Genomic DNA, 72089 nt, shown 5'->3' with positions numbered 1-72089 from the left:
TGACAGATCATACAAGACTTCAAATAATCCTCTTTGTTTGTGTTTTAATCATCTATTCATTAAACTTGACAGGCAATTTTCTGATTATGTTAATCATCATTTCTGACTCCAGCCTCCATATTCCCATGTACTCTTTCCTGTGGAATTTAGCCTTTATTGACATCTGCTACTCTTCTGTTGTTGCTCCCAAGATGCTCTCTGATTTGTTTTCAACAAAAAAGACGATTTCATTTACTGGCTGCATCCTACAAATACATTTTCTTCATTTCCTGGGAGGTTCTGAAGCCATACTTTTTTCAGCGATGTCTTATGACCGCTATGTGGCCATTCAGAACCCTTTGCGGTATTCATCCATCATGAACGTACGACTTTGTCTACAACTGTCTCTTGGATGTTTGATGCTTGGATTTTTGCATTCTCTCTTGCATACTCTGTTAACAGCAAAGCTTCCATTTTGTGGCCCAAATGTGATAAACCACTTATTTTGTGACATTAAGCCATTGCTGAAGTTGGCTTGTACAGATACTTCTCTTAATTTGCACCTCCTCAATGGTGTCACTGGAATCCTGATAACAGCCACCCTCTTCCTCACCATTCTTTCTTATGTTTATATTAGCAGATGCCTTATGAAAACTTCAAATACAGAAGGCAGGAAGCATGCATTTGCTATTTGTAGTGCCCACCTCACTGCTGTTCTACTTTTAATTGGAACAGCTTTATTTACTTATATAAGACCTTCTTCACAAAGCTCATTAGACCAAGACCGAGCTGCTGCAGTTTTGTACACAGTGCTGCCCCCTGCCCTAAACCCAATTATATATTCATTGAGAAACAAACAAATAAAGATAGCTATGAAGACAATGACCAGGAAATGGCTGTTCTAATAACCTACAAGATCTGTTAGAGCTCTACCACAGGCAAATAATCTCCTGAAAATGCTTTCCCACTGGCAATAATGTAAATCACCAGTGGGAAAACATAAGCATCACTTTTCAGAAGTATCCTTAGCAGTATCAGTTGACTAATCTCCACCTGTAGAATGAGAAAAACTCTGGCACTCAAGGCAAGTGAAATGCAGGGTTTCCACCTGTGCCATCAGCCTTAGTAAGACCTGTGTGGTACTTACTAGGGGGGAAGTAGAGTTTAGGCAAGCAGATATAGTTCAATTTGCAGTATCAAATGTCTAAAGGGTTTCACAGTTGAATTTCAGAATTTTCAAATGATGACATAATGCGCCATGATCATGACATTGGCGCCCCATCCCATGTGATGGCCATTAGGGATGCCATCTTGAATGTGGTGGAATGGAATGCAGTGCTTTTGAGTGCTTCTCACATTTAGGGGAGAATGTAATTAAAAGTCATAAGCGTTATTTAAAATGGCGTCTTTGTGAATGTCTAGTAAAGTCAATCGCTAGCGAATATTACATTGCGCATTTTTCGCTAAGCAAAGGTTTACGTTAACACCTTTAATACATCCACTGCGCATGTTCACAAAAACTGTTTGTTCACAAACATTGTCGTTGAGGTCTTTAATCAGTCAAAAAAAAATGGCTGCTAGCATTCAAAAGCGTCTATATGGAGGGGTTTTTTGCACTAGCGAAACATATTATTTTCCTTTCTTAGTAAAAATGTTTTCATGTTTATGCAAGTATGTAGTAAATTTCTATAACAAAAACATGCTAACATTTTCTGTTTTTGTAGCTAAACTGGTTTCAAGGTAAGTTTCCCACATCTTTTTACACAATTGTATAGCCACTTTGCAGCCACTTGAATGGATATCCCATATTCCAGCTTTGGTATGGCAATAGGATATGTAAAGCATTTCTGTTCCACTTTTTTAACATCTGTACAAATACACAGCTGTTACAGTTAAAAACTAATAGTAGATACAAATAAAACAGTTAATAAAACTAATAGTAGATACAAAGGCAGATGATTGGGGTTAACTTCACTTTAACTCTTAAATGCAGATTCTACAGAGTGCTTTGACCAACCTACACTCTGGAGTTGACCACCTCTACAAATAAAGAAATGAAATGAATGGCCATTATTTGCACACACAAAAGAGAAATTGCCTTTGCTTAAATTTTCATGTGTGAGCAACTTTATATATATTTTATACTTTACACTAACTACTGTGTACTAAATACAGAAGTGCAGTTAGCATTTTTAGTTGTAATTACCTATATACAAAAATATATATAGAAGTGCTGTTAACAATGAATGCCGTTAAATACTGTAGATCAGTGATCCCCAACCAGTAGCTCATTAGTAACATGTTGCTCTCCAACCCCTTGAAGGTTGCTCCCAGTGGCCTCAAAGCAGGTGCTTTTTTTTTTCCTGGCTTGGAAGCAAGTTTTAGTTGAATAAAAACAGATGTACTGCCAGACAGAGCCTTAATGTAGGTTGACAATCCACATAGGGGCTACCAAATGGCCAATCACAGTGATTATTTGGCAACCCAAGAACATTTTTCATGCATGTGTTGCTCCCCAATTCCTTTTACTTCTGAATGTTGCTCACCAGTTCAAAAGATTGGGGATCCCTGCTGAAGATATTACCTTTCGGCATTTTTTAAATAGACAGCAGGGAAAGGGTTAACAGCCAGCTTTTGGACTCTTATGTGAGGAGAGCCCTGCTAAGATCTCTTACCACATCTGGTATAGAATGGTCAAGTGGTGGAAATAGACCGAAAGTTTTAACGTAGCAATGGTCCTCATAGGATTTATCCCCTCCTTGACAGAATACAGGTTGTTGAAAGGAGTTATTCCTCTTTAAGTTAATTTTTGCATAGAATGGAATATTTTTACTGTATTTAAATGATTTGTATTCCAATTCTGCTTTGGGGTCACTCACCCTGGCAGACAAAAAAAAACAGTTGCTCTGTGAGGCTACAGCTTTATTGTTATTGGTACGTTATATTAATGTACTTATATTTGTATTTAGGCCCTCCGTTATCATTTTCTGCTTGGATGTTGGCTCAATATGACCCAATGGAAATCAGATGACAGCTAAAAAGCCAATTGAAGAGATGCTGAAAAAAGTTAAATAATTAAAAAATGGACCTACTACAACAGGGTGGTATCTGGCTTAATACATTAAACAGTTCTGGGAGCTGACACATTTTTAATAAACTCCGTCTGAAGGCATTATCCCACCTACCATATTGGACACATGTTCTTCTATAAATACCGATTGTATAGTTTTCTTCCTCACACCTCGGCAATAAAACACAGACAAGAAATTGATTGTATATACATCTTTACTAAATATTTTCGATCTCCAAAATGGATGAATAAAATTAAAATTAAGTAAAAAATGAGAGAGATGTTGTTGATGTTCTCAGATATTTTTACAACATAACTTTAACATTTTCACGTCAATGCTTTCCAAGACCTAAGGTGCAGGAGGAATCCATATTCTATCCACTCTTTTGCTTACAAATGCCTCTTTCCACATTAACAAATTTAGCTTCTGCCAGGACTTCATTATGCAAGTTTCCTGGTGTGCCCCTCTGGCAAGACGAGGGCAACATTCATTGTAATTAATAAATTAACAAAAAATGTGACAAAAAAAATAGCATAACAAACTATTATACAACATATTTAAATTAAATTGGCCCTTAAAGGAGAAGGAAACCTAGTCGGCGCAAAAACCCTCCCCCCTTCCGTGTGTTGCCCATCCTCCCTCCTCCCCCCTGGCCTACCCGTCCCGCTGGGCAAATGCCCCTAACTTGTTACTTACCCTTCTGCGCAGGTCCAGTCCAGGGAGTTCACAGACGACATCTTCTTCCAATCGATCTTCTTCCTTCTTTGACCGGCGCATGCGCAGTAGGAGCATTTCGCCGGTACGATCTACTGTGCATGCGCCAAAAGTCACAAAATGAAATCGTTAAAACTTTGTGACTTTTAGCGCATGCGCAGTAGATCCGTACGGCAAAATGCTCCTACTGCGCATGCGCCAAAACGCCGGTCAAAGCAGGAAGATCGCGTGGAAGAAGATGTCGTCTGTGAACTCCCTGGACTGGACCTGCGCAGAAGGGTAAGTAACAAGTTAGGGGCATTTGCCCAGCGGGACGGGTAGGCCAGGGGGGAGGAGGGAGGGGAAGCAACACACGGGAGGGTGGGGGGTTTTTGCGCCAACAAGGTTTCCTTCTCCTTTAAGGCTCCGTTAGTTTGGTTGATCTGCTGTCTGAAAGAGAAAGAGGAGGAGAACTTCTCATGTTCAACTGCTACAGACAAATGAGACACATTACATGGATGTTATCAAATTGATCCACAGCCAACCATTCCAAAAAACAACAGGTCCAATTAAAAATACTTTAGATAATTTAATTGATTTTAAAAATTACAGGCAAACGTTTTAGTCTCCATCTAAGAACTTTATAAATAAATACGTGTACACACTCACCAAATCATTACTCAAATCATTATCAGCACATACAGTATATCATTGATCTTTAATAGCTTTGCTCATCGATTCAGTACATTCATTGGGGCAGATTCACTAAAGGGAGAAGTGGCCATCGCTAGTGACAATTTGCCATGTATCTCATCCGCAAGGACATCGCCAATTCATGAACAGGAGTAGAGGACAATTTGCTAGCGAATGAGACCGCCGCTAGTGTTTGTTTGCACCCTATCGCCAGGCGATTTTTCGCAAAAAACCTAAGCGCAAAAGTGCTACTGAAGTTTCGATAGGCAGAAATGAACACTAGCAAAAATTCACTATGAAATGCTCTCCCAGTCAAAGTAATGCTAGTGAAAATTTGCCAGCGTTCGGCTGCTGATACGCAACTTTGCATTTTAGTTAATTCGATTTTGATAAATAGGCCTCCCCATGTTATTGACTTCTTTTATATTAACTTAGTTCTCCTTTAAGGGTAAAAGTAGCATGCATAGCCTTACATTTATTGACAATCAGTTTCATTTGTTACTTAGGCGCCAAGATCACAAGTTTGTCAAGATTTTTTTTTATATAGAAAAGGAAAATCCAAATTTCTGTAGTTCACCCCCTTTTTGCTGGTTCCGATAATCCGTTCTCCTTCAGATAGGCAATAATTATATTTGTGTGAATGAACCAGCGCTAGAAGCTAAGGGTAGACAAAAATAAAAAATAGTAGTATATTGTATAGTATTTCTTAATTCAACAATTGCACACTTTTGTGCAGTTAACTTATATTTCTTAAGCAGCGTGCCTATTATCCATCACCTGCAGGACTAGCTTGCCCTTTAACCAGTTACATAGTTACATAGTTACATAGTTAAATTGGGTTGAAAAAAGACAAAGTCCATCAAGTTCAACCCCTCCAAATGAAAACCCAGCATCCATACACACCTCTCCCTACTTTTAATTAAAATTCTATATACCCATACCTATACTAACGATAGAGCTTAGTATCACAATAGCCTTTGATATTATGTCTGTCCAAAAAATCATCCAAGCCCCTCTTATAGTCATTAACTGAATCAGCATCACAACATCACCCGGCAGTGCATTCCACAACCTCACTGTCCTGACTGTGAAGAACCCCCTACGTTTTTTTCAGAGACAGTGGCACCTTCTGTGTGTACAGTTTTATACTCACAGACGTTTAGGAGTAGTAATTGGCATTGAAAAGAATAGCTGTTCCCTCTCTATAGATGTTATGGACTTCCGTTGGTTCTAAAAAGAGTGCTCAACATCGTGTAAAAACCTTTAATAAAAAAATTGCACTCACACGTGTACACTTACACTTACCACAGTGTTTCCAAACACTTCAAAGAGTTCCATAAAATGAATCCCACAGGTTTGACATACTGGGGTAAGAAATATAAGTTAACTGCACAAAAGGGTGCAATTGTCGAATTAAGAAATACTATACTATATACTACTATTCTTGTCTACCCTGAGCTTCTAGTGCTGGTCCATTCACACAAATATAATTATCCCCCTGCAGATGACACATCCTGGCTGGATTTCACTTGTTCTGCTTAATTTCGTTTCAATACCATATATAGATACATTACTTTTTTTGCTCTCCTGCAAGTAATTAATAAACACATTAATAATAAGGGTGAACTCAATATGATATAATGTTTCTGTACAGAACTTACTAGACTTAGTTATTAGCCAAACAAACTCTTACTCATGCACCCATGTATAAAATCAGTGTAGTTAACACACTGGCATACACACAAGTACGTTTTGTGGGAGGCAAATTTGAATTTGTGAGCAAAAAGACTCACCAAACTTATTCATCAAAAACTCACTCACATGTACAATGGACTTGTAGGAAGAACATAAGAAAGGTCAGACAGGCCGGCCATAAACCAAAAGTCACAAGAACAGTCTCAAACATGATTCTGCTTACACAAAGAACAAGCTAGCTCAGGAACCAAACGGATCTGGCAATGGTTGCACATACGTAAGCTGCAACTTAAAAAACTATTTTGAAAGCTGATCTGCTGTAATTTGAAAGTCCTAGTGAGCTCTGATATGCTGAGTGCAAAGCCCCCTTAACTCAAACAGGCCATGACTTCCTGCTGTGCAGGCCTTAATAATCTTGACACCTGACAACTAATCATAAAAAGTTTAAAAGTTTGAAACCCTCAAACTGAAAAAATTGTTTACATTTTGCCCAGGCAACTCACATTAACTTCTACATGAATTTGGCAGCATTTAGATTTGCTTTTCATTATATCTGTCAGGGAGCCGGGAGCTCCCTCCAGGGAGGTTGTCAGGATCAAGGAGGAAGCCCTCTTGAGGGAACAAGGTCGCGGTGTCCAAAGGGTTAAACGAAGAATAGTCAGGATCAGGCAAGAGTTCACAGGCAGGCAGAATACAAACAAGGTCCAAAGTCCAGGCAAAGGGGTCAGGAAACAGATCAGGAACAAGATTAGGCAATAAGGTACACAGGAAACCCAGGATACTCTTTAGGGAAAGTATTCCTATACTTGGGCGCCATTCTGGCGTCCAAACAGGCTTTTTATTTGAATTTGGCGCCTTAGTGACGTCATTGACGTCCTTGCGCCGACGTCGGCGCACTGACGTCATCGCGCCGGCGCCGCTTACCCACGTGGCGGCCATGGGCGCCGCCATCTTGGGAGCGACGCCGGCAGGAGAGGACGCGCCGCCCGGAGCTCTTGGACCTGCTCCGGGCGGCGCTCGTGACAGTACCCCCCCCCTCACGGGGGGCCTCCGGACCACCAGGATTTGGCTTCTGGGGAAATTTGGAGTGGAACTCCCTCACCAGACGAGGAGCGTGAACATCACGGTGACCTTCCCAGGAGCATTCTTCAGGGCCAAAGCCCCTCCACTGAATGAGGTACTGAAGGGACCCTCTGGAGATCCTGGAGTCTAGGATTCTCTCCACCTCGTACTCGAGTTGACCCTCCACAGAGATGGCAGGAGGAGGAGATTGACCGCCAGAGAACCGGTTGGTGATGGCGGGTTTCACCAGAGACACGTGGAACACGTTGGGGATTCTCATCTCTGGTGGCAGCTGGAGTCTGACAGCCACAGGGTTGATTATCTCCAAGATGGGAAATGGACCCAAGAATTTTGGACCCAACTTGGGAGATGGTATCTTCAACCGGATATTCCTGGAAGAGAGCCAGACATTATCACCCACCTTGTAGGGAGGAGAGGATCTTCGACGACGATCCGCGAAAGTCTTATGAACAAGAGCGCTCTTCTCTAGGTTCAACTTGGTAGCAGCCCAAATAGCAGACATATGGGCTGCGGAGTCGTCAGCAGCCGGGACATCAGATAGCACAAAGTCTTGGGGAAAAGCTTGAGGATGCAGACCATACACCGACATGAACGGAGACCTCCCTGTAGAGGAATGACAAGCATTATTATGAGCGAATTCCGCCCATGGGAGGAGATCAGACCAGTCATCCTGGCAGAGGGATACGTGGTTCCTCAGGAACTGTTCCAGGGCTTGGTTGACACGTTCAGCTGCCCCATTCGTCTGCGGATGGTATGCAGAAGAAAACTGAAGAACAATTCCCAGGTCTTTGCATAGGGAACGCCAGAATTTGGCAGTAAACTGGGTGCCTCTATCGGAGACGATCTCCACCGGGAAACCATGCAGGCGGAAGATGTACTGGATAAATAGCTGGGACAACTCCACCGCAGAGGGCAACTTCTTCAGAGGGATGAAATGGGCCATTTTGGAGAAGCGGTCAATAACAACCCAGATCACAGTATTCCCACCAGAGGGAGGAAGTTCGACAATAAAGTCCATAGAGAGGTGCGTCCATGGACGAGAGGGTACCGGCAAAGGCTGTAACAACCCACTGGGGCGGGAATGGCTAGGCTTAGAAGTGGCGCAGACATTACAAGCAGCCACAAAGTCCTTTACATCCTTGCGGATATCAGGCCACCAGACTAGGCGCCTCAAAAGTTCAAGAGTCTTGGCCGGACCAGGATGTCCAGCTTGCCTGGAGCAGTGGGTTTGTTGCAGGATGGCCAGGCGAAGTTCTGGAGGGACGAAGGCCATGCCAATCGGAGTATCTTGAGGAGCCGAGGACTGCCCAGCCAGAATCTGGTCGGCAAATTGGGGATACAGAGAGGCAATGATCTTGACTGGTGGAATGATTGGTTCCTGTCTCTCAGGGTCACGGTCCACCGGAGTGAAGCTACGAGACAAGGCGTCGGCCTTCAGATTTTTGGAACCTGGGCGATAAGTCAAAACAAAGTTAAATCGGGAAAAGAAAAGGGCCCACCTGGCTTGTCTGGGATTTAGCCTCTTGAGGGACTGTATGAACTCCAGATTCTTGTGATCAGTGAAAATCTGGACAGGAATTTCAGAACCCTCCAGGAGGTGACGCCATTCTTCAAGGGCAAGCTTGACTGCCAGGAGTTCTCGATTTCCGACATCATAGTTCTGCTCTGCGGATGAGAACTTCTTGGAGAAAAACGCACAGGGGTGCAATTTTCCATCAGAGGAGTGTCTCTGAGACAGGATAGCTCCGGCTCCGACTTCAGAAGCATCAACTTCGATGCAGAAGGGTAGTGCAGAATTGGGATGTCGAAGAACAGGAGCAGACGTGAAGGCCTCTTTCAAGGACTGAAAGGCTTCTATGGCAGATGGAGGCCACAAGCTGGGTTTACCCCCTTTTCGGATGAGGGCCAGGATAGGTGCAATGCGGGAAGAGAACCCCCGGATGAACTGTCGATAATAATTAGCAAATCCGATGAATCTCTGGATTGCTTTGGTACTCAGTGGGAGAGGCCACTCCTGGATGGCCGACACTTTCACGGGGTCCATCTCAAATCCCTCTGGAGAGATAATGTATCCTAGGAAGGGGATCTTGGATACCTCGAAAACACACTTCTCCAACTTGGCGAAGAGAGAGTTCTTCCTCAGACGAGAGAGTACCTCCTTCACCTGGGAGCGATGACTTTCAAGGTCCTTGGAAAAGATCAGGATGTCGTCCAAGTATACGACTACGAACCTTCCTAGGAGATCTCGGAACACATCATTCACAAACTCCTGGAAGACGGCAGGGGCATTGCATAGGCCGAAGGGCATAACGAGATATTCATAGTGCCCATCCCGAGTGTTGAATGCCGTCTTCCATTCGTCACCCTCCCGGATGCGAATGAGGTTGTAGGCCCCCCGGAGATCCAACTTGGAGAAAATCTTTGCCCCTTTCAGCTGGTCAAAAAGCTCGGCAATCAGGGGCAGAGGGTATCTGTTTTTCACAGTGATCTTATTCAGACCTCGATAGTCTATACAAGGCCGAAGGCCTCCGTCCTTCTTCTCCACGAAGAAGAACCCAGCCCCTGCAGGAGAGGTAGAAGGGCGGATAAACCCCCGCTGGAGATTTTCTTGGATGTACTCCTTCATAGCGGTAGTCTCTGCAGGGGAGAGAGGGTAGGTGCGCCCTCTGGGGGGCATAGCTCCAGGCAGGAGTTCAACCGGACAGTCGTAGGAGCGATGTGGGGGAAGGAACTCTGCAGACTTTTTACAAAACACATCGGAAAATCCTTTGTAAGTGGAGGGCAAAGTCTTTAATTCCGCAGAGGAAACATTCACCTTCTCGAGGGGTTTTGGCGGAAGGCAATGTTGCAGGCAAAATGAACTCCAGCGAGAGATCTGCCCAGTGGACCAGTCTATGGTGGGGTTATGCAGACGTAACCATGGAAGACCCAATATCACTGGAGTAGAAGGACAGGGAATGATGAAGAATGAAAGTTTTTCTTGATGCAGCGCCCCAACTTGTACAGATAGTTCCGCCGTGAACTTTGTGACGAATTCAAACTCCAGGGGTTTATCATCTATGGCAGTAATTCGCAGGGGAGAAGACAATGGAAGCAGAGGAATCTTCATGCGTTCGGCAAAAATGGCATCCATGAAATTGCCATCCGCTCCGGAGTCGAGGAAGGCCCTTTCGAAGATAGACTTACTTGCCAGGTGAATCTGCAAAGGAAGGAGAAGCCTGCGTGAATTTTCTTGATACTTCTCCAGAGAACCTCGAGTGATGCCCCCTACATGAGAAATCTGAGACATACCTCGGGGTACAAAACTCTTGGCTTTGGCAGGACAGGCGTTGGCAAAATGGGAATGCCCACCACAGTATAAACAGAGACCTGCCATACGTCTTCGGAGTCTTTCCTGCTCGGAGAGGCGAGTCTTTCCTACTTGCATAGGTTCCTCCAAGGGAGACGTCGACACATGGGTCACAGGAACAGCGGGTGTTTGCAGAATCGGCCTTTGAAAGCGAGGGGCCAACATGGGAGAAAATCGTCTGCTGCGCTCTCTCTCCACCTGGTGCTCTCTGAGACGAGTGTCCACCTTAATGGATAGAGCGATCAACCCTTCCAGGGTGTCAGGAGTCTCTCTGGAGACGAGATCATCTTTGATGCGGATGGATAGGCCTTGGTAGTATACAGCCTTGTAAGCGTCATCACACCAGGAAGTCTCCGCCATCAGTGTTCGGAAGTCTATAGCATACTCATTGACACTGCGGCTTCCCTGCCGGAGCTGCAAGAGACGGGCAGGGGCGTTCGTAACCCGACCTGGAGCATCAAAGACTATACGAAAAGCTTGGAGAAAGTCTTTAACATCAAAAGTCAGCGGGGAATTCTTCTCCCAAAGAGACGTTGCCCACTCCAGTGGCTTGCCTTCCAATCGAGACATCACATACCCCACCTTGGAACGCTCGCTTGGAAACTGTGTGGGTTGGAACTCAAATTGAATTTGGCATTGCGTGGCAAATCCCCTGCAGGCTTGTGGGTCCCCACAGAAACGAGGGGGAGGTGGAATGCGAGGCTCACCTGTCGGGTAGCTTGTGTTCGTAGGGGCTGCCGCCATGGGGGGATCCCCAGTAGATGGAGCAGTGGAGGACGCAGAAGGCACTTGAGCCAGCAGGACATCGAGTGCTTGTCCAATGCGAACCTGCTGGTTTTCGTAGTCCTCCATGCGGGATGCCAGTCCGCGGAGCGCTCGTCCGACATGAGGTGTGGCTTCCTCAGAAGGATCCATGGCCCAAGTATAATGTCAGGGAGCCGGGAGCTCCCTCCAGGGAGGTTGTCAGGATCAAGGAGGAAGCCCTCTTGAGGGAACAAGGTCGCGGTGTCCAAAGGGTTAAACGAAGAATAGTCAGGATCAGGCAAGAGTTCACAGGCAGGCAGAATACAAACAAGGTCCAAAGTCCAGGCAAAGGGGTCAGGAAACAGATCAGGAACAAGATTAGGCAATAAGGTACACAGGAAACCCAGGATACTCTTTAGGGAAAGTATTCCTATACTTGGGCGCCATTCTGGCGTCTAAACAGGCTTTTTATTTGAATTTGGCGCCTTAGTGACGTCATTGACGTCCTTGCGCCGACGTCGGCGCACTGACGTCATCGCGCCGGCGCCGCTTACCCACGTGGCGGCCATGGGCGCCGCCATCTTGGGAGCGACGCCGGCAGGAGAGGACGCGCCGCCCGGAGCTCTTGGACCTGCTCCGGGCGGCGCTCGTGACAATATCTAATTCAAATTACACGCCATATCATACTCGGTTGCCAGTGCAATATCAAATGTATCAAACCAAAGCGACACTGAAAAAAATTGACACAATGATCAAGCAACGTTATTAAAGCCAACGTTTTGGTTCCATGCAGGAAACTTCATTTGGGTCACAGAAAAAAATCCCTTTGTGTCCAGTGACAATAGGCAAAATGTACCTAGGGTGCAAATGTCAATTGCAAACTGATCACCAGAAATTACGCCACACAGACATAGAATATATTTAGCACAACTGCATCTGATTTGCAAAGAAGTGCATGTGCAGTCATGTTCATTTTGCCAATGCAATTGCAGTAGGCACATCACAATTGTGTCCAGAGAATCACTGTTTGAATCTACAATAACACTGTACTTCTGCGGGAAAACAGTAGAAACTGCATTTTGCTCAAAGAGCAATAAAAACATAGGTGTATCAAGGCAGACGACGTGGAATGCCCATATACCAGGATTCCCAAACCTTTAGGAATTGATAGTGTTTATTTAGGAAAATGCAGTGGATAATAATCTATTGACTATAATTCAACTGTACTGTATATGTTTAAAGTGAGATATATTAATGGCTGGGGCTTTTTCAATATCTTGAAATAGTTGTTTTGGCAGCAAGGTAAATATGAGTTTCCTGTTTGAGATGTTTATTTTTATAATACAATCTGCAGATATTTTACAGAAAGCCCCAAATTATGGGAAGGCAATCTCCCATACACTCCATAGGAAGCAAATAATGTTTTAAAAAATTATTTTCTTTTTCTTCATAATAATGAAACAGTACTTTATACTTGATTCTAATTAACATATCATTTTCCCATATTGGTGGCAAAACAATCTTACTGGGTTTAATAAATGTTTAATGTTTGATAAAGTGACCATAACATTGCCTTTATTTGTGTCTACAACTTATTACTAAATAACTTTTTTGGTGTGCTACAGTGAATATTGTCTCTAATATACAGTGTGACCTGTAGCAGGTTGGATCTACTCGCTGTCTAGCACCTGACCCACAAAAGTTATTTCACAGGTTGAGCACTCCTTACTTTAGTGGAAATGTTGAAACTGCAATATTTTATTGCCAGCAACACATCTCAAAAAAGTTGGGATGGGACATGTTTACTACTGTGTTGCATCCTCTTCTATTAACAGCACTCTGTAAATGTTTGAGAATTGAGGAGACCAATAGTTGTACTTTTGAAAGGGAAAAGTTGTCCCATTTTTCCCTGATATGGACTTTCATCTGCTCAGTCGTTCAGAGTCTCCTATATTTCATTTCATTTTTTCCATGTATATTATTGCAGCATACTGTATGTTGCTCTAAAACCTGTATATATACTAAATGGTAGTGATGGGCGAATTTGCGCCGTTTCGATTCGCCGAAAAATTTGCGAATTTCACGCGAAATTTGCGCAACGGCGTCTAGTTTTTTTTTGACGGCGGCACCCGTTTTTGACGCCGGTGTCCATTTTTTCGGAAAAAAAATTTTTTTGACGCCGGAGAATTTTTGCCGCGAATTTTCGCAGGCGTTTCGCGAATTTATTTGCTGGCGGCGAATCGCGCAAATTCACCGGGAATTCGGGCCTGGCAAATAAATTCGCCCATCACTACTTAATGGTGCTCCCAGATGTGCAAGTTACCCATACAATGTGCACTAATGCATCCCCATCACAGATGCTGGCTTTTGAACTGTGCCCTGATAACAAGCTGGATGTCCTTCTCCTTTTTAGCTTGGAGGACAAGGCGTCCATAATTTCCAAAAAGAATTTCAAATTATGAAAATTTTAAACTGAATCTGAATTTTATACTGAATTATACTGGAGCCAGACTCTCTGGGATTCGCTGTTTTATACTTAGTCACGTTACTGACCTGTTGCCAATTGGTGAGTCGGTGAAATGTACCACCAGGTTTTTTTAACATTACTTAACTTTTCCACTCTTTTGTCTCCCGTGACGTCCCAACTTTTTTGAAATGTGTTGCTGGCATCAAAAAGAGCAAATATTTTTTAGAAACCAATAATGTGTGTCAGAGTACTAAACAAAACAGTATAAACGTTTATATATGAAAATATCAGTAAAGCATTGATCAGTTCTAACATCTTCCATGCATTATGTCTCATTATATGGGGCCGGGGAGAAGGACAAGAGGGAAAGGAAAACAGAGAAACTGGGAACAGAAGGGAAAATGGATAATGGATGCAGGTGGGGGAGGGATGTTGCAGGTCAAAGTCTGTCTCTTACAGATGGCTGACATACAATATATGTGGTACCATTTACATTTTAACATGGTTTCTAATTTAATAGGATGCAGTACGATCAAATAACAAATATAGGTTGGGTCAGAATTAAGGAGTTGAAGCTCAGCGTCTTAAAAATTCTAAATGGTCAACACAACATAAAAAATCTGAATTGAAATGGTACCCCCTTCAGCTCCTCTCCAAGTCTCAGGGTTTGCATCAACTAGTGTTTACACTTTTTTATTACTTTTATAATTATTTCTATTGAATCATGTATCTTTTAGCTAATACCCATATTTACCAATTTTGTGCAGATTAGGACCTTAAATGATATTCTCAAAAGGTTTTGTACTTTCTCACGTGCTCATAGGGGTCTCTCTTACCCAGTTGTTCAATTAGACAGGGCACGGCTTACAGCAGACAGAGTATCCATGGCTCCCATACTTTTTGGAGTTGTGTTTATTTATCATTTAAAATGCTAGTCAATTTTTCATTGACTAGGATCCAGTTCAATGTATTTTTGAGTTGCTGTATGTGCAATAGTGGTGACTTCCATGCAAAGCTCTAATCAATTTAGCCGCAGTGAACTTTGTTTGCATTTAAATAATCTGCAAATCAACATATGTTCTTTGTCTATACATTTTACACAGCATCCAAACTTTTTTTGGAAATGGGCTTTGGACAGACCCCTTATCCAGAAAGCCACATAAACTTAAAAAAGCTGAATATAAAATATTTGATGGAAAAAAATTGTGGAAAATGAAATGTGAATAGCTTGTATTTGTACTCTGTTCATTTTTTTCAATGGATTGAAAAATTAAAAAACTTGCTTTGAAAAAATGCATCAAAGTTACCATATACAGCTCCTATTGACTTCTACATAAACACATTTTTGCAAGTAAGAAATAAACTGTTATCTAGAACCCCGTTATCCAGAAAGCTCCATATCACAGGATAGTCGTCTTCCATAGACTCCATTTTACACAAATAATTCCTATTTTAAAAAATTATTTCCTTTTTCTCTGTAATAACAAGACAGTACCTGGTACTTGATCCCAACTACGTGGTAATAAATCCTTATTGCAAGCAGAAGAATCCTATTGGGTTTATTGAATGTTTCGAAAACCCCAGCTCCCAAACATCCTGGATAATGGGTCACATACCTATTCATTTGCGTTTTTTTAAGCATAATTCAAATTCACAAGTTTTAGTGCAAAAAAATTTGATTTGTAGAAAAAAATCCAAATTCGAACATTGATAAATCTCCCCCTTAAAGTTTATGTATTTTCTACAAATAATTTTAAAGACCCCTTATCTGGAAAACCCCAGCTCCCAAAAATCCTGGATAATGGGTCACATACCTGTACATTTGTGTTTTTCTAAGCATAATTCAAATTCACAAGTTTTAGTACAAAACAATTTCATTTGTAGAAAAAAATCCAAATTCGAACATTGATAAATCTCCCCCTTAAAGTTTATGCATTTTCTACAAATAAAAATATGTTCTTGTATATTCTTTTAATTGCCTCTCTCATTTCCTTGTTACGCAGGGTGTAAATAATAGGATTAAGTGCTGGTGTTACTACTGTAAATAGAACTGCCACTACTCTATCATGGTCTAAAGACTGTTGAGCTAAAGGTCTCATATATGTAAAAATTGCTGTGCCATAAAGCATAAAAACAACTGTAAGGTGAGCGCTACAGGTAGAAAATGCATTTTTCCTTCCCCTTTTTGTCTGAATTTGCATGACAAATTTAATAATAAAAAGATAGGAGAGAAATGTTAAAGTAAATGTTATTGATGACACAGACCCAGCAACTCTAGTAAGAAGCTTAAGAGTGAATGAAGTATCAGTACAGGCAAGCTTCAACACTGGCTTAACATCACAAAAGAAGTGGTTGACCAGGTTTGCCTGGCAATATGGGAGTTTTGCAGTCAGCACAGTGTGCAAAAGAGAATGGAAAAATCCAGATATCCAACAACTTAGGGCAAAGGAAAGGCAAACTTTGCTGTTCATGATGAGGATATAACGCAACGGATTACCGATGGCCACAAATCGATCATAAGACATAACAGCAAGGAGCATGACTTCAGTGGTTCCAAAGAGATGGAAAAAATATATCTGTGAAATGCAGCCCCCAAATGAAATGAGTTTTCTTGTTGCAAAGAAGTCCGTGAGCATTTTTGGAACAGAAACAGAAGAGAAACCTATGTCAACCAAAGACAAATTCCACAAGAAGAAATACATTGGGGTGTGAAGATTTGAATCCTTTATAGTTGTTATCATGATAGAAAGGTTTCCCAAAAGTGTTAAGCAATAAAATAATAGAAATACCCCATAAATAGTAAATTGAATTTCCACCAAGTCTGTGAGACCAATCAGGACAAACTCATTTATCATTGTTTGATTTTTGTAATTGATGTATTCACTAAGATCCATGTTCATTTAGGTAAACTTGAATTAATAGATACAATAAGCACTATCAATAAGCAATAAAAATATGGCCGATTTCACTACTCTGTGTAATGCAGAAACACTGATCATTTATTACTGCATTTTATCACTTTCTGTTCTGTAAAATGTTTGTATTTTATGTAATGCTCCTCACATCATACATACTGAATCTGTACTTGAAATATTAAAATAAACATATAGTATTTGACATGTTTTAAGCAATTTAGCACCTATGCTAGTAAACCAGCCCCAAGGAAATTCACTTTTCCTTTTTCCTTAGACTATATTCCTTAGGTAAAGTCATCTCTAGTTCATCTCTAGCACCTATGCTAAATAGTAGTAAGGGATTCAGATTATTGTGAGGCATAAGTCATTGTAATAAAGGTCAAAATAATGAGAAGCTTCCAGAAGAGTTTTTTAAAGGACACTGCATCTCTGCTGTCATCTTCTGGTTGCCAGCTGAAGATCTACAAGTAGCTCACATTCAACATTTTGGGTACCACTGCTTTGTGATCTTCGTCCACTAAAAGTAGGTCATTGCAAAGAACAAAACAAAACAAACAATATTACTAATATATAACATATCACCATACATGATCTGTTGATCAATATTCTCTAAAACACATTTAATAGAGGACTGAAGATCTGATTGTGTTGCCTATATACTGTTTTAATTTCCCAGTAGGGCATCTATTTTAAAATCTGAAAATAATTACATCTACATTACATAATCTCATGTGGCATTTAACCAGGAATGTGTCAATGGCAATCTCAGATTAGTCAGTGGCGGCGCAGAAACAAAAGCAATATGAAAAAGACGCCAATACCTTTGAATGCTGCAACAGGGGTGATCCCAAATGTATTCCATAGTGATATCAGACCTACATAATGGGTAAACTTTAAATAAAGTTTTTAATAACTGCATGTTTGAGTTTAATTTTTTTATAAAAAATATTTTTTTTTCATAAGTAAGCCTCCAAAGGGCAAATTTACCAACATTTGTGTTTGCATTTTTTCTTGATTTGAGAAAAAAACTCAAACAAAATGCACTCACAAGTATTTTTTTTTTTAAACTTCGAAAAGTCAGGATTTATCAATAAAATACAAAAAAAACTGGCAAGTAAAAGCTAGTGAGGTCCCATAGGAGTCAGCAGCTGTCCCCTACTTACCACTACCAAACAAACGGGCCACAGCCACTCCTCTTCCTTTTAGGAAGTGTCCTCCCACCTTGGCAGACAAATTGACAAGCACTAGGCAAGTGTCAAATATAAAGGGACTAAAATAAAGTTTTAAAAGTGTCACTTTTAGGGTTGAGCAAACATTTTCTGATGCTGTTTTGTAAAATTTGTGTCGAAATGTGTTTTCACAGGCAGAGAAATTTTTTGCTAATGCACATTAGAATTTGGTTATGTGGTTTGTTCCACTGAATAGATGGCTCCATGTATTTTTGGGTAAGAACACATTTTTGTACCAGAAAAGCCCTGTCATTATCAGAATTTCTCCATGCATTTTGTTTTACCAGGTTCATAAGGTTTTACATACCTTGTTTTGTTTTGTAATATACAGTGCAATAAGCAAAATAAAAACTTTGACAGAACTACAGTGATAAGCATTACTTTATAGGTGCTCAATAAAAGCTCTCCAAAAAAAACTATTTCTATATAAAAATCTTAATATGTTCATCGATTGCATAATGAAGTGGTAATGTAACAAATTCCTTTGGCCACCAGTTGTCAATTTGCCTGCAAAGGTGGGAGGACACTTCCTAAAAGGAAGTGGAGTAGCAGTGGCCAGTTTGTTTGGTAGTGGTAAGTGGGGGACGGCTGCTGACTCCTAAAGGACCTCACTAGCTTTTGAATGCTGCAACAGGGGTCATCCCAAATTTATTCCATAGTGCTATCAGACACTGCAACCATGGTCAAACATTTCAGGACAACATGTCCCTTCCTCAGCGATTAATTTTCCTTATAGAAATATGGATTGGTAACACTAGGTAGATATAGGATGGTATTTATAAGGATATATATAGTATAATATATAGAGTAAAACAAGGGGAACGTTTTGGAAAAGGTAGTGATTCCTATAAAACTACCTACAGAATGGGACTGGTAGCACTAGTAAAGTGTAAAATATAAAGGGACCAAAACAAAGTTTTAAAAGTGTCACTTTTAGGGTTGAGCAAACATTTTTGCCTGATGCAGTTTTGTAAAATTTGTTTCGAGATGTGTTTTCACAGGCAGAGAAAATTTTTGCTAATCCACTTAAGAATTTGGTTTGTTCCACTGAATAGATGTCTCCGCGTATTTTTGGCTAAAAACACATTTTTGTACCAGAAAGGCCCTGTCATTATCAGAATCTCTCCATGCATTTTGTTTTACCAGTTTTTTTTTACCAGGTTTATAAGGTTTTACATACCTTATAAAGTTTTGTAATATACAGTGCAATAAGTATAATAAAAACTTTGACAGAACTACAGTGATAAGCATTACTTTATAGGTGCTCAATAAAAGCTCTCCAAAAAAAACTATTTCTATATAAAAAATCTTAATATGTTCATCTATTGCATAATGAATTGGTAATGTAATAAATTCATTTGGCCACCAGTTGTCAATTTGTCTGCAAAGGTGGGAGGACACTTCCTAAAAGGAAGAGGAGTAGCTGTGGCCAGTTTGTTTGGTAGTGGTAAGTGGGGGCGGCTGCTGACTACTATAGGACCTCACTAGCTTTTACTTGCCAAGTTTTTCTGTATTTTATTGATAAATCCTGACTTTTCGAAGTTTAAAAAAAAAAAACTTGTGAGTGCATTTTGTTTTGAGTTTTTTTCTCAAATCAAGAAAAAATGCAAACACAAATTTTGGTAAATTTGCCCCTTGGAGGCATATTTATGAGATAAAAATATTTTTTATAAGAGAAATTAAACTCAAACATGCAGTTATTAAAAACTTTGAAATCTTAATCCTTTAGAAACATGAAAAAAAATCTCAAAGGCAGCACAATCACATTTTACTTATCATTTGTGATGAGTCTGCCCACTTTCATAAAAATTCTAAATCTTTAAGCAGACACAATATGACCCCTAAACCTACATAAGGCATATTGCAAAGATATTACCCACCTAGTTTTAAATATGTGTAATGCTAATAAAGATTATCATTTTATTTGACTTCACTTGTGCTGCTGTCCAAATTTTGAGAGATATCAAAAAATGTAATTTCCAATTTGCAAGTTTTTATTTTAAAAAACTCAAACGTGCTTATTTATTAAAAATCTTGAAACTCTAGGAACCTGAAAAAAACTTGGAGGCAGCACAATCCCACAATAACAAAGGGGCACATTTACAAAGCTCGAGTGAAGGATTCGAATTAAAAAAACTTCGAATTTCGAAGTGTTTTTTTGGCTACTTCGACCATCGAATGGGCTACTTCGACCTTCGACTACGACTTCGACTACGAATCGAACGATTCGAACTAAAAATCGTTCGACTATTCGACCATTCGATAGTCGAAGTACTGTTTCTTTAAGAAAAACTTCGACCCCCTACTTCGGCAGCTAAAAGCTATCGAAGTCAATGTTAGCCTATGGGGAAGGTCCCCATAGGCTTGCCTGTGATTTTTTGATAGAAGGATATTCCTTCGATCGTTGTATTAAAATCCTTCGAATCGTTCGATCGCAGGATTTGCGCTAAATCGTTCGACTTCGATATTCGAAGTCGAACGATTTTAGTTCCTAGTCGAATATCGAGGGTTAATTAACCCTCGATATTCGACCCATAGTAAATCTGCCCCAAAGTCTGCCAACTTTCATAAGAACTTGAAAAACTTGAGGAGACACAATATGACCCTTAAATCTCCAAAAGCCATACTACCTATTCATTTTAAAATAATTCTTTATGGACTAAAAGCACAACACGGGATATTACCCCCTTTGTTTAAAATTTATTTAATTTTTTTTTTCGAGGGGGGATGGAAAGAGGACTGGAATGCGGAGAAAGGAAGTGAGTGTTTGTGGGGTTAGAAGGAGACCAAGACTGGTAGTGGAGGTTTGATGAAGAACTTGGGGATCCTGCAAATAGAGGGCAGATGTGCCCAAAAGATGGCTAGACAGGAGAAGATTTTTGTAGTTAGTATCATATGGGGGTTCAAAAGCCACCAAATTTGGCAGGGGGAAAAAAGAGGGCTCAAACCATATATACTGAGAGTAAAACTATGAAAAGCAGGAGTGTAGTAGCAGTGAGACATTATATGAAAGCTTATGCAAGGCTGGGAGTTGGCTATAAAGAATACAGATTCTAATTATCCATATAGATAAATATTCAAAACATAGTGTTCATATCTGCAAACTAGTTTCATAACAGCAGGATTTTTATGCAGTGCACATTCATAAGTACAAGCATGCCAACAACATAGACCTTGTTTTATTCTACTCATTAGCAAAAACACCTGCCAATACATGGGGCAGATTTATCAAAGGTCGAATATCGAAGTGAAATATACTTTGAAATTCGATCATCGAATGGCTATACTTCGAATATCGAAGTCAAAGTTTTTTTTTACTGAATTTGACCATTTTGCGGTCAAAGTAAAATCGTTCGATCGAACGATTTCAGCGATCGATCGAACGATTTTACTTCGACTACAAAAAACTTGCAAAAAAAAAAATGCATTAGAAGGTCCCCATAGGCTAACATAGCACTTCAGCAGGTTTAATTTGGCGAATTATTGAAGTCGAAGTTTTTTTAAAGAGACAGTACTTAGATTATCGAATGATCGAATATTCAAACGATTTTTACTTAGAATCGAAGTTGAAGTAAATTCGAAGTCGTAGTATCATATTCGATGGTCGAAGTATCCAAAAAATTACTTATAATTTCAAAATTTTTTCTTTCGAAAATGACCTCGAATTCACTTCAACCCTTGATAAATCTGGCCCATGGTGTCAGTCATGAAAACTATTCAGTAATAAGAAGTGCATTTGTGTTGCTTCTGACTTTGGTGAGCTTGTGTGCACTTGTAATTTTGATGTGAGCGCGTTTTAATACACGCGACTATTTGGTCCAAATACATTAAAGTCAATGGGCGTCAGAATAATTTTGATGCACGACAATTTTTATGCAAACGGCAATTTTTTTTTTTGACGCGTCGGATTTTATGTTGGCGAATTGTCACCGCAGTTTCGCAAATTAATTCCCTGCAGCAAAACGCAGAAATTTGACTCAAATTCGTGTCTGGCCCAACACTAGTGTTATTTAATTCTTTATAATGACAATTTCTTAATAACTCTACTTATAGCTTTCTTCATGTCCTTGTTACGTAAGGTATATATAATCGGATTCAGAGCTGGAGTTACAACAGTAAACAAAACTGCAGCACCCCTGTCCTGATCTAAGATGTCTTGTGTTGCAGGTCTTATATAGGTAAAGAGAGCAGTTCCATACAGGAGAATAACAACTGTAAGGTGTCCACTACAGGTTGAGATTGCACGCTTTCTTCCTTCTACTGTTTTCATTTTTAGAACAATTCTGCCTATTAGAACATAGGAAATAAGTGTCAGCAGAAAAGCCATGCACGTCAGATATCCAGTTATTATATTAAGAATTTTCTGGTTAAGTGTTGTGTCTGTACAAGCCAACTTCAATAATGGCTTAATGTCACAGAAAAAGTGCTCCACCAGATTAGGTCCACAATAGGGAAGTATTGCTGTAAGAACTGTATGCAAGAGGGAATGCAAAAATCCAAACATCCAAGACCCAAATATTAGAATGACACAAAATGTAGGGCTTATGATGCTAAAATAATGTAGAGGATCTCCTATTGCTATTAAACGGTCATAAGACATTACAGTGAGGAGTATAACTTCAGAGCCCCCCATAAAATGAAAGAAATGCAGCTGTGAAATGCAGCCATTAAAAGAAATAGTCTTCTGTGTCGAAAAAAAGTCTGCAAGCATCTTGGGCACAGTCACAGAAGAAAAGAATATGTCAAAGAAGGCTACGTTTCCCAAAAAGTAATACATTGGAGTATGAAGAGCTTTTTCCAAAATAGTTATCACCAGAATGAAGAAATTTCCAGTAACATTTAGTAGATAAAAGGCCAAAAACACACCAAAAAGGGTTATGCGAAATTCAAGTATATCAGTCAAACTTAGTAAGACAAATTCTGTCACTGATGTTTGGTTTTCTGTGTGGCATGAATTCTTGTAATCTGTGGCACAAAATACAGCTTTATTACTCATTCCTCAGTCATGTTAATTCTCAGCAAGTGCACAGTTATTTCATCTTTGATATCTTTCAAAGCAGGGCTATCAAACTACAGGAACACAGGCTGAATGTTGCCCTCTAAGATATTTTTATGGCCCCTCTGCCAACTCAGTCTCCATAGATTTCTTTGTATGACATTGTCTTTATAATATAATCCTGCCTCCATACATCTCTATACATTTATAAAACATCATCATCTTTAAAACAGTTAAAACCAGTGTTGAGCACCATTGCTTTAATTTAATTTAATTATTTGATCTATTGATTGTCTAGAGTGGTGTAAAATAGTGGATTATCTTGTTGGTCATGATGCATAATTCAGCTATAAAGACTATACTATAGCTTTATAAGTATGCCATGAATTTTACACAAAAGGGGTCATTGATAATGCCCAATGCAGTGTGCAAAGTGCAAAAAAAGAGCTGCAAATAGCCCAAAGACAGGCAGTAAATACAGGGCTAGCTGTACCTCCTGATGCTGCTCTCTTCACTGAAACCTACATTTTTTTATTCGGTGTTTAGTGCCAAGAGCAGTAGGTAGGGGAGCAAAAGTGTTTTGCAAATGAGCTCTAAGAGGCATGCTTTTGAACACCTTAGTGATTTTTCACTAGCACCCTCATAAATGACCCCTAAAATGTTTAGTCATTGAAAATTATTATAAAACTATGTCCCCATTTACACTATCTACTATACAGAAATCACCCAGATATTCTTATAAGAATGAGCAAATAAAAAAAGCTATTACTACAAGGGGCGCAAAGGAAATTAACAAAGGGGCTAAAAAACAATAATTTCAGCATACTGGATATGAACCAATTGTTGAGTTTCTACAGATCTAATTTTGAATAAGACAAATTAGGAAAAAGGGATTCATTTGTTAAGTACTAAACATTCATCTCTTGTACTGACCTGTAATTGTAGAAGCATCAGGTAAGTTGTTACACATTTTGTTTGCTTCAAATACATTCACACAAGGGAAGAAATCTGAATTTATTTGATGGTTTTGAAGCTACTGTTCCCAAACCAACATCAAATACTGACAGTTGTGGTCAGATGCTGAAGAAATAAAGCCGTGTGAAGGTGTTCTGTCTCCCAGCAGTAGCTGTTTAATTTTTCTAAAAACAATGAGACCATACTACTTTTTCATTCAGTTGATATTTACTGTAAATCTATATACATTTTAGATATGAACAATTGACCTTACTGTGATGTTATTAACCACATCTTCACATTATAATTATAGCTTTATTGGTTATTGGACAGAAGGGTCTTGATAAAGTGCCTACTCAGTCAAAGAATGCTGTGACCAACATTTTGCATTTTGGATAAAAGCATGGTGAACATAAATAATAATTTGAATGTAAAAAAAAGTTATACAAAATTATTATTAATAATAATAATAGGACGTGTTGCAATAATACCCAAAGGCTGATTTACCTTTTTGCAGCTGATTTTAGTTGACTGGTTCACAATTGTCTGACATTTATTGTCTTGTGAACATGAAGCAGACACAGCTTGATTAGACCAGTAGTGCACTGACTCTAAGAAAGGTGGCACAAAAGGTTCAGCTATAAATAATGTTCTGAGCTAGGCCATGATTTCCCAAAGGGTTATAAAAACATAGGTGTCATATTTTTTTTCAATTATCTACACTAATAAAAGTAGTTGAGGCCTACTAAAACCAACTCAGTATAACATAAATTAGAATAGGGGTTCTCATTGGGATAACTTACAAAAACAATGTCAATTGCTATTTTGCACACAAATTCCCCCAAAAAATGCAGAATTGAGACTTCGAGAACTTTTAACAAAGATCTTCAGGAACAAAAAAGGTTCATTCTTAAACACAAATCAATACAAGGAATGATTATGTAGAAAAGAAGAAGAAACTTTAATTAAATTATTCAGAATTTAAGTCAGCAGCATACATCTTGGAGAGGGAATCTGCTTAAACATTCTTGAATCTTGGGTGACCTCATAAACCCTATAAAAAAACATGGCCCACCAAGTCTGTCTCGGTCTAAGTCTTTTAGAAGAGTGAAGATATTCAATATTCTGATGGTCCGTAAGAATAACAATTGGATGTTTAGCACCTTTTAATAAATACCCCTTTTAATAAATAGCCAATTTTAAATCCAGAAGTTGTGTATCCGAAACGTCATAGCTTTGTTAGCAATTATTTAATTTTTAAGGAAAAAAAAGCTACAGGATGAGTTTCCATTGGGAAAGAAATGTCCCAGCAGCAACATTACATCAAAGGAAGAGAAATATCCCGGTGTTGAAGAATGGGAGCTGAAGTAAAAAGTCCATTTAACAGGTGAAATGCAACTTGCACAAAAGTCCATGCACATTTTTGATGTATGTATGGTATGGGTTAATTTAGTTATTGGAGTTAATAACTTATCTTGAAAAAGTTCCTGATGAATTTTCCAAAACATTTGCCAACCTTATAAATTACTGAAATGTTTTTGAGAGTAAGGAACAGGCCAATTAAAAATAACTGCCATTTTCTCGGGGTCTATCTGAAACCCCTTTGGTGAAATGAACCCCTTTGGTGGTCAGATGGGACAGAATTTTTTGCATGTGCAATCTATGCTTTTGTAGAGAGTTTAAAAAAACAAGAATATTCAAGCAGATGATTACAAAAAAACAAGGAAATCTCACATAATTGTATTAAGAAAATGCTGAAAGGTAGCTGGGACATTGTATAGACCAAATAACATTACTAGATATTGAAAGTGACCAAACCTAGTGTGAAGAGCCATTTTCCGTTCATAACAAACAAGGGAAAGTTGTGCTCACCACTATTTTTTAAAACCATTAGGCGGGGGTGCAATGAGGCTGTGACCACAAAATACATATAGTCAAATACAAGAGTCCTCTGCACTCAACCCATTATCAATATATTTAAGACAGCGACATTTTGTGCATACTGCTACTAAAAAATGCCTTACCCTATAATGGGTTGAGTGCAGAGGACTCTTGTATTTGACCATTTTCCGTTCATCCCAGTCTCTAATTCTGAAATGGTCATAGTCTGCCCTGAGGTCAAGTATTGAGAAAATCTTTGTCTCATTTAACTGTTGAAAATTATTGGGAATCAATAATCAGTTAAATCAGTTAATAAAAGGTCTAAGAGTGTGGTCTTTCTTCTCAACAAAAATATTCCTGCCCCTGCAAAGTGATAATACAGCCAAAAGGAATCTTAGCCCCAGGTAGCAATGTGTAAGGAAGACTTACCTGGCGTCCCAAGATGGCAGCATCTCCCATGCAGCTCCTCATGGGCGCAGCTCAGACGTGTCGCCGGCATCGGATTGGTCTCAAGCGCCAAAGCGCTAGCGTCGGATTGGACGCCAGCGAGAGGACGCCAGCATCATGACGTCACTGCGTCCGTTTTTTGGAGCTAAAGGAGGCCTATAAAAGACGCTGGAGCACTGCTGACTTTGCCCTACAATAAGTTCCACATAGTGAGTTCCTGGGTGTGCTATATTACTTCTGCTATTGATCCTGATCTTGACCTTGCCTGTATAACCGTGTATTGAACCTGTGCCGCCTGTACCAACCTTTTTGCCTGGACCTGACTTTGCCTTCTCTTCGCCCCTTGGATACCTCAATCTGGTTGGACTGTGCTTCTTCCTTGGTCCACTACCTCTGGCTGAGCCTTCGGGCCCCTTACACAATGCAATAGGACAATCATTAATTCTGAGGGGAGGCAAAATCTTAGATCCTTTCTTGTCAACAATGCCTGTAAGATCAAAGTAGGCCTCACGTGGCAGGATCTCCTATGTCAGGGAGAACAAAGGCAACGTTGAGGGAAACAAACAGTCCCAGGACTGAGACAGCAGAAATAAGAGTTCCAGTCACATACTGGTGTAGCAATATAGTAAATTGAGTGCACCATTCTCTAACTATGAGCTCCACTCCCAATACTGTGCTCTGGATGAGACCTTAAATCTTAGATCTTAACCAGCCCTCGCACACGGTGTGGAGGCAGGGTGTAGTGTAACTGTAACTTGGTTCAAGGAGCAATAATTGGGCATCAGTGGTTTCATAACCACTCACAGCACCTTTGGTCAGTAGCTGTCCCCCACAGAGATGGGGACAATGTACACAACAGCAGCTCATGGTACACCCAGCTTTCAGCCTTTTCCCTAAGTGGAACCTGAGGGGAATCTCTACATCCTTAGGTCTGTACACTTAGTCCCTACTTCTGGGCAATTAGTACCCGGGATCATAATCCCTTTTACAATCCTCGGAGGAGCCTCAAGCTGCTCAGCTAAATAGCCTGTCTATCTGTCACTCCTAGAGTGACCTCTTAAGGTGAGTAGCCTATCCTTACTAGACCTGACCTGTCTAGGTTTCACTCGAGCTCAGCCTGCCTGCTCAGGCCAGAGCCAGCACAAGGTGGACCCTGAGCGCATGGCTACCAGGGGTTTTATGCTTTGGCACGGTGCCATCTATTGGTCACTATTGTGAACACACAGGGGCACAGCTTAAGGCAGAATAATGAAATAGGTCCCCTGTTAGGACCCATGTAGGCATGTATACCACTGGGGATTTGCCTGCCAATATTATTAGGGGTGGCTAATTTACCAAACCCCTACACTGGATTGTGCCAAGACAATCCAAGCATGACGGGAAAAAGGGGGCAAGAAAAATTATCAAAGCACAACTTTTGTTTAGGCACTTTATTGAGGTAAAATCAAAATATCAAGGAAGCAACCATTAACTAGGGATGTAGCGAACGTCGGAAAAAAAGTTCGCGAACATATCCGCGAACTTGCGCAAAAATGCGAGCGGTTCGCGAACGGTTTGCGAACCCCATAGACTTCAATGGGAAGGCGAACTTTAACATCTAAAAAAGACATTTCTGGCCAGAAAAATGATTTTAAAGTTGTTTAAAGGGTGCAACGACCTGGACAGTGGCATGCCAGAGGGGGATCAAGGGCAAAAATGTATCTGAAAAATCTGCCTGTGTGTGCTTGGAAGAGATAGTGTAGGGGGAGAGCTGTTAGTGATTTCAGGGACAGATGATAGTAAGTTTGCTGGCTAGTAATCTGCTTGATACTGCTCTGTATTGGAGGGACAGAAGTCTGCAGGGATTTGAGGGACATTTTAGCTTAGGTAGCTTTGCTGGCTAGTAATCTACTGTTCTCTTTAAACAACTGCCATACGTTGACCTTGTAGGCATTGTTTGCCCAGTTTTTTTGGACGCAGCCACTGAAGCACAGTTGCCAGAAAAAATATGCCATATAAATGCTGAAAATAGTAATTTTTCGCCATACGTTGACCTTGTAGACATTGTTTGCCCAGTTTTTTTGGTTGCAGCCACTGAAGCACAGTTGCCAGAAAAAATATGCCATATAAATGCTGAAAATAGTCATTTTTTGCCATACGTTGACCTTGTAGGCATTGTTTGCCCAGTTTTTTTGGTCGCAGCCACTGAAGCACAGTTGCCAGAAAAAATATGCCATATAAATGCTGAAAATAGTAATTTTTTGCCATATACGTTGAGTCAACGTATGGCAAAAAATGACTATTTTCAGCATTTATATGGCATATTTTTTCTGGCGTCTGTGCTTCAGTGGCTGCGGCCAAAAATACTGGGCAAATAATGCCTAAAAGGTCAATTTATACACTAATACAGCGATGGATACGGATTACGTAAAATATATTATGGCTGCTTGAAAAAAGTCACTCCGGTGTTTTTTCTGGAGACGGTAATATTATGGATATTTAGACAGAATGTGAACAAGGTCACACAGCTAGATGGCAGTTGGTTGAATAACACACTGGGCAAAAAATGCCTACAGGGCAAATAATGCCTAAAAGGTCAACTTATACACTACTACAGCGATGGATACGGATTACGTAAAATATATTATGGCTGCTTGAAAAAAGTCACTCCGGTGTTTTTTCTGGAGACGGTAATATTATGGATATTTAGACAGAATGTGAACAAGGTCACACAGCTAGATGGCAGTTGGTTGAATAACACACTGGGCAAAAAATGCCTACAGGGCAAATAATGCCTAAAAGGTCAACTTATACACTACTACAGCGGTAGTAAAATAAAAAAAAGTAAAATAAAAAAAAAATGAATATTAAAAAAAAAAAATTAAAGTTGGTGCTGCTGAACTACTAGGAGCAGCAGATTAGCACACCAGTCCCACTCCCCAACACTGCTAGACTAATAGCACTGGGCTCTTATAGTAGTAGTAGTAGTAGTAGTAAAACAACAAAAAAATAAATAAAAGCAGTCCTTACAAGGACTACTGTTATTGCAGCAGTCAGCAGATGAGATCAGAAGCAGGACAGCTGCCCACTGCAGCTACATACAGAGCACTGCAGTAGAAGGTAGATTACTAGCCAGCAAAGCTACCTAAGCTTAAATGTCCCTCAAACCCCTGCAGACTTCTGTCCCTCCAATAACAGAGCAGTATCAAAACGATTACTAGCCAGCAAACTTTCAACTGTCCCTGAAATCACTAACAGGCAGCAGCTCTCTCCCTACACTATCTCTTCAGTACACACAGGCAGAGTGAAAAAACGCTGCAGGGCTTCGGTTTTTATAGGGAAGGGGAGTGGTCCAGGGGAGAGCTTCCTGATTGGCTGCCATGTACCTGCTGGTCTGGGTTGAGAGGGCAAAAAAAAGCGCCAACAATGGCGAACCCAAAATGGCGAACGTCGCGCGACGTTCGCGAACTTCCGGCGAGCGCGAACACCTGATGTTCGCGCGAACAAGTTCGCCGGCGAACAGTTCGCGCCATCTCTACCATTAACACCCAAATCTGAAACAACTAGAAGCTCTAGAATCCAGTCTTCCCAACAGGAAGGTAATAAATAATTTAATAGGTATAGCATAACCCAGCAGAGGTATAGGTTTACTCTTCTACATCAAAGACCTTCCTCAAAAGTAAGAGAAGATCTGATAGAGCCTAACTGCACAAGTTCAGGATCAGATAGAATTAAAGGTCCAGTAACACTGCAGATGGAAGGAGGTGTGTGAGGGTTAAACCAAGTTGGAGATGTTTGAATTGATCTCTCAGCTCATCTCTCTCAAACTGATTTAGAAGAATCAGTTCATCTCATGTATCTGATACACCAGATACATAGGTACATTTTGAACACTGTCGTTGCTGGTATCCTGGTTCCTGGTATATATAGTGATGATCTTTTTCCTTCACTATGGCTGAGAATCAAGGAGTTACTGTAGTACCAGAAGGCAAACCTTATGGACAGGAATGCTCAACTTCTTTATGGTAAATAGTGGAATGGTTCTCTTTTTGAACCTGGTCAGATCCTTAGTGGCCACTTCTACTTGGGTTGCTCACAATTAGGCTTGGGGGTGACTGCCCCCCCTTGTTTCCTGCAAACACCCTCTGTTTACTGTTAACTATCTCTTACAGTTCCATTAACTTTTAGCTTTAGCCTTCCTTTTCATGCTTCTGGGCTTGGAAGACTTTGGAGCAAAAGGCTAAAGTAAAACTGCATGGAATGAATTGGGTGTTCAGCTTTCTATTTTGAAGTATTGATTGTATGATCTGAAAATAATTCACTGAGCCACAGTCTTCACGGAAGGCCCTGCAGGTTTTGGTCTAAATATAACTTGGATAAGCTACCTCCGATGTATCCAGCTAAATTTTTGTTACTGCCAACTGTGTGAAATCATTCAATTAAGAGGCCTATATAATTGTCTCTTCCTTAAATTTGTGGGTTTGCCATTAGGCCCTTTGGCAAAAACTTGTTCATGAGATTATGCCCCTCCATTGTTGTTAATATGGTTCTGACCATGACTAGTTCTACAGGATCTACCTGTCCTCAACTGTGTCCTTAATTTATTTCCTGACACCTGCCCCTGGACTCCCTATATAAAATAGTTTACATTTTGCCCAGGACAATTCCCATATACTTCTACATGGCTTTGCAAAGTTTTAGATGTCAAAGTTTTACATTAGAGTTGTTTGCATTATTTTAGATTAATAAATACAACTTGTGAGTTGCAGCAGAAAAAAAAACTTGAATAGTGGTAAAAAATAGTGATGGGCGAATCTGTGCCATTTCGCTTCGCCGAAAAATTCACGAATTTCGCGCGAAATTCGTGAAACGATGAAAAATTCACGAAACGGCGGGCGGCGAATTTTTGACGCCGGCGAATTTTTGCCGCAAATTTTCGTGGGCGTTTCGCGAATTTATTCACTGGCGGCGAATCGCGCCTGGCGAATAAATTTGCCCATCACTAGTAAAAAACTAAATTCAAATATTGATAAGTCAGCCACAAAATGTCACACACATGACTTTACTAGATACAGTATATGTATTAAAAAATATAAATTAAAGTTATTGTGACCCACACATATGCAATGAATTCATCTTGTAAAAATATTTTTAAGAAAACAGATAAAACTAAAAAAGATAAAAAATGAAATATTTTAAAACGTATTACTACTAAAGCAGACACAGAAGAAACAGTTTCTAAATGCTATGCAAAAAGGAAAAAAAAAACACTTTACAAGAAAGTCACCATGAACCACACATGCAATGGATTCATTTTATAAAAATACATTATAAAAGACATCATAAAAAATACTTGCAAAATAAGTAGATATATTTAATAAATTAAAAGAATAAAAATTAAAAAATTAAAAGAACGCTACAAAGAAATATTAAATATTTTAAAACTGTCTAAACACAATATGGGGCACATTTACCTAGGGTCGAATATTGTGGGTTAATTAACCCTCGATATTCGACTCTCGAAGTAAAATCCTTCGACTTCGAATATCGAAGTCGAAGGATTTACCTCTATTCTTACGATCAAACGATCAAAGGAGTAATCGTTTGATCGAACGATTAAATCCTTCGAATCGAACGATTCAAAGGATTTTAATCCATCGATCAAAGGATATTCCTTCAATTTGGAAATAGTTAGGAAGCCTATGGGGACCTTCCCCATAGGCTAACATTGGACTTGGTAGGTTTTAGGTGGCGAACTAGGGGGTCGAAGATTTTTTTAAAGAGACAGTACTTCGACTATCCAATGGTCGAATAGTCGAACGATTTTTAGTTCAAATCGTTCAATTCGAAGTCGAAGGTCGTAGTCGAAGTAGCCCATTCGATGGTCGAAGTAGCCATATTCGACTACGACCTTATTCGACCATTCGAAATTCAAACTTTTTTTCCTCTATTCCTTCACTCAAACTAAGTAAATGGGCCCCTATATGTTTAATACAATTCATTTAAAGAATATGTGAACTTAAAATAGTTAAATAAATAGATCAATTTAAAAATATAACAAAACGTTTAACAACTTAAAAGTTAAAAACACTCTTTATGCAAATTTTTTTTTACTTACTTGTTACAATAAAATCAAATCAAGAAAAAAATGTGTTATTTGTTTTAGATACATAATAATGTAGAAGGAATATTACATTTTGATCAATGCAATACAGGTATGGGATTGGTTATCTGGAAACCTGTTATTCAGAATGTTCAGAATTAAGGAATGGCTGTCTCCCATAGACTCCATTTTATCTAAATAAACCAATTTTTTTTAAAAAATGATAATAATAAAACAGTACCTTGTACTAGATCCCAGCTAAGATATAATAAATCCTTATTGGAAGAAACAACAGTCAATTTGTTATTTTTAATGTTTACATGGCCTTGTTGTTTTATTTTTACTAACACATCATATTTCATTTTTGAAGATTCTCAAATCCAAGCTTTTGTAGTATATTTATTTGCACCTAGACTGGGGTGAATTGTGAGTTCTTCTCTTTTTTCATTTACTATTTTTAAGTTTACTGTCTTACTACAATTTGGCAGTGCTTATATAATTTGTTTTGGCATCCTGCACCACTGTGTATAACTGGGTTGTAGGAAAACAAAGATGTTTTTCTTCTTTTAGTCTTATGACATTTCTAGTCTTTCTAGTCTTGATGATAGCCATTGACCCACTGCCCAGTGTTTTTCAATACACAGTCATATTTATCTTATTTTTTTGGATCTATCTGATGAAAGACTGAAGGCAAGTCCAGGAAAGTGGGAAAGCTCATTGTGTTACAATGCTTTATTATTTTATTATCTTCACAAAATGACAGTGGCATTTACATTAAAACGATGCCAATAGCTGCATTGGACAGCCCAATCCAACCAATACAGCACATAATTCAGGTCAGTGTTGATGACATAGATGGAAATAAATTGACATTCATTGCATTAGCTGACAGAGACCCAGTTAGAGAATACTTTCACAATTATTTCAATCTCTCTAGAAATGAAAAGATAATTCTCTGCCAAACTAATGCCCCCGAATAAACCTTAGCGGCACTGTTAGACAAAGCTTTCCCCAGCAGGATTAATAAACAAGTCACACTAATTAGTGTAGTGTTTGTGTCTCCATAGATTATTGCTTTGTCTTTAGGAGCCCAGCTCATTATAACTGTTTAGATACTGTTTAATCATTATGGCTTTGTTTAGCCAACATCCCTATAGAATTAATTAAACAAAGATGTTATTGTAGAATTGACATTAACATTTAACATTATAGTTACAATACAAAAGTTAGAATCCATTTTAGATACAAAACTATGGTTAATACAGAACAATAATAAAATATGTTATAAGTTTATACAAAGTCCAATGACTATTATAGTGTAGAAATGAAAATCTAAGATATAAATATTGTTATATGGAAATATAAATAATATAAATGGACCTAAGAGCTAATGCATACTGGGCAGTGATAAATGCACCCGGAATCTGTTTGCTGCCTACTGGCTACAATAGACACTGGGAGCTCTTCCACTGACAATTAATGGGACGTGCAATAACTCCCCTAGTGTTGGGTTTGTGCCATAGACCTAATAGTTAGGTCAGTTCTACCTAGACACATAAGGGTTTAAAAAAATGGATGCGAAATGCCGTATTTGTGCACAGTTCAGCCACCCATGAGTATTCACAGACACAACTCTTTGTATTACCTCAATGGACCGATCCATATATTAACCTTATATAAAAGGATACTGTCTTTGTGCAGAACACTACGAATAACACGGAGGTCAGTTGGCACTATAATATAGCATTGTAGTAAACTAAGATAGGGAAATGCTGATCAAACTAAAAGTATGAAGCAAACATTTCCATATAGTGTTCCAGTTATGCAAAATACCACAACCAGTGCCTCAGTATAATGAAATTAAGATTTTATGCAAAATAAGACTACAAAGCCAATGAACATGCTGGAGGTTGTAGAATCTATTGGAGGGCCACATTATAGTTAAGGCATTAGTATTTATTTTTGATAATATCCACGATGAAATGTGAAAGTGCATTGTGAGTCACAAACTAACATGGCCCAATGTGACATGCATTACAATTTACATACAAGTATAATTTGACCTTCCAACCTGCACGTAAACCTGTTTATAAATAGGTGTTGTGTTTGTAGTTTCTGGACTACTGTATATGCTAGGATTCCAAAGCCCAAGGTGGTATCACTATAATATTTTTAGAAATTACAGAGAGAAAAGGGCGCAACAACATTCTGCTTGTTTGTAGCACACATGGTACAATTCCTGCCCCAATCCAGTGTATGAAACTATAAGACACTCTTATTCAATTCCATTCAGGGTCAGACTGGAGCATGGGGGGACCACCAAGGGCCCTCCTAGTAGTCCTAGGGGGCCCCCTCCTGACTTCCAAACTTGGGGGTCAACTGGGTTTTTACATCGTGTCACTCTGACCCAGTCCGACCCTGATTCCATTCTATTAAAGGCCACCCTGCACAGCTCTCTGATAGATGTTCAATTGCAGTTGCTATAAATGTATCATGTTAGAAATAAGTCACTAATAAACATGGTGGTCCAAATGTCCCAGCATGTTAGTAGCCAAATCAGGCATATAATATATCCACTCATCTGGCAATCTCACCAAACAAGTGGATCTCTTGTGTGGAAAATATATAATTTTCTAATCCATGAAGCATATTCACACATCACACAATTTAAAGTGGCCATACACGGGCAGATTAAAGCTGCTGATATTGGTCGTTTAGGCCAATTCGGCATCTTATCTGCCCAAGTGTTGGGTCTACCGATGGGTCTGCCTGATCAATATCAGGGCAAAAATCAGGCTGATATAGATCGGGGAGGTTTGATATTTTATGTGATCGAGGACTGCATCGGATGGTTGATGCGGTCCTAGGACCCGTCGGCACCCATTTCCTTCATTGTAATCCGATTGTAATCCTAAAACTGAACGATTGTATTAACCCAATATCGCCCTGCCTTTGGTGGGCATATTGGGTAAAGATCCACTCATTTGGCAACCTTGCCAAATGAGTGGATCTTATAGTGTATGGCCACCTTTAGAAACACAAAGAGAACTTTATTACAAGCAACAGAGGTTCAACTAGAACCTAGATAACCTTTCTTGGTGTGCATGTAGTATGGATTTCTCCTGTTTGGATAACCTAAATACAACTTGAATATTTACATTTTTTTAAAAAAGTAGGATTTGTATTTTCACGTTTTTTTAATTAAACAGTTTTTGTCCAATAAAATGTGGTCCAATTTTATTAAAGATGATGCAAGTTGTCACTTCCTAAATAAGTTTACTGGAAAGCTACTTATCTTAGTTCTAATGCTTTTCATCAATGGTCTCCCTGTGTATCTTGAACTGGATGTCCTAGGCCAGGAGTGCCCATGCTTTACTATTGCAAGGTCTACTTTTAGAGATGTTGCCCTATTATAATCTACATCCAATACATCCATACAATTGTTCTTTCTTTCGTAAAGCCTCAAAAATGTTGCACCTTTACTAATTTTAGAAATAGCGCATGTGTAGTCACTGACCACTTGTGTTGGGAAGCAGCTCTTTTACTGTTACAGTTAGATTTTTAGTACCCTATACTAGTGATCCTGAGAATGATAAAAATGTAAGCTTCAACATTTCTTTAACCAGCAAAAGGTAAAGTTGAAGTCTTTGAAGAGACATATTTATACAGGTATTAGACCTGTTATCATTAATTCTTGGGACCTGGTGGTTTACAGATAAGGGATCTGTTGGATCTCCATACTATATAAGTCTACTTAAAAATATTTTAAATAAATCCAAAAGCATTGTTTTGCCTCCAATAAAGATTAATGATATCGTAGTTGGGATCAAGTACAAGGTACTACTTTATTATTACAGAGAAAACAAAATAATTTGTATAAATTAAAATTATTTGCTTATTATGAAGTCTATGGGAGATGGCCTTCCTTTAATGTGGAGCTTTCTGGAAAAAAATAGGTTTCTAGATAATGGATCTCATAGCTGTAATATTTCAGCAGCATTTTGTTATTGTGTAGTTAAATGCACATTAATCTGCTGCCACAGTCCAATGATGTATTATGTGGAAGGCCACTTCATAGGTTGAAACAGCAATTTGACTTAACAGGTCTGGCTGTGTACTACTCCTTGCGTGTGGTTACAAATCCAGTGCAAAGTACAGATACAGAACAAGGCAGCCCCGTTCTTGAAACCTTATATAGGCCTCAACCAACGTCTAGTAGTGGGAAGCCTACATGCCTCCCCCACCACGCACCATGAATACAGCATTGAAGAACACAGGCAGTGCTGTATTCATAGAGTCAACACAGGCAGAAACGGAACTAGAGGGGGGCGGGCCCTGGCGCAGGACACGCAGCCGGGCCCCCGCCCCCTCTGTACACCCGGAACTGGCCCGGGAATATGCACCGCAAAGCCGGGGGGCCCTGAGGTGGTGCGGGCCCTGGCCCGCTCGCACCCCCGGTAGTTCCGCCCCTGTTAACTGCTACAAATGGGTTAATATATCAAGCTACTGCCATGTAGATGTTAACTTCTATTATTTGCTTTTTATTAAGACCGCCTGATTGGCTCCGATCTGTCATTTTCGTCTGACAGTTAGAAGCTGACCTTAATATTATGCTGTGGCTAACAGACTTTACAAACGATGGGCCAGATTCAATTTAATGAGCAAAGCATCTCAGTTCCAGATTTTCCCATGGACTTCAATGGAGTTTTATAAGTTTTTTGGAACTGTACATTTTACCTTTGTCACATATTAAAAAAAAGCAAGAGTTTTAATTTTGTGTTTTAGAAACTGAATTACATCATATATTTTAATGTATGTCAATTGATTACATATTTGTATGGCACAATAGTATAGTCCATCGCTAGTGATACAGGCTGAAATACATTGGCTGAAATACATTGGCTGAAATACATTGGCTGAAATACATTGGCTGAAATACATTGGCTGAAATACATTGGCATACATTGCATTGCAAGTGGCAATATGCCAAATAAAACAGGACTTTCATAATTGTTACGTTCTATTACAAGCTGCATTGTAATTTTGTACTCCCAAGCTAACACTTCTAAATGAACCTCAGGTGTATTTTCTGCCATTGCCTTCACCAACGGGAATAATAAACCATTTGTGCTTATTTGTGTTACTCCAGTGTCTCAGTAGATTTCAGTTCTGCTCTCTGGGATGCCAGCTGGCTATGAGTTTCAGCAGTTGGTTAATAACTATGAGTTTGTTCAACATAGATCCCTGTAGAATTAATTACAGGTTGACAATGTTATTCTAGAAATGCGTTTGCTGTTTAACACTGTAGGTGCAATTCAAAACTTGGTTCCCACAGAAAAGAGTAGAGATCTAAAGTGAATGTAACTAAAGTAATGGAGAATTAAAAAATAAAACACTGGAATTAACCATTTTGGAGAAAAGAGGGTTATGATCAGATGACCTCATAGCCTGCAATTAATATTTCAATAGTTATGTTCCAATAAAGTAATGGAATCAAGCATGTACAGGAAATTCATGAATTAGGGCCTTTGCCTGTCTTTATGTCACTCTTTAATAAATTAAACCACTCCCTGAATCAGTGGGACAGGCTGATACATTAGATAGCTTTAAGAAGGGATTGGATGACTTTTTAGCAAGTGAGGGAATACAGGGTTATGGGAAATAGCTCATAGTACAAGTTGATCCAGTGACCAGTTCAATTGCCATTTTGGAGTGAAGAAGAATGTTTTCCCCCTCTGAGGCAAATTGGAGAGGCTTCAGATGGATTTTTTGCCTTCCTCTGTATCAACTGGCAGTTAGGCAGGTTAAAATAGAGTTCAAAGGCTGAACATGATGGACGTTTTGTCTTTTTTCAACCTAACTTACTATGTTACTGTGTATTTACTGGCATTTTTGCACTTTGCACCCTGACCCCATGCCATCTAAATTGGGCATGGAGACCTATGGTTTCCCCATGAATAGAGAGCTTTGCCTATATTTGAAAGTGATGTATTCATGAGAGCTTGAGGGTAAACCATGTAGGTGTCCCCTCTCCTACCCTGTATCCTTCACCTCATTCAGAAATGCAAGTTAGGGAGTGGCAGTGGACACAACAGAGCTCTTAACTTACTGCCTTTACTGGTAGCTAGTGAATTTGCGTGAATTTGCGCGATTCGCCGCCAGCGAATAAATTCGCGAAACGCCCGCGAAAATTCGCGGCAAAAATTTCGGCAAAAACGGACGCCGGCGTCAAAAACGGGACGCCGGCTCCGTTTCGCGAATTTGCGCAAATTCGCCCATCACTACTGGTAGCTGGTAAGGACAGGATAGGTCAGCACTTGACAATGCTGCACTTTGAGCCTCGTACAGGCATCTTGTATTGACTGCAAGGGGCAGAGTGGAGCCAGACCCTGGGCAGAAGTGCTCTGTGCATGTGTGTTCTTTAGTGCTCTTGTATTTCTGCCCAGGGTCTACTTAAATGACCCAAATACAATTTGCAAGACAGCTAGTCAAAAGGCATGACATTTTGAGTTAATGAGATGATTTGACAGATAGCTTTTCAAGGTCTGGAGTGGGGAAACCATTGCTCATATATATAAATATATATAATACACAAAAGCCAATAATATCTTGTAAATTATATCCTTATAAACGGTGACTAGTGATGTCATCAGTTATAAACGGTAAGTAGTGATGTCATTTTTGTCACATGACTTGTGTATTATAATAAATAAAGTACCCCTTATTGGAAAATATGAGGATATTAGAAGTAAGAGATCCATGTTCGCCCTTGTGCTTTTATGTGGTAATGGAACTCCTCAGTGACTTATAATATCCTTATATTTTACAATAGAGGGTACTTAATTCACTATATAAAGTTAATAAGGACCCGCACTCCATAGTCAGTGAACCATCATTATTTATTGTTCAAACTTGTGCATCCAACGTTTCGGCCCACATTAGGGTCATGTGACATGCATAGTGTTATGCATTTGTTAATCAGTGCTGGCTTGAGAATTAGGGGCCAATACCTCTAAAACATTAATGTTGCCGGACTGATATTTTTTACTGAAAATTTTTCTTATGAGATTCTTTCTGCTACTGGACTCATTCCAATGAGTTAGAGACAGTAAATTATGTTTTCAGTTTGGCCCCAGTGATTTGAGCATTTCTTTTGTTATGGAAACGAGACCTTGCGGATATTGTCTAGAACTTTGTATATAGTTGGATTCATAAGACTGAGGCTACTGAGCACCCACCACAACTCTTCTACCTCTATCTACTCAATTGAGTAGGACTTAAACTTCCTATACCTACTACTTTCCAAGTTTCTGAATGAGGCTTAGCCAGAGACAAATTAACCCTTTTTTAGTATGCTTTAGGAGGGTAAGATACAGTAGGTTAAATAGCATGAGCAGCCTGTGCTCCAACAAGTATTGTAGTAGGGAGTAGCACTCCTCTAGGCTCTGAGTCTGCCTATAGTGAAGGGACCGCAGTTGGATAGGGTGTCAGGCTTTAGATTTATTCTAAACCAGAAACTTGTAGGGAAACTTGTAGGGCAGGCACGACAAACTTCTGGTTTGGACCACTCCCCTTGCTGAAGGCTCAGGACGGTGCACCTGGGCCTTTTCCTTGATCTGGACTTCATTGGACTACTATCTGTGTTCATTTTAGATTTATTCTCCCTGATTGTTCCACTGTATGGAATCTGGACCACGCATTCCATCCTAGAAGTGTACCATGACTACCCTACTTATGTCAGGCTCATTTATTAACGCAGCGCAGCGCTAAAAAGAGCGCAGTGGCCAGACATTTGCCCAGCGCATGCGAGTATTTAATAATGTAGCGCACGATACCTTAACAGTGCGATTTGTGCGCTAATGTAGACACAAGACAGGTGCGACGTGTGAAACTGCGTATCAGCTGTCGCAGTGCTTATAATAAATTGTGCGCACAGGAAGATACCGCAAAGGTAAGGATTAGTTGTGCTCATGTATGAATGCGCTGCTTTAATTAGTTGCGTCACATATTGCGCATATTGCGTTCACTTAGACGCATCTGCATTTGTTTCTGTGCTAATATTTGTTTGGTTGCAAAGGTGTTTAGCCTACCTGATACCCTTAAAGGAACCTTGGTCAATATAAACATGTTGGGTGGAAGGCGTGGTTAATATGCACTTTACAAGGGTTGTTCGTCTTGAATATACTAGCGCAGCTGGGCAGGAATGCGCATTTTGAAGAGCGTTACTATTACGCCACGAAGAGGCAGGCGTAAAAATTGTGGTGCTGTTGCCCGGGTGCAGTTTTGCACATATACAGACGCAAATCTGCGACGGCCGCAGTGCAAGCGCATTGTAGCCACGCCCACAGCCACGCCCCTAACAACCACGGCATCATTTGCGACATAAATGCCCAATCTTTTGCGCAATGCGCATAAACAAAACCATCGCAAAAGCTCTGTGTTATGCGCAATATCACGCAAATATATTAGCGATCACGCTTGTGATGGCGCAGACAACCTTTTGCGTCCACTTATGCGCTGCGCTGCTTTAATAAATGAGCCCCACTGTGTTGGCTCGGCCAAACTGTCCTGGTATTCTATCATCTTATCTGCAATTGCCTCTTTGGAGTATAACCTGTGGATCATTGGTCTCTGATAAATAAAAGTTAATTTGTTGTTTTCTGCAAGAACCTCCTTGCGTCCTTTATTTTAATTTTATGCACAGTAGCCTAAGGGAGTTGTAGTTCCACTACACCCTACCTTCGTACTTCCACTTAGCGAAGGCCCTGCTTAAGTGTTAGAGTCAAATGCTTTAGCGAGTCAGGGAACAGGGCCCCCGTGAACGAGGTTAGCTCGTGTGTAGTAGTGTCACTGGTATAGCACTCTCTAGGAGAGTGAATCAGCGAGCATAAGATAGCAAGAACAGCTTTAAGCTTCATCAAGGAGCTGTGAGTAGATCTCTCCCAGGCCCTGCTTGCCTGTAGTGAAAGGACTGCAGTACTGACGGTCCCTGTTCCACATCTATTGTAGGGATCTGGACACATGAGGTACTGACAACTTGAAAGGTGTATACTTCAACTCCCCCCTGCTATTCCTTCAGTGGTGCAATTTATGCTTTGTCTGCTACATCCTTGTAACTGGCATTATTCAACAACCTCATGTATTGTGAGTATTCTCAACCCTGTGGCGCTTTATATTGAATAAAGCCTGTTCATTATTGTTTTACAAAGAACCCCTGGCGTTCATTTTCCAACATTTTCCACTATTTGCAGTATAGAGGTGTAGCTCAACAACACCCTCACATGCTCTTGCCACCTAGCGAAAGCCTATCTGTAACGATAAGTTACCCTGGTGGTCTAGTGGCTTACCCTGTGGCCCTGGACGCCCGCCGCATGCGTCCTTTTAAAACATATTTCACTACCATATTTTTTTAATTCTGTAATACAGGATTTTCCTGAAAATTGTGACTTTAATACATTTTCTCATTTAGCTGATGTTTTTTATTGAAAAAAATATTAAACCTAAAAGCTGCCAAGATCTATTCAAACCAATGAGTAAAGGTACGGGACCTGTTATCCAGAATGCTCAGGAACTGGGGTTTTCAGGATAATGGATCTTTCTGTCTTAAGTCTACTAGAAAATCTAAAACATTAAAAAAAAACAATAGGCTGGTTTTGCTTTCAAAAAGGATTACCGGTAATTATATCTTAGTTTGGATCAAGTTCAAGGTACAGATAAAACAGAAATCATTTTTAAAAATGTGGATTATTTGGATAAAATGGATTCTATGGCAAACGACCATCCCGTAATTCAGAGCTTTCAGGATAATAGGTTTCCGGATAACAGATTCCATATCTGTTCATCTGCATGTGTTTGGTTGTAAATCTTTCATATCACTCCATTTACCATGTTCTTTACCATTTCAGTCTTGCACAACATCATTTTCTCAGACTTTGTAACTTTGTGACAAATGATAATTACCAAAGAACTTAAGTGTGAGAAGTTTTAATATAAATGTAGAGCATTTTTCAAATGTTGATAAATCTTCCCCCAAAGAAGCAAATGGAAATGAAAAGCGAAATTGGAACATTATTCCCTTAAATTCACCTTGGCTAATTTACCTTTTTTTTAGCTGCAATGTTTGATTACATTTTTTTATTTATTCCTGTGTGCAACAAAATAAAGCCAACCTTCAGTCAGCCTAAGCATTCGATGGTTTAAATGACCAAACCATTCAAAGTCACCTCCTAAATGAAAAAAAAAGCAATCACTAACTAACTAATATTTTGCACAAAAATAATAGGATAGCTTGTGAATAGTTTCATGCGAAAATGAGGCCCATAGACTCCCATGGGTGGAAAAAATGTCACATTTAAGTTAACTGTTAGTTAACTTACTGACTGTCCTATTGGCCTTCATTTTTTTATTTTGTATAGTTTTTGAATTATTTGCCATCTTCTTCTGACTCTTTCCAGCTTCCAAATCGGGGTCACTGGCCCCGGAAGCCAAAAAACTATTGATATTTTTACTAGTCAATACTTATCTTTCTAATCAGACCCTATTCATATGCCAGTCTCTTATTCAAACTACTGCCTGGTTGCTATGGTAAATTATCACCTAGCAACCAGATTACTGGAGAGCTGAACACAAAGCTAAATAATTCAAAAACCAAAATTAATAAAAACACCATACTAATAGTCAACACCATTAGAAAAACAGAAGGGTAGTAGAGGTATAGGACTTGTTATTCAGAATGCTCAGGTCCTGTGGTTTTCTGGATAATAGATCTTAACATAATTTGGATCTTCATTCTTTAAGTCCAAAATCATTTAACCATTAAATAAACCCAATAGGCTGGTTTGCTTCCAATAATGATAATTAGTATGTGCATGTTGCACCCAAATATTGCTGCCACCAAAACACCCCAAACCTCAGCGCAATAATCTTCTGCAGCCCCTGGTGCGTACATCTGCCCTGATTGCGATCCTCTATAGTACAAATGATTTCTTTGCAATGATCCTTAGGATTTTACATTATTTTTGATAATTTCTTTCTTATCAGCTCTCTAATTTCTTGGTTCCGTAAGCTATAAATGATTGGATTGCACATGGGTGTTAAAACTGAATATATAACAGCCATGCTTCGATCATAGTTTGCAGGATAGCTTTTGGTTAGCCTGATATACATAAAAGCAACACTTCCAAAGAATAAAGTAACCACAGTAAGGTGCGCCCCACAAGTAGAAAATGCCTTTTTTCGCCCTTCTTTGGTGCTTATCTTTAACACGGCTGAAAGTATCTTTGCATAGGAACATATGATGCACGTGAAGGCAACACAGATAATTATTGCATTAATAGTAAAATCCACAGCAAAATTAAGAGAAGTGTCTGAGCACGATAAGTTTATTAGTGGAGCAAAATCGCAAAATATGTGCTCAACTTTGTTTAAACCACAAAAATATAGTCTAGAAAGAAGGATTATCTGGGCTAAAGGACCAATAAGCCCTATAAACCAGCAGAGACCAGCAAGCTGGAAGCAACATGATGGGGTCATGATGGATGGATATCGTAGAGGATTGCATATGGCCAGGTAGCGGTCATAGGCCATAGCTGTTAGGAGATAAGTCTCAGTGATACCTAAACAGTGTAAGAAATATATTTGTAGCAGACAACCATGATATGATATGGTCTTGTTATTTAATAGATTGGCAAGCATTTTAGGAATTGTGACGGCCGTGTACCATATTTCCAGGAAGGAAAGTATAGCCACAAAGATGTAAAGAGGAACATGGAGATGGCAATGGGTGCATATCAAAGTAATTATTGTGATGTTGCCACTGATGGTGAAAATGTAGATGATGAGTAGCAGGGGAAAGAGTAAAGTTTGAAGTCCTTTGAAGTCGGGAAATCCCACAATAATAAACTCGGAAACCTGAGTCTGGTTTGTGACGTCCATATATCTAGAAAACAGAGCACAATATCAAATCGTTTAAACATATTGGTTTACAAGGACTGGAAAAAAAAATAATGTTCTATGAATTGTAACCTTTCCTGAAAAACCAGTAAAAGGTCCTGAAACAAAGCAGAATCTGTATCTCAGTTTCATTTCTTAACTTGTGGTTAGAAGATTTTTGAGCTACACAATGACTCTCTCCTGCAGAGTGTTTCCTACGGTAAATGTGGATGTTCAGCATTTAGTATTACACAAAGTAAGAGCAAAGCGAAGGTTTTAATCTGTAAACTAAGAAGTCAAACGTGGTCCAGTTTTTCATGAGATTTTAACAGAATTATTTTATTGAATTTGTTCCTTACAGAAATATTGTTTTTTGTGATCCAGTTGTCTCTTTGGTATTTAAAAAAACATATATAACACATATAATGTCAGTGCTCTCACATCAACAATGTTTAAAATCAACTATCATTTATACCTACCGCAAGTAACTTGCCATTCCCATTAGAGGATTACAAAATATCTCAGCTAATTTATTTAATTATTTCGATTTTACTGGTAATTAAATCCTGGTGGAATTTGCAGCATATTCAGCAGCCTTTATGTCTAATGTATTTGGACTTTCATACACAAGCCAAAAAAAGAATCTAATAAAACATTATGGATTATGTGATCAGTATTGATCATCTCAATGAAAAGTCAGTTATTTCAGAAACTGTTTTACCCCCCAGTAGCCACATGGTGACTTGGCTAAGTCCACCACACTTGACCACAGGGTAGTATCAATATTGAGAAAAGGCCAAGGGATGACATACTAAGGGACACCTTTTTTTTTGCGGTCAGTAGTGGCAAGAATGGATTTGTTGACAAAAATCCTATTTCTGAGAATTTGATTACAAATTGGTATCAAGTGGTGATGATTACATTTCATTTGATTAAAAGTGGCATCAAATGACACTTGACCTTATATGCCGAAGTCAAGATGAGACAAAATGAGAGTAGTATAGCAAATTAGTAAATCTAAAAAAGAAGGTATGTAAATGTCTCCAAGCTTAGCAACGTATTACTGTTTGTATTACCTGCCTAACTGCTAGTTGATCCAGAGGAAGGCAAAAAAAAAAAAAAACATTTGCAGCCTCTCCAATTTGACTCAGAGGGGGAAAAAATACCTTCCTGACTCCAAGGGCCAAATTTACTAAAGATCGAAGTGGCTAACGCTAGCAAAAATTCACCAGCGTGACTTCATTTCGTTACTTCACCGATTTACTAACGGGCGCTGGCGTACATTCGCTAGCGAAGAGGACCAACTCTAGTGCTACTTTGCACCTTTACGCCAGGCTAAGTTGCGCTATGGCGAAGGGACGTAACTACGCTAATTCACTAATTTGCGCATTTTACTGTACGTTACCTCTTGCACCAGAATTGCCTTCGCCACCTCAGACCAGGCGAAGTGCAATAGAGTAGATAGGGATTGCTTCAAAAAAAGTTGAAATTTTTTTCTAAGTCCCAAAAAACGCTGGCGTCTTTTACTTTTTTAGGGGTAATAGGCTGAAAAAGATCGTAAATTTTTTTTGGGTTACCCTCCTTCCCCCCTACACATCCTAACATATGGCCACTAAACTATACAGTGGGCACATGTATAGGGTAAAATAACAGCTATATTTTATTTTATGAAGCTTTCCCAGGCTTGTGTAGTGTAATGTATTTGCTGCTACATATACGTCCATTGTACTTTAACTTGGTGCCGTATGCAAATTAGGCATCGCTAGCGTAACTTCGCTACCTTTCGCCTCCCTGAGCACAACTTTGGATTTTAGTGAATTAGCGAAGCCCTGGCGAAATTTCGCTTGGCGAAGTGCGGAGAAGCCAATGCTGGCGCAACTTCAAAGGTAAATAAATTTGCCCCCAAGATGGTAATCAGACCAGTCCCTGGATAATAGGCATGTTCGTAATGCAATCATTTTTATATGCATTTTTAAAGCATCTGTAATAATCTGTTATAATGCACTTTTCATAGTTTGAGGTGTCTTCACCCCACATATTTTGCATAATCATGTGTTATCAAGCCTTTCTGCCCTGGTGCATTGACAACAATGATGCTGCAAAAATGGCAATGTTAAGCCAACTTTTGCAGTGTCATATTTTTGAATACAAATACATTTTTACCCATTTCCAGTTCTTGGCAGTTAGCGTTTCTCTCTGCCCTGGTAGCTTTGGGCACAGAAAACCCCCCTCGACAACATGCCATGGCGCTGTCATGTCCGTCCTTTGAAACATAGAGACATATTTACCTTACCCATTCTGAATTCAGGAGAATGGGTAATTTCCAAAAATAAAAAAAAATGGGTGAACTTATTTTTTATGGCTTTACCCCACATAAAATAAAGTTGATTTTGCAGAAGCTAAGTTGACAAAAATGATAGATTGTGTGCACTACTATGATAGATATGCATAATGATTCATTTTTTTTAAACTGATTCTATATATATTGAGCTTAGCGGGGTTATAAAATACAGACAATTGCAATTCTGTAATGATCAATATTTATTTTATTAATCGTAAAAAAAATAAAAAACTCGAATAAAGAACTTCGGCATCTAAAAGCTTGCATGTTCATGTAGAAGTTATTGGCAGTTGTCCAAGGAAAAATTCATATTTGCCCTATCCCATTGGCTCATTGATGTAGTTTTTGCCTTGGACAGCCAGCATTTACTGTCATTGCGATCTGATCATTTAGCCCAATGTCCAAATGCATCATCAGCCTAATATCGCCTACCTCAAGGTGGGCATGTTGGTAAAAGATCTGCTCCTTTGGTGACCTTGCCAAGTGGATCTTTAAAATGATGTCCAGTTTTATTATTTATGCACTTTTTTCTGTGCACTTTCTTGATTCAGTTAACACTAGGGTTCTGTAAATATCTCAGAAACTGCTTAATAAATGTGTGAATTACAAAAGTACTCAGAGAAGCTCCCTGAGCAAGTTTTAAAAAATCATTTTTTTAGGTTTAGATCCCTTTTAATTGGGTTGAGCAGATCTTAAAACCTGTTGTAAGGGGCACAACAAGCTATTTACAAGATACAACTGATCTGTTAAACAAACTTGCAGGCATAGGACCACTTCCAGAGGGCACAATTTTGGCAACAATGGATGTGGAATCATTATATACAAAAATTCCACATAAGGATGGTATAGATGCCTGCAAAACATTTCTGGAAAAACATGATTTACTATCCCAAGCAGTTGTACAACTGATTGAGTTTACCTTAACACACAACTGCTTCTTTTTCGGCCAGGACGTATTTCTGCAAAGGATGGGAACCAGTATGGGTACACGCTTTGCACCCCAGTATGCCAACCTCTTCATGGCAAAAATAGAAGAGGACTTCTTCTCCACCTGCAATACCAAGCCTTTGACATACCTCCGCTATATAGAAGACATATTCATAATCTGGACTGATACTGAACAAGAACTTATTCAGTTTCACAAACAGTTTCAAGACTTTCATCCAACTATCAATTTGAAAATTAGCTACTCTCCCACTTACATCCACTTTTTGGACACAACCATTCACATCAGGGAAAATACTATTCAAACCAAGATATATCGAAAGCCAATGGACAAACCATCATATCTAATGTATTACAGCTTTTACCCTGACCACACTAAACAGTCAATAAGCTACAGACAGGCTTTACGATACAATCGTATATGTTCAGACACAGCTGAAAGGAACCACCTCCTCAAAGCAGACTTCATCAACAGGGGCTACAACCCCATGATTGTAGATCAATACATTCATGCAGCCACCAGGATTCCCAGAAGTCACCTTCTACAATATAAACAAAAACCTGAAATAAATCGGGTTCCTCTAGTGGTCACATACAATCCACAACTAAGGACCCTCAGAAAAATAGCCAGATATCTACAAGATACACTTCATAAGGACGAGAGGCTCAAAAGCATATTCCCAGACCCACCACTTCTAGCATTCAGACAGCCTCCCAACCTAAAGTCACTAATAACAAGAAGTGACTTAATGCACCCCACCAAAAATGGAACATATATCTGTGGCAAAAAACAATGCAAAACCTGCCCACACAGCCTGACTTCAGACAAAATACCAATTCCTTTGATTCTACACTCCAATAATTCAGCCCTAATTTATACTCAGCCTCTTTGACCCACATTATCTTGTACTTTATCTGCTTGTCTCTTGCAGAGATTTACTGTTATTGTGTTTGGCTCAGTAAACTACTGCAACACAATGTTCAAAACATTTACGCTTATTGCAAAATGTTTTTTTTTCATACTTAAAGGAACAGTAACACCAAAAAATCCAAGTGTTTAAAGGAATGACAATATAATGTACTGCTGCCTTGCACTGGTAAAACTGGTGTGTTTACTTCAGAAACACAACTATAGTTTATATAAACAAGCTGCTGTGTAGCCATGGAGGCAGCCATTCACGCACAGGATACACAGTAGATAATCTAGCCAGAAAAATAGCCAGATATCTACAAGATACACTTCGAGAGGCTCAAAAGCATATTCCCAGACACACCACTTCTAGCATTCAGACAGCCTCCCAACCTAAAGTCACTAATAACAAGAAGTGACTTAATGCACCCCACCAAAAATGGAACATATATCTGTGGCAAAAAACAATGCAAAACCTGCCCACACAGCCTGACTTCAGACAAAATACCAGTTCCGGACACATTAGAGGAATACAGAATCCATGGTCACTACAACTGTTCTTCTTCTAATGTGGTGTACTTAATACAATGCACTAAATGCATAACAGGGGGACTATATATAAGAGAGACTGGGTAAAGTGTGAGAAAGAGAAATACACACCACTGATTCACTATAACCAATAAAAAACTGGACACACCAATAGGAAATCATTTCAATGGCCCTCATCACTCCATAAAGGATTTAAGAATTTTGGTTCTTAAGGGGAATTTTAAAACAGATAATGAAAGAAAAGTGTGGGAATATAAATTAATGGAAACTTTTAATTCTCTGAAGAAGGGGCTAAACCTGGGCCTTGGATTTATTGCTAATTATGTGGACTAAGAAATACCAACATGTCTGGATATGGACTAAGAGATCATATGGAATTCCTTTGATTCTACACTCCAATAATTCAGCCCTAATTTATACTCAGCCTCTTTGACCCACATTATCTTGTACTTTATCTGCTTGTCTCTTGCAGATCCCCTTGTAAATGACTTTGACACCTTACACACAGATTGATATTTCTTTTTGTTGGTATGAGCTGAATGTTGTTTATATACCAGAGAACACCACAGCTTTATTTTAATCAGCTTGAGAAAGAAACTAAAATCTTCTGAAAGCTTGCTATGATTATATTAGTTAGCCAATACAGGTATCACCTTTATACCACTTTTGTTATTTTATTATTTCAAAAGGGTTGCCCTGTAACATGATCCCTTTTAAACATACCACCTGTCATAACTCAGGGCAGGGCATGCCACAGTCTAAAACCCTGACAGTGAAGAGCCATTTGCATTGCTTGGACACTTTTAGCATTTAGTGTGGACCAAACAGAAGACTGAGCATCTGTAAATAACATAGTGGCACAAGTGTAGACAAGAGATAGTGGGGCTCATTTATAAACTTCGCACAGTGCAGGATGATTCGCACAGTGAAAATATGTTCCTTGCGTATGGTTATATATATTTCACAAATTGCAATTTTATATTAATGTCAACACTACTTTCAAGCACAATGACTGCACAGTCGCAAACACCCACATATAATTTGCGAGCCGTTTTTGCGCAATGCGAATCCACCAAAAAAAGAAAGACGGGCATACTGTAGCAGTGCAATATTTCAGCATTCAGGAAAAAAACATATACAACCATTTGCGAATAAATATGCACTGGGCAAACTTTATAAATGACCCCCAGTTTTGATGCCTTTTTATTGGCTTTGTTGTTACTGGGCCTTGGGTCAGTGAATAAGCCATATTGTGTTTTGTTTGTTGTGTTTGGTCAATCTAAGGGACCTTTGATGGGCCTGTACAATTGATATCTGGCGGAAAATTGGCCAGATATTGATTGGGCAGGTTCAAATATTCCATTGGAATGAGGATCATATCGGCTAGTTGATGCAGTTGTTGCCCCCTATGGCCTGTATTTACTGTTATTGTGTTTGGCTCAGTAAACTACTGCAACACAATGTTCAAAACATTTACGCTTATTGCAAAATGTTTTTTTTTTCATACTTAAAGGAACAGTAACACCAAAAAATCCAAGTGTTTTAAGGAATGGCAATATAATGTACTGCTGCCTTGCACTGTTAAAACTGGTGTGTTTACTTCAGAAACACAACTATAGTTTATATAAACAAGCTGCTGTGTAGCCATGGAGGCAGCCATTCACGCACAGGATATTATATTTTCAATACTTTCATTTTTTGCTGCTACTGTTCCTTTAATATGCAGCCAACCAAAACAGAAGCTTCCTATTTGAGACAGACTAAAGATCTTATAGAAACAAAACAACACTGAAATAGAACATTAGACCAATCTGCTCTTAGGATGTTTCCCAAAATGTTTTTATTTTTTTCTTCAACAGTTCCCTTATTTCTCTATTTCTCAGGCTATAAACAACTGGATTACACATGGGGGTTAAAACTGAGTAAATAACAGCCATACTATAGTTATAGTTTAAAGGGTAATTTTTTGTTAGTCTGATATAGGTGAATGTCACACTACCAAAAAACAGACTAACAACAATGAGGTGGGCACTACAAGTGGAAAATGTCCTTTTCCGTCCATTTGTTGTGCTTATCTTTAACACAGCAGAAATGATCTTCACGTATGACAAGATAATACAGGCGAAGGCAAGAAAAAGAAGGAATGCATTGATGTAGAAATCCACTGTGACGTTGAGAGTTGTGTCAGAACATGCCAGGCTTATCAATGGATTAAAGTCGCAGAATATGTGTTCGATTTTGTTGGAATTACAAAAGTGTAATCTGGAAAGAAGGGTCAGCTGTGTTACAGGGCCAACCAGCCCTATAACCCAGCAACAAGCAGACAGTTGTAGACAACATCTGCTAGTCATTATAGATGAATATCTTAGAGGGTTGCATATGGCGAGGTAACGGTCATAGGCCATAGCCGTAAGCAGGTAAGTCTCAGTGATACCTAGGCAATGTAGGAAATATACCTGTACTAGGCAACTTTTGTATGAAATACTCTTCTGGTCCAATAAACTGGCAAGCATTTTTGGAATGGTGACCGTTGTGTACCAGATTTCCAAAAAAGAAAGTACGGCAACAAAAAAATAGAGAGGAACTTGTAGAGATGAATGTGAAAAGATAAGGGCAATTATTGTAATGTTACCACAAATTATAAAGAGGTAAATTAAAAAGAGAAAGGGAAACAACAAAAGCTGGAGACCATTATTATTGGGAAAACCCACAATGATGAATTCTCTAACAAAAGACTGGTTTGTAAGGTCCATCTCTCAATGCTGACCGTGAAACCAGGAAACAGATTATCTCCAGTACGCATATCAGTGTGCCTGCATTTTACATGTAATAAAGAAAGATCAGTGTTATTAACAGGTGAAGTCCATCATGCAGGTTTCATCTACATAGTTAAAGAACAAAAGTAAAGCATAGAAGTGGTAAGTTAAAGATAATGGTCATTTCTCTCAACCAACAAAAGTTTGATGCCAATGTTCCATTGTTTCATGAATCATTCTGCTGTTGCCTTTTTGCTGATATTCACCACATTAACTCCATGTCATATTGAAGGAATAAACATTAAATATACAATTGGCTGCACATCTTGCTTTTGATCAAAGTTCTACTTAAATAGAAACATAACATTAATGCTCAAAGTCCAGCTGACTGCTGAGAGGGTTAGTTTGTTATGTGTTCCAGCATTACTTTTCTTCTTCATCTTAAATAAGAAATGTCAACATCTATAATGTAAGTGAGTGGGAGAGTAGATAAGTGGGAAAATGTTGGATAAAGTAGGCAGGGAGATTAAAGGTAAAAAAAGGATAGGGAAGAGAGGAGAAAATAATTGCAGAGGAGAGGGTAACAATAAATTAAATAAGCTTCAGATCAATTTCCTTATTATACCAAACACCCCTTTACTGTCAGGAAAATTATTTTTAATCCATTTAAGTTGTAGATCATACTATTTGTGGCATTGAGCGCTAAAGGACCAGAGCGCCAGTGCTATAGACTCTATATTTATACATTATCATTTAACATTTAAAGTGGCTGCTTTTCTAGCTAAAATAACTTACAATATACTGTAAGCTTCTGCATTTTTCTAAGATTTTTAAAAATAATACATTAGGGATAGTAGGTTTAAGGGGAGGTATCAGTCTCCCTTCATCAGGTGTAGCTTGTGGTCCTTTAATTTGTAATGAAAAAATCTCGTGAAAGTTTAAGGGCAGAGACACATACTCCGATTCGGGGAGATTAGTTGCCCAGCGACAAATCTCCTCTTCTTTGGGGCGACTAATCTCCCCTAACTGCCTCCCGCCGACAAGAATGTAAATCGCTGGGGAAGGGCAATCGGTGCTCTTCATTTTCCGAAGTCGCCCCACGAGGAAACTTTGGACGACTTCAGAAACTAAGTGCTCCGAGTTCCATCCCGCCGGAGATTCAGATTGCCGGCCGACTAAATCTCCTCGAATCTGAATCTGAGCGTGTGTCTCTGCCCTAAGTTATAAATTTGTCCCTTAACTTATAGAACTGGATTTTTTTCTGAAGGTGTGAGCTCATTATAATAGCAATAACCAACTGAAAATTATTCTATAATGAAAAATTAAAAAAAAACAAAAAAAACAATTTGCCATAACATTTTCTAACATTACTTACCAAAATCTCAAGTTATATGATTACATCATTTCAGGATCAAGTTAAAGCATCATCATTTTACATGGTTCTTTAAAAACACAATCTAATTCTCAATAAAACAATCTAATTCTCAATAAATCTGCCGTTTCTCATGCCACAATAAATTGTTTATCATTACTTCTGTTAACGAAAAAAATAGCAAGCGCAGAGCCATTATATATTCGCCGTAGTTAATGAGAAAGTCATTACCACAGCTTTAATTGCCCATGACATATAACATAAGCATGTACAAATGGGAATTAAGAACAATTTGGTTTTACTGAATAATAAAGACCTAAGGATAAATAAAATAATAAATTGTAATTCACTGAAATACAATTGTCACCTGTGTGTTCTACAGTAAAAATAAATAGGGGTATTACTATTATTAATTTATAAGGTGCAATACCATCAGATAATTTAGGAAAAATGATAGCAGTGTTTATTAAATGACTAAGGGACATTGTAAATGTTATATTAAGTTTATAAGTATATCTAGTTTGACATGTCTATTGAGGTATCATATGTTCATGTTGTATATTTCCATACATCATTGGTTACTAAACTGTGGGGCCAAAGACAGATTTGAGTAGAATGCATAGTTTATCTCCTAACCTCCTGGAAGCTCAGCTTAGGCTTTAGCTAGAGAAATGTTTGGAGTTAACACTTTTGCTAGTTTTGGTATTCTTAAAACTATGGCTGATACATACATTTTTTTTTTTGACATGGCAGAACCGTTCTTGTAAATCAATGGAGGTTTCAATGAAACATGTCTGCAAACCACAACCATGCACTATTATAAATATCTTAAGTTCCCAGGTTTAAAAGTCTAAATCGATATTCTAATAAACATTACTTTGCTTCCCCTTTTTTTTACAGCACTTGTAACTGATTTCATGTCGGGGCAGGTCTGTGAAACAACACAAGAAAAACAACAGGAAGGATGTAGTAAATGTTTAGTGAGAAGAAAATCTATTTCATTGCATTATATTGTACTATAATTTATTTATATGTTTATATTTTAAAAACCACATAGGACAGCAGTGTTTTACAAAGCAAAAAAAAAAAACAGGGGTCGCAGTTATAAACAATACATAATATATACATAAAACATGAGGAAGAGGAGAGAGTGTTGTATTTGAGGATGAATATTGAAATGTTTCCTCTAGAAAGAGCTTTTTATGTAAAACTTTCTTGGTCCTCAACAGTCCTTAAAGGAGAAACCTTAAAAATTAATGTGGCTAAAAATGCCATATCTTATATAATGAACTTATTGCACCAGCCTGAAGTTTCAGCTCGTCAATAGCATCAATGATCCAGAACTTCAAACTTGTCACAGGGGGTCACCACCGCAAGCCCAACCTACAGGTCCCCCGTCCCCACCCCACAGGTCCGCCCCCACCACACAGTAAAAAAACAAAAAAAAATTGGTGGCTAGGGTTCCCACATGTTAATAAAAAATAAAAAGATATTGGTGGTCAGGGCCCCCCATAAAAAAAACATTTGTGGCCAGGGCCCCCCCATTAAAAAATATTGGTGGCTAGGACCCCACATGAGAAAAAGAAATTGGTGGCCAGGGCCCCTTAAACGTCCATGCCTTCCCGAAGTCAGCAGAAAGATTTGATTCCCAGCAGCGGCACTTCAGAGGCTGCAACCCCGATGCCGCCCCACCTCACGTCAGAGTGGGTCCAGGAGGGGCCGCATTGCTAGTGTAGTGATCGATATTGCGGTTGCTGCACTAGCAGAACCACATTTCTGTGTGAAAAAAACGGAAATTCGGCTCTTAAATTACCAGAGACAGCTTTTTGCCACCCCTGGTAACTGCCCGCTCCATGCCGCCTGAGGCAAGGGGGCAGATTCACTAAAGGGCAGTGGCTAACGCCGACTTTTTGGCAGAAATGCAATCCGCAAGGACATCGCCAATTCACTAACAGGCGCAGATAATTCTCTAGTGAACTGGACCATCTATATCATTCATTCACGCTTATTGCCAGACGAATTTTCGTATTTTACTGAATTTTACCTCTTTCGTCCAGAGTTGACTTTGCCACCTCAGACCAGACGAACTGATAAAATGAAGCTACATCTTCCTTTATCATATCCACATCATATCAAAGCACTGCGTATCTTGACAGCGCTATATAAATAAATGATGATGATGATATCCTGTCTGCCAAAAATGCATTTAAGTTTAAAATGCGCTGGTGACTTTTCCTTTTTTTAAGCAGGATGGCCTGCAAAAGTCGTAACTTGAACTTTTTTTCCCAGACATTTGAGACCATATGGAACATTCATTTTACAGTGGGCTCATGTGTAGGGCATTATATTAACTCTTTTGTCTTTATTAAGGTTCCTTGGGCATTTGTAATAAAAACTGGTAACTTCAAGCATTTGCACCAACATCTCTAATAAAGTCGCCAGCGTTCGGCGCCCAGGACACAACTTCACATATTAGTGAAATAGCGTAGTGGTAGCTAATTTGCACCTGGCAATACGGTGCGAGGTGTGTGAATCAGTCGCTGGCGACAATTTGCCCTTTATTGAATTCAGAGAACATAGTAGACAGTAGGACTACCTCTATGATGTACACATATATTGTAGAATCAAAGTTGAATGTGAATGGAAAGGAAATAGAAATTCATACTGTATATAATAAGGGTGTGGACATCAAGAGCCTGTATCCAAGATAATAGCAGCTCACATAAAAATTGATTTATTACAAGTTGAATAATCCACATTGGAGTTATTCCACTGCTTGTAAGGAAATTAAAGTTGATGTCTCCTGTGTCTATCTTCTACACATCCCTCTGTGCACATTCAACAACATTTCTTCAGATTTATTAAAGCCAATCCTTACCTTCAGCTTTTTGAAGTAGGCCCATTATTTTAATGTTACAACACATTTTGTTCTCTATTTTGGCAAGTCACTTACTAGTTACCTTGCATCTTCCTCTGTTGGCTATCTTCTGTGATGAATATGCATGTTCCAGTGTACACTGGGTTTGATAGCCAAGTTTCCTAATTATATCCATGTCCTGTCGGAGACGTATGAGGTCCAGGTATAGGTCACAGTGGGCTAAGTATATTTTCCTGATGAAAGACTATTGTGCTATTGTTACTACTCTGGCAACAATGTATTGGTAACCGTGACTGATTAGTTCTGCTAGCACTTTAGCTTTCCTGTGTAAAATTATAACTTTCTACATAAGAGTAAGACACTACTTTGATGGGTCTTTTACCCATGATACGTAAATAGAATTAATCCAACACACATAATCTGCTCAAGGGTTATTACCCGTGTTTAATGTCAAACCTGACGTAGGGGTACGCCCCCGAAACGTTGTAACCTGTTTGGCTTGACATTAAACACGGGTAATAACCCTTGAGCAGATTACGTGTGCTGGATTAATTCTATTTACGTACCACTTGTTGGAGGTGCCGTCCTCCTATGTTCCATGCACCGTGAACGTTTAAAGAGGGACCAGGTGTGCATCTGCACTTCGTTGGCTGAAGTTCTTTTACCCATGAGTTACAAATCACAGATCTTTATATTTAATCAAAGCTTATGGGTTGAGGCTAACTAATTTGTTTCAATCACTTCGTACTTACCTTTTCTCATTACATCTTCTAAGTGCTCTTTGCTTTATTCTAATTATTATGACTATTGTAATATGCGGCAAGTTTTATATAAATTCTATAATTTGTAGGAACATGATCTGCATTCATCATTTTCCTATGAAGTGTTCTGTTTTTCAACATCTTCCTTATTTCTCTATTTCTTAGACTGTAAGATTGCAAATTGGTGTTAAAGCTGAATGAATAAGAGCCAAAATATGGTCATAGATCATAGGGTACTTTTTGGTTAGTCTGATATATACAAAAGGGACCCATATTTGTGGTTGTGAATACTCCACCTTTGTTTCTTCTTCTTAACTGTGACACTTCAACTTCTAAAATGTAAAATGAGTATAGAGTATGTTTCTACTTCTAAAATGTAAAATGAGTAGAGTATGTTGGCATACATTTGGGAAATTAATAGAAGGGGACTGTGGCGAAGGAATGTATTTTAGGAGTATATTTTTGGAAGACAACAATAAGGAAAATAAGCAGAAGTGGAGTGGACAAAAATTAAAACTAAAAAACACTCTTCAGATCAAAATATGGTAAACCAGTATTTCCATACCATATTCTTTCTCACAAGGCAACTTTGGATGACTTTGTTAAACAAAGCAACATTTACATTTTCCCACTGGCGATTTACTTTATTGCCGATGAAAAAGCATTTTGGGGATAGCACAGATCTAAACATGGGTGACATATCTCCCTGTCTGCCAGTTGTCTAAGACTATACTCAAAACACTGTTATAGTCATTCAAAAATATTAGTTTTGTGCAGTAGTGGTAAAATGTTTGGATTTTTTTTTATTAGTGTTGCTTTACCATTTTATGCTCTTTTTCTTCATGTGAGGTAGGATACATATAAACACATTGTCTTCACAAGAGACAAATATAATGGACACATTTATGTCAGTTTGCAGCATGTAAACACCTGAACGAGACACAGAATGATATCACTGCAACATCTTCCGAGAGGTCACTGCAACAAAACACATGGACTTGCTTGGAATGTAAACTTATTTTATGAGTAACAGGCCCCCCCTAAAAATGAAAATAATCCAGTTGCATCAACAGCCCCATCAAACATGCTTGCTACTTCCTAAAATTAGACTTTTCTATAAAAGACCCCCCAACGCAGTAACAGAACCTTCTTTTAACAAAAAAAAAATAATCTAATAATATATATTCAAAACTAGACAATTTTTTCTAAATAAAACAACATTGGCTGTTTTACAGTTGATGCCAAATTTCTGGAAATGCTCAATAAAGTTCTAATTTTGCATACGTGTAATTTTGTTTTTGGGCGTTACTGATACCGGATGTCTGCAGTGTGAAAAGGTCACCGATATTATGTTATGACGTGATGCATCATATACCTGACGGACACATTAAATGCCCATAAACAAGGAACAAAAAAAGTAATGTACTGCCACAAGTGGACTGGTTATGACATACATACAAATCAACAAAGAACTTCATTTATGTTCCGCATGATAAGCTTCACTAAGAATTCAATTGAATAGATATTCCTGCAGGATAAAAAAGGGTCAAGTAACTCCCCACTGCAGTCCACTTTGGATCCTCTCTTCTTCATCCAGAAGATCAGCGAAATATTGGTGCAACCTGTGGAATGTATAGACGGGAAGTGTAGATAAGAGAACAGTCGCCTTTACAGAGTTTTTTTTTTAGGACTTCCTCGATGTGCCAAGTCAAGTGTGACCTTCCCTTTAACCCTTTTAAAATATCTCTGTATAGCTAAGAAATCATTATCACACCTCCCCTATGACTGATAAAAGTTCTTTAGACTCCTCTTCCTTGGTTCTGGCTCCCCTATTCATCTGCCTCCCAATAATGTCATCTTTGAGACACCTTTGCTTTCCTCTATTCTTTCTGCAGAATATTTTGTCCTTCATTGGGTCTACTTTCTTATCCAACAGAACTCCTCCCTTCCCCTAGTTCATAAGTCCTCATATATTCTCTTTCCAGATTCAGCTGTACGGCTTGTAGCTTCAGTCACACAATATCAGCTTTATTTAGTCAGTCCTGCAATTTTAGTTATACTGTATGTAATTCCCTGTTGCCTTATTCAAATACATTTTAATTTAGCTGGATCCTTGCTGCATTACCTCCCACACTAAGGGGTATTTATTAAAGCTCAAATTTTTCTGGTCGGGCTTTTTAAAGTGGAAAAGACAATTTTTATCGAGGAAAAAAACCCTCACATTTTTAGAAAAAAAACAATTTTTTTTTAATACCCCCAAAGCTATTTATATATATTCCAAGACTATTGTACATACTTATAGTTCAGTCACATAACCTGGTGCTCCCAGAAGTTCCACAATATAGAAAAGTAAATGCTGGTGCACACAGGGATTTTTTCTTCAAAGCTATTTATTATACCCCCAAGGCTGCTAAAAGTCCAAATCCGAAAATAGTTCATCTCAAATCTGTTGAAGTCCTGTAGAAGTCAAACGCAGATGTCCTTTTTCCAATTTGAAGATTTTGTGGTCTGCGTTGGGTTTCATGTGATTAACCGAAAAATTTGGGGTTTTCAGTTAATAACTTGAAAAATTTGAACGATTCAGGAGTCAAATCCGAAAAATTTGTACGATTCAAGTTTTTTTCACAGACTTTTCCTGAAACAAATTTTTCGAGTTATTTTATTAAGCAAGGTAAAATCTCGGATGGGAGTTTGGTCCAGTTTTTTTTTTTTTGAAACTATGAGAAAAATTTGAGTTTTAGTGACTGACCCCTCAGCATTGCCCACATGCATTTAAATTATTATATTTAAAAAAGCAAAAAATACAAAATTTAATGATCATCCAGTGTTGCTAGCGAACAGATCTTTTTTGTTTTCAATTGGAATAATGTCATGTTTCATTAGAAAATCTGGGGGAGAGGGCAGGTCACACTTGAATTTGGCGCATGCATGTGACATCACATGAACCTGCTCTGATGGACTCTGAGGCTAACCTGACTGGCACATAATGTTAATCTTTAAAGAACCTGATGTTGAAAGGCCTGTCAAAAACACAGAGCCCATGTATATTCCTTACTAGAAGAGATGTCGTAACACAGAAAAAGCTTGCCCTATATCAAGCTTCAATTCAAAATAAAACTGGTCCCCTCTGGTCGAAGCAATAAAAAGAAGGACTTTTGTCCTGTGATTTACATGTCCCAGTCATCTGAATGAACTTTCTGCAAGTGTTTCAAAAGCTGGGGCCTCTGTGCAAACATTCGTGGACATTTAGTGCAGGGAAATGGCTTCTCTCCTGTGTGTGTTCTCCTGTGCAGTACAAGATGGGTGCTATGCTTAAAGTTTTTTCCACACTCCAAGCATGGGTAGGGCCTCTCTCCTGTGTGAGTTCTTTGATGAGTGGTGAGATGGGAACTGGAAGTAAAGCTTTTTGTACATTCGATGCAAGCATAGGGTTTTTCACCAGTATGTGTCCTTTGGTGTGTAACAAGGTGTGCGCTCTGAGAAAAGTTTTTGCCACAGTCACTGCACTCGTAAGGTTTTTCTCCAGTGTGAGTTCTCTGGTGCACAATAAGGTAGGTGCTGATGCTAAACCTTTTCCCACATTCAGAACATGTATAAGGTTTCTCCCCAGTGTGTATCCTCTGGTGTTTAAGTAGCGTTGAGTTGTCAGTGAATCCTTTCCCACAGTCTGAACAATTAAACGGTCTTTTCACTACATGGATTTTTTTGTGTCTTATTAGATTTGAACGGTGGGTAAAGCATTTGTCACACTGAGCACAAACAAAGAGTGAAATACCAGTGTGTACTTTGTGATGCTTAACAAGATAGGACTTCTGAGTGTACGTTTTCCCACATTCTGAACAGACATAGAGCCCATCTCTCTTCTTTCGCAGGTGTTTATATGTTTCGTTGCTTATCTTTTTATTTTGAAGCTTCTTGTGTGGTCTAAGCGCTCTAGTCGCCGCCAGCTCATTATCATAGAAACCAGAGTAATCAATGGAAGCATTGCCTCTAAGATTATATGGACGTGTCACACATATACTCTCCATCGCAAACGATGGGTCCTTCAATGACACCTGCTTGTCCTCTTCAGCATCTTGGACAAGTCTTAGACCTTCCACAGAGAAACCATCTTGTGTGAACAGGGATGTACACGATTCATCTGTTTCACATGTGGCATCTAGAAAGGTAGACACTGTGAGGACCTGGTTGACCATAAAATGTGCATATGTAAATTAAATGCACCAGAGGTTGTATCATTTAGTAAGGGTACCTCATTCCATATAAAATATTTCCTGAGAGTCATATGTCATATTCAGAACTCAATATACAGGAGCAAGTTCTATACTAAAATCTAGTGATCACCGCTAGTAAAATGTTATGACTCTGCCTCTTTAATATTAAAAGACAAGCAATTAATGGTGATATATGTAACTTTCTGCATGTCCATTTAGAGTATAACAATAAAAGGGCCGTTATCTCTTTAGGGACTATAACCAACTCCTCTATCGCACCAAAAAGCCTGCTCCAGGCTTACCCTCCCTCCGGCTGCTCCAATCTCTCCTCGTAAGGTGCTCTGTCCGCAGCGTTCCCACCGCCAAAGTTCATTCAGTTCCAAAAGAAAGGACGGCACTCCATTTGAGGAGGAAACAAATTTTATTGCAGGCTCATGCAGGGATCAAAAGGCCCTACATGTTTCGGGATACAATCCCTTAATCATATGCAATGGAGTGCCGTCCTTTCTTTTGGAACTGAATATCTCTTTAGGGAATTCCCAATCAATCTGGGCAGCTAAGTGGCAGATAACATTCAGCGTTGATAAATGTAAAGTTATGCATCTGGGATTTAAAAATATGCAAACCACTTATACCCATAATGGGATGATAGGCAAACTTAGCTGTAGCAAGCAATGCCAGTCAGCAGCAGGAAAGGCCAGTAAAATATTGTCCTGTATCTAAACGGATATAGATTCACAAAAGCACTATCTATTACATATGGACTTGTACGTGCTATTTTAATTTACTGCTGGCAAACTAATATACTGATGTAAGACATATTACCAGCGACTTTGTAATATTTTAAAATTCTGCTCTCTTTACCAGAATGGAATGACTTCTGAGTATTCTTCTTGTCCGATAAACATGGATCTTTCTCGTTCTCGATTTTAGATATTATGTCTGGCTTTTTGTGTCGATAACCTGAAACAGAACAAGGGTGGATATGCAATAAATTATTATACTTGTTTTTTAAAGTAATACGGTTATCCAGAAGGCTCTGGACCTGGGCTTTTCCAGCTAATGGATCTTTCTGTAATTTGAATCTTCATACCTTCTTAAGTCTACTAGAAAATCATGTAAACATTAAATAAACCCAATAGACTGGTTTTGCTTCCAATAAGGATTAATTATATCTTAGTTGGGATCAAGTACAAGCTACTGTTTTATTATTACAGAGAAACAGGAAATTAACATTAGTTGGTTAAAATGGAGTCTATAGCAAACGGCAAATGGAGTCTATAGGAGACAGCCTTTCCATAATTCAGAGCTTTCTGTATGATGGGTTTTTGGATAACGATCCCATACCTTAGTGAATCTATAACAAGTGATCAGACTGAACATATAAGATAAAGATGTTTTACTATACAGGTATGGGACCTATTACCACTTACCAGAGGAAGCAAAAAGCTGCTCAGCAGCAGCCCCAGAAACACTATTGCACTTGTGTCAAAAAATAATGCCCCCACCACCACTTTAAGATATCAGAAGTAACCCATGTCATTGGTGACTTCTAGTATCCTTATATTTTACATAAGGGGGTACATTATTCCCTGTATTACTGAAAAATGGAATGTGGAGATATGCAAGTTGGCCTTCACATTCCTTCTGACTTTACTGAGCTACCTCAGGCTTCACCTCCAGCTCTCAATTCAGTTGTCAGCCACAGATAAAATGGACTTTTTCGATGCATGTTACAGTTGGGAGAGTTACTGCAGTTGCTTCTTATTTAAATCTGACTTTTCCTCAGCAACACCATGCAGGTCACGAACAGATTTGGCAGCTGCAAATGATTTCTGTCCTATCCCATCTAGGTTTTTTTGAACGGGAACTATTGTGAAAATGAAAATCTAATATAAGCTTCAGCATACTGAAATAAGAAACTTTCTAAATACAATTCAATAAAAAAATTCTGTACTGTTTCTGAAATAATCAAGTTCACCTTCACTATCCCTCTCTCAGCATCTGTTTCTCTTCATTCTGTCTTCATGCAGGAGTTGGGTGACAGATAATCACTGACAGTTAATTCAATATACTGTATCTTATAGGGGGCTTCCTTTCCTAGCAGATGTATTAAGAGCTCACTCTCTGTCTCTCTACAGGCAGAATTTGTGCAAAAGGCAGTTATTTTGTTAGATTGTGTTTGTACTGGACAGTTATTTGAGTGAGCTCTAATACATCTGCTAGGAAATGAAGGCCCCCATATTATATATATCGGATCTAACTGTCAATGAATATCTGACACACAACTCCTGCATGACCAGATGCTGAGAGAGGGATAGTGAAGATAAACTTGATTATTTCAGAAATAATGCAGAATATTTAATTGATTGTATTTACAAAGGTACTTATTTCTAGGGATGCACCATTATCCAGGATTCGGTTCGGGTTTCGGTACGGGATTCGGCCAGGATTTGGCCCTTTTCAGCAGGATTCGGGCGAACCAAATCGGAATTTGCATTTGCAAATTAGGGGCGGTGAGGGAAATGGCGTGACTTTGTCACAAAACAAGAAAGCAAAAAATGTTTTCCCCTTCCCACCCCTAATTTGCATATGCAAATTAGGATTTGGATTCGGTTCGGTAATTGGCCGAATCTTTCGCAAAATATTCGGGAGTTCGGCAGAATCCAAAAAAGAGTGTAATAGTCGTTTATTGGCATGGGAAATCCTAGACAGCACTGCCCTAGGCCATTAGCTAAATCTATAAACCCAGAATCTTACCCAGTGAATGGAATGCCAGATAATTCTCCAGCATCACTTCTTTGTAAATCTCCTTCTGTCCTTCTTCTAAACATCTCCATTCCGATTCTGTGAAATAGACAGCAACTTCTTCAAAGCGAGCAGGAGCCTAAAACACAAGGAATCCAATGAATCATATAAAGCACACTGCTTACACCTGGTTTTAAGGTGACAACGTTTGGTCTTGCATTCCCTTCCACAGCATAATTATATCCAAAGGCTTATGAGCAAAGGCATTGTGTTATGTTAAATACAGTTAGGCCCATATATCTGGACAGAGACAACTTTTTTTTCTAAATTTGGTTCTGTAAATTACCACAATGAATTTTAACTGAAACAACTCTCAGACTTTCAGCTTTAATTCAGTGGGTTGAATAAAAAGATTGCATAAAAATGTGAGGAACTAAAGCAGGGGTGTCCAACCTTTTGGCTTCGATGGGCCACATTCGAAGAAGATTTCTAAAAATAAAGGAAATATACAGAAATTAACTACAATACCAGCTGGATATCAAGATTCCATACACTGGAATATGGGACAGATATAGAGCAACCTTCTCAAGATTTAGTACTTATTGGGCAATGGGCAGTCCCCCTCCTCCCTAGGTCACCACATTGTTAAAACCTGACATAGTAAGTCTATTCCTAACAAGACTGAGGTGGTAATGTGTCGGGACAAAAAAACACAACGACAACACAATACCAGCCATAAAAAATGGCCCCAAATATGTACCTGTGCCAGCCATAAAAATTGCCCCCAAATCTGTGCCAGCAGCGAGCCATAAAAATTGCCCCAGATCTGTACCTATGCCAGCAGGAACCATTAGAATAAGGCCAGCAGTCCTCCGGTTTTCTGCAGCACCATTCATTGCGCGCCACAGTAATGTGCCAGCCCAGCTCTCCTCCTCTGTCTGCTGCTAACAGAACGTGACGGAGGTGACGTTGACATCTGGATCTGCTGATTTCTTCAGAGTATGCACTGCCGCACATTGAGAGGCGCTGGATGCCAGCAAGCAAGAGGGAGGTTAGGGATCACTACGTGATGTTGTGCATGACGTTTTCTTTGATTCCCGTAATAACAAACTCTGCAACTGAGCGTTTCAAGCTGGGCCGCATCTCCATCCCGGGCCACGGGTTGGACACCCCTGAACTAAAGCCTTTTTTTTTTAACACAATCACTTCATTTCAGGGGCTCAAAAGTAATTTGACAAATTAAAAAACTGAAAATAAAATGTTTGTTTCTAATACGTGGTTGAAAACCCTTTGCTGGCAATGACAGCTTGAAGTCATCATCATCATTTATTTATATAGCGCTGTCAAGATACACAGTGCTTTGAAGTCTTGAACTCATGGACATCAACAGATTCTGGGTTTCCTCCTTTTTAATGCTCTGCCAGCATTAAAAAGGATATATCTAGCAAAATGCTTGGACATTCAGAAGGGACTACTGTATGTCTAACATATAAGTTCCCTGCTGTATAGTACAATTACCTTTAGTGGCCACTTATCCTTGATAATCCATTTGCCAGAAGCTTTGCTTTTTGATGTCTTCTTCAGGACAAGTTTCAGCCTGGGCATCCTGCAAAGTTATGTAATCAGCAGAGATATTTATTTCCACATTACATCGCTCATATCAGTCTCACCTTTCTGTCCCTGAAAGTCCGAAGAGGGGGTGGGTGACATCAGTGTGGGATATCAGGGGCGGGATGCAATTTAGGGGACAGGCTTTTGAAATCAGGCTGCGGGGCTATGACACAGCAGCTGGTGATTGGTTAACTGCTGAGTCAATCAGTGCAGAGTCCTGTCCGGATTTCAGACTTCTGAAATACTTGCAGGTAGTTTCGAACCGGACATCTCATGTGAACATCATACAGGTGGCAACCCTAGTCCCTGTCCCAGTGGAGTTTACAGTTTAGGGCCCCAAAACATTTGTATATTGATCTATTCTACCAAGACATATTGAAATTGTTCATTAATTATGGCCTCGCTGGACCTTCTACACTGCTGGGCCTCCTGTTTCCTGTTTTCTCTGTAGTTATGTCCCTGATTTACAGTGTGAGGTCCTTAAAGGACCAGTAACATCAAAAAAATTTAAAAAAATAATTTGTTAGTATACATCGGAAAAAAAACACACCAAGACAAATGAAACGCAATCCTCTTCAGAACAGGCGACACGGCGGCAATCCATCATGCGGCACTCGATTTCGCCTCCCTGGCTATCTCCTATAAGGACGGCAGGTAGGAGAAATCGAGCGATGCACGATGGATCACCCGGTTGCCTTCTAAATAGGAGTGCAAGCGGAGTTTCAGTAAGTTATTTCTTAATAAAGACTTTGTGATTTTAAAGTTTAATTTGTCTTGGTGGGGGTTTTTTCAAATTTTTTTTAAAGGGGTGGTTCACCTTTAGGATAACTTTTAATATGTTAAAGAACGATCAATTCTAAACAACTTTTCAAACGGTCTTCATTATTTATTTTTTTATAGTTTTTGAACTATTAGCCTTCTTCTTCGGAATCTTATCAGTTTTCACTGTCCCGTCTAAAAAACAAATTCTATATAAGGATACAAATTTATTGTTGCTGCTACTTTTTATTATCTTTCTATTGAGGCCCTCTCCTATTCATATTCCAGTCTCTTTTTCAAAATAGAGAATGATTGCTAGGGGAATTCGGACCCTACCAGCCAGATTGCTGAAATTGCAAACTTAGAGCTTCTGAATAAAAAGCTAAATAACTCAAAAACCCCAAATAAAAAAATCAAAACCATTTGCAAATTGTCTCAGAATATCACTCTCTACATCATATTAAAAGTTAATTCAAAGGTGAACAACCCCTTTAACACATGTGAACACACTATGATCAGGGGAGACGAAACAAAGTCTTTGCTGAAAGTGTCCTGGGTGTAATGAACCCATGATCCCCGGCAACAGTACTAACCACTGCACCCCATTCACGTGACCACAACAACACATACTAACAGGATCTTACCCCTGACATTAAAGGGAATTATCACGAAAATGAAAATGTCATATAAGCTTCAATTATATTGTACTGAAATACAATCAATTAAATATTCTGCATTGTTTCTAAAATAATCAAGTTTATCTTCACTATTCCTCTCTCAGCATCTGTTTCTCTTCATTCTCTCTTCATACAGCAGTTGGGTGTCAGATAATCATTGACAGTTAGATCCAATATATCTTATAGGGGGGCTCCTTTCCTAGGAGAGGAATTAGAGCTCACACAAATAACTGATTCCAGAACAGGTATGGGATCTGTTATCTGGAAACCCGTTATCCAGAATGTTCTGAATTACAGAAAGGCCATCAACCATAGACTCTATTTTATCCAAAAATTCACCATTTTTAAAAATGATTTCCTTTTTCTGAGTAATAATAAAACAGTAGCTTGTACTTGATCCAAACTAAGATATAATTAATCCTTATTGGAAGCAAAACCAGCCTATTGGGTTTATTTAATGTTTACATGATTTTCTGTTAGACTTAAGGTATGGAGATCCAAATTAATGAAAGATCCGGGAAAACCTGAGCATTCTGGATAAAATACCTGTACAAAACAAAATAACTGCCTTTTGCACAAATTCTGCATGTAGAGAGACATGATGTCTGGTGATTTTAATAGAGTGAGCTCTAATACATCTTCTAGGCAAAAAGAGCCCCCCTGTATGATATATTAGATCATTCATCTGACACCCAACTCATCATCATCATTTATTTAAATAGCGCAGACAAGATACGCAGTAAACTCCTGAATGAAGAGAAAAAGATGCTGAGAGGAATAGTGAAGATAAACTTGATTATATCCGAAACACTACAGAATATGTAACTGATTAAATTTCAGTGTGCTGAAGCTTATATTAAATTTTCATTTTCGAGATAGTTACACTTTAATCTGTACAATAACAAATGGTTGTTTACAAGGTGCACTTTGTTTAGAGTAACTAGAAGTACAGTCTCTTTGTATGAGCTGCACATAAAACACTTTATTTTATTTTAAAGGAGAACTAAAGCCTAACTAAAGAAGTAGCTAGAAATGTTGTACATTATGTTTCTGGCTTCTGTACCAGCCCAAGGCAAATACATTCCTTTAGCCGTAAAGATCTGTGTCTCCAAAGATGCCCCAGTAGCTCCCCATCTTCTTTTCTGCTGATTCACTGCACATGCTCTGTGCTGCTGTCACTTACTGAGCTTAGGGACCCACTCACAATATACAGTACACATAGAATAGAAATGTCACAATAAAAGGCTGATTAGTAATTAATACAGATAATTACTACATGGCAGCACAGAAACCAGTGCAATTAGCATCAGAATTTAATAATCAGCCCTGTAGCATCAGTTTATATTACAGACCAACCTCATTTTCTGCTGGATAATTAGTGACGAGCCCTAAGCTTAGCTTCTCAACAGCTGCTCAGAGCTCACTGAGCATGTGAGTGTCACAGACACTTTCCAAGATGGTGACCCCCTGTGACAAGTTTGAAGTCCTGGATCATTGCTGCTATTGACAAGCTGTAACTTTAGGCTGGTGCAATAAGTTCATTATATAAAATATGGCATTTTTAGCCACATTCATTTGTAGTGTTTAGTTCTCCTTTAATAACAGTATGTGTATACCCCTCCTCCCTGATATTTCTCTACCTCCTATGAACCAGATCAGAGTCACCCAGTGAAATAAATTACTCAATAGCTTAATATCATTCAGTGCCATTTCAGCTTCTTGCCCTGATCTTGCAGCAGTGGTTGGACTACAACTCCCATGTAAAAGCAGCACAGTATGGAGGTATGTACAATGTCCCTGTTTTATTCATTTGGCTCTGTAAATAATAATACGTAGCTTATTAAAAGCACCAAGCCACAAGGTACAGTCTGCAGCATGCACATTAGTTACCCTATTCTAACAACACAAAGCCGATTTTGGACTAAATTCTAACAAAACCTACCTTCCAGCAGCACAAGCCTTCTTGTGTTTATCTGTCGGGGGGTTTAAAGTGACCACTAGAGGGAGAGCGAGAGCACTGCAATCTGGGATTTGTAGTGCGTTCCCGTCCTAGCCCTGTTCCCTTGTACGTAAAAGAACTTCAATTACCAGCATGCCTTGCTGCAGGCGCAGCGACATAAGCAGCTGATCAGGAAGCGAGGCTTGACACGCACATGAACACTGCAGAGCTTTATTGATAACGCATTAGTAGCCCTTTGTAGGAGAGTGAGACACATAATAATGCAGTATTTTATTAAGCACTGCTACGTTGCATATATACTGTATTATATATTGCTCTAATCCCCATTATGTTCTTAAACAAAAAATAGCGTTTTGTGAGTTTTTTTTGTTTTATGTTTGTTATTATTTAAAAATTAAAGTGGAGGGGTTTTATTTGTTCTTCAGTGTGGCAGTGAGTAGACCTACCCTCTTTATACGTGGCTATCTGTGAAAAAATCCTAGTAGCACATGTATATTTGCTTATCTTCAATAATACAATATTAGATGTTTAAATGGTCACAGGGATTTAGCAAGACCCCCCCCCCCTCCTAAGGTTGCCTCCTGGCCAGTAAAAATGATGGTTAGAGTTGCCTCCTGGCCAGTAAAAATGATGTTTAGGGTTGCCTCCTGGCTGGTAAAAATGATGGTTAGAGTTACCACCTGGCCAGTAAAAATTATGGTTAGGGTTGCCTCCTGGCCGGTAAAAATGATGGTATGGGTTGGCACCTGGCCGGTAAAAATGATCGATAGGTTTGCCTCCTGGCTGGTAAAAATGATGGATAGACTTTCCACCTGGCCGGTAAAAGTGATGGTTAGGGTTGCCACCTGGCCGGTAAAAATGATGGTAAGAGTTGCCACCTGGCTGGTAAAATGATGGTTAGAGTTGCCACCCGGCCGGTAAAAATGATGGTTAGAGTTGCCACCTGGCCGGTAAAAATGATGAAATGGGTTGGCATCTGGCCGGTATTTTACTGACCTGGCCGGTAAAAATGATGGTTAATCCCAATGTTATTAATAGGGAAAAAATATAAAAACATAGCAGGGTTGTATATAGCAGGATTGCTAGGTCTCATTTTCCAAACCAATCAAAGTCAGCTACAAAACTAGCCCAAAACTATCCAAGAGACACTTCCAAAGTAGCCCAAAAATAGCACAATATGTGCAGTGAAAAAAAAGTCTAAAAAATAAATGAATATGTGTGAAAATGCAGCTTTTTCGAATTTTCGCTGTTTTGCAAATTTTTCCATGAAGCAAAACGGGACAGATTCACCTGTCACCAGGGGCATAACTACAGAGGGGGGCCCAGGAGGTGTAGCAGCCCCATAAGGCCCTAATACATTAACAATTTCAATAAATATTGGTAAAACAGGTCAACCTGTAGACAATTTGGTGGCCTTTGATTTTTGCCCCAAAATTAGCGGAAATTGAGGAAAGTCACTGGAAAACGTGAGAATGCTTGAGTGACGAGAGACTGGGGTACAGAGCCCAAAATCTGGTAACTCCCGACTTCTGCACAAGTATTGTAGTCTTACATTAAAGTTGCCAGTTGGCAAATTGTTAAACAAAAACTACATTACTCAGCATGCACTGGGAGATATAAGCTTGGCACTATAGGGCAAGTTTCCAAAGTACAAACCAGCCAAATGCCCAAAAAGTAGCCCAAATCCATACCTTGGCTAGTTTGTGCTAGTAACACAATTTGGCTGGAAAACTGCCAACCCAGCAACCCTGATATATAGGAAGGCTGGTGGCAACCCTACCGGACTGGCCGGTAAATATTAAGCTTGATCCCAATGTTATTAATAGGTGAACCAGGTAAAACTATAGGAAGGCCGGTATTTTTGTTAAGAAAAGGTGGCAGCATAGTTGTGGCATTACAAGGAGTGACCAAAATACACCCAAATAAATATTGTAGGGATTTGCTGACTCTGTAGAGCGACCAGTATGTCAGCAAATTGTTATAAATGACATGGTCTGGGCAATATTTGGCCATATTACTACAGAAACATGCAGAATAGGATTCAGAAGCAAACCTGGGAGCTTTCTCTATTATAGTGTTCATGACTGTCACATATAGAAGGGCTTACATGTAAGACAGTCACAGAGAAATAAATGCATCCAGCTTCTATTTTATGTAACTAACACTATTTTGCAAATGGGCTACTCTCTGGAACTACGGTTGCCACCTGTCCAATTTTTACCCTGATAGCCCAGTTTTCAGAAGGAAAACCAGGCAGGACTCCCCTAGATTGACATACGTCAATCAACCAATCGGTGATCATCACATCATAGTCCTGCTCCTGTGATGCAATCACCTCACAACCACTCCCCTGTGATGTCACCTCCTGCCCCCTCCACCTAACTGGATGGGAAAAGGTGACATCCCTAGCTGGAACCTAGTACCTACCTTGTTCTTACTCAACTTGGACCCAGTAAGTTGCAAGTCCCGGTACAGGATGTTACATGGGGTACTTAATCAGGTGGGCCATGCATGTGCTAGTGGAGGAAGGGTTAACCGCACTGAATAACGCCTATGACTAAGTGCCCCTAGGGCATGAAATACATGGATTCATTCATTCAGATTTTTGCTTTCATCGTTTTCCTTGCAGCTGGCTGAAAAAAGACTACCCACTGATTGGTTGCTATGGGTTACTGCCCAGGTGCAAATTTGTCCAGTGTTAATAAATGAGCCCCACTAGTGTCTTTGATAGTAGTGTTCTGATGGTACAATCGCCAGTCACTTTTTAGATACTTCAGACAATGTGATTCATTTAATGATGTTACTCATAGCAGACACTCAGAGGTAGTACTTACTTCTATAGTCCCCAGTGCTAATGGATCCTCACAGTGGTAGCTTACTCAAGGAATCTCTTAAAGGAAAACTATACCCCCAAAACAATGTAGGTCTCTATAAAAAGATATTGCATAAAACAGCTCATATGTAAAACCCTGCTTCATGTAAATAAACATTTTCAAAATAATATATTTTTCTAGAAGTATGTGCCATTGGGTAATCATAAATAGAAAATTGCCATTTTAAAAAATAAGGGCCGTCCCCTGGGACTGTGCACACAAACATACTGTACCAACAAACCATACTTGTTAGGTCACATGAGCCAATTAACAGACAGTTCTGTCTTTTGCTTCCACACTTCTTCCTGTTACAGTTAGAGCTGCAGTATTTCTGGTCAGGTGATCTCTGAGGCAGCACACAGACCATCACAAAATGGTGGTTCAAGGCAAGAGATGTAAAAAGTCAAGTTTATTTCTATATATATATATATATATATATATATATATATATATATATATATATATATATATATATATATATATATATATATATATATATATATATATATATATATATATATATATA

General features: G+C 39.0%; 6 protein-coding genes across 7 annotated transcripts in view; 1 reads left to right on the top strand and 5 right to left on the bottom strand.

The window, feature by feature from the left end:
* Window positions 1-884, top strand: part of LOC108699016 (olfactory receptor 12D1) — a 933-nt gene extending 49 nt beyond the window's left edge. Inside the window, exon 1 of the mRNA XM_018230873.1 lies at window positions 1-884. This exon is cut by the window's left edge and continues 49 nt beyond it. Within this exon, the coding sequence (XP_018086362.1) occupies window positions 1-884 (884 nt within the window).
* A 14818-nt stretch (window positions 885-15702) lies between these two features.
* On the bottom strand, window positions 15703-16668 carry LOC108699015 (olfactory receptor 12D2). Its single transcript, XM_018230872.1, has one exon. It carries the CDS (start codon window positions 16666-16668, stop codon window positions 15703-15705), a length of 966 nt encoding a protein of 321 aa, XP_018086361.1.
* Window positions 16669-21936: 5268 nt separating this feature from the next.
* LOC108699014 (olfactory receptor 12D2) lies at window positions 21937-22914 on the bottom strand. Its single transcript, XM_018230871.1, has one exon. It carries the CDS (start codon window positions 22912-22914, stop codon window positions 21937-21939), a length of 978 nt encoding a protein of 325 aa, XP_018086360.1.
* Window positions 22915-43285: 20371 nt separating this feature from the next.
* LOC108699013 (olfactory receptor 6N1) lies at window positions 43286-44212 on the bottom strand. The gene has a single exon (XM_018230870.2). The coding sequence runs from the start codon at window positions 44210-44212 to the stop codon at window positions 43286-43288; it is 927 nt and encodes a 308-aa protein (XP_018086359.1).
* A 6559-nt stretch (window positions 44213-50771) lies between these two features.
* LOC108699314 (olfactory receptor 6N2) lies at window positions 50772-51707 on the bottom strand. The gene has a single exon (XM_018231322.1). It carries the CDS (start codon window positions 51705-51707, stop codon window positions 50772-50774), a length of 936 nt encoding a protein of 311 aa, XP_018086811.1.
* Window positions 51708-57484: 5777 nt separating this feature from the next.
* LOC108699305 (zinc finger protein OZF) lies at window positions 57485-68809 on the bottom strand. Of its 2 annotated transcripts, XM_018231310.2 has the most exons (6): window positions 68673-68809; window positions 65202-65289; window positions 64137-64172; window positions 63696-63822; window positions 61800-61898; window positions 57485-60880 (listed from the first exon to the last, which is right to left on the bottom strand). In XM_018231310.2, exons 2-6 carry the CDS (start codon window positions 65286-65288, stop codon window positions 59889-59891), a joined length of 1341 nt encoding a protein of 446 aa, XP_018086799.1. In that variant the 5' UTR covers window position 65289; window positions 68673-68809; the 3' UTR covers window positions 57485-59888. The 2 variants fall into 2 exon arrangements, with proteins under 2 accessions (XP_018086799.1, XP_018086801.1); XM_018231312.2 differs by lacking the exon at window positions 64137-64172.
* Between the last annotated feature and the right edge of the window lie 3280 nt (window positions 68810-72089).

This window comes from Xenopus laevis, chromosome 8L (assembly GCF_017654675.1).
Source record: "Xenopus laevis strain J_2021 chromosome 8L, Xenopus_laevis_v10.1, whole genome shotgun sequence".
Taxonomy (NCBI): domain Eukaryota; kingdom Metazoa; phylum Chordata; class Amphibia; order Anura; family Pipidae; genus Xenopus; species Xenopus laevis.
Note: the sequence above shows the minus strand (reverse complement) of the source record. Positions and strands in the feature narration are given on the sequence as shown.

Excerpts from the sequence above, each read along its gene's own strand:
- LOC108699015 (XM_018230872.1), bottom strand. The coding sequence starts at position 16,668 with ATGGATCTTAGTGAATACATCAATTACAAAAATCAAACAATGATAAAT.
- LOC108699014 (XM_018230871.1), bottom strand. The coding sequence starts at position 22,914 with ATGAGTAATAAAGCTGTATTTTGTGCCACAGATTACAAGAATTCATGC.
- LOC108699013 (XM_018230870.2), bottom strand. The coding sequence starts at position 44,212 with ATGGACGTCACAAACCAGACTCAGGTTTCCGAGTTTATTATTGTGGGA.
- LOC108699314 (XM_018231322.1), bottom strand. The coding sequence starts at position 51,707 with ATGGACCTTACAAACCAGTCTTTTGTTAGAGAATTCATCATTGTGGGT.
- LOC108699305 (XM_018231310.2), bottom strand. The coding sequence starts at position 65,288 with ATGCCCAGGCTGAAACTTGTCCTGAAGAAGACATCAAAAAGCAAAGCT. Across the intron at positions 63,823-64,136 it reads TGGCCCATCGAAGCCAAAAG|GCTCCTGCTCGCTTTGAAGA; the intron begins GTTGGACACCCC and ends CTTGTGTTTTAG. Across the intron at positions 60,881-61,799 it reads TCAGAAGTCATTCCATTCTG|ATGCCACATGTGAAACAGAT; the intron begins GTAAAGAGAGCA and ends CTACCTTTCTAG.